This window comes from Suricata suricatta, chromosome 4 (assembly GCF_006229205.1).
Source record: "Suricata suricatta isolate VVHF042 chromosome 4, meerkat_22Aug2017_6uvM2_HiC, whole genome shotgun sequence".
Lineage (NCBI taxonomy): Eukaryota > Metazoa > Chordata > Mammalia > Carnivora > Herpestidae > Suricata > Suricata suricatta.
The window spans coordinates 72,377,511-72,438,879 of NC_043703.1; the positions used below are offsets into that span (position 1 = coordinate 72,377,511).

Here is a 61,369-nt window from a genome sequence, read left to right on the forward strand (position 1 = left end):
AGGGGAAAGGGGAAAGAGAGTTGGGGAGAGAGAGGGACACAAAACCTGAGAGACTATTGAATACTGAAAATGAACCGAGGGTTGAAGGGGGAGGGGGTGGGGGGGAAGAGATGGTGGTAATGGAGGAGGGCACTTGTGGGGAAGAGCACTGGGTGTTGTATGGAAACCAATTTGACAATAAACTATTTTAAAAAAAGATGTGGTTTATACACACAATGGAGTATTACTCGGCAATCAAAAAGAATGAAATCTTGCCATTTGCAACTATGTGGATAGGACTAGAGGGTATTATGCTAAGTGAAATTAGTCAGAGAAAGACAAGTATCATACCACTCATATGAGGACTTTAGGATATAAAACAGATGAACAGAAGGAAAGGGAAGCAAAAATAATGTAAAAGCAAGGAGGGGGACAAAACATAAAACCCTTAAGTATGGAGAACAAACAGAGGGTCACTGGAGGGGGTGTGGGATGGGGGATGGGCCAGATGGGTAAGGGGCATTAAGAAATCTACCTCTGAATTCATTGTTGCACTCTATGCTAAGTAACTTCAATGTAAAATAAACATATAAATTAAATAAAACTTTTAAATCTCTGCTAAAATCTTGATATACTATGCCTAGAGTCATAATTGCATCAAAAAATTTTAATTAGTATAACATTCTAAGTGAACCACAATTTGTTCCTAATCAATCATCATACTGCATTATGAAGTATATGTACTGTATATAATATATACTCTTTTATAAACTATAGTATATTATATTGACTATTTATCTTGTGCTGGACACTATACAAAAGCTTTTCACATTTTAACTTAATTCTCACAATGACCTCTTTGAGACAAATGTTTCTGTCTCTGGTCTACAGACAGTAAAACTTAGCTTCAAGAAGTTGCTTATGAATGTAGAACCAAAAGGATTTACAGGTACGTGGGACCATCAGACTTTTAAAGCCCGTATTCAATCCCAGTCAGCTCATTAACAGTTTTCTAGATTTTTAAATAAAGCGCAGTATTAGTCTAATTGATACATAGTTTTGAAACATGTTCATTTTTTTAATGTTTATTTTTGAGAGAAAGAGACAGAGAAAGAGAGAGCAGAGGAGGGGCAGAAGGAGAGGGAGACACAGAATTCGAAGAAGTCTCCAGCTCTGAGCTGTCAACACAGAGCCCCACATGGGGCTTGAACCCAGGAACTGTGAGATCATGCCCTGAGCCTAAATTGGACGCTTAACCGACTGAGTTACCCAGGCGCCCCACTTTCTGTCTTTTTAAAACTGAAATTTCCAAAATTCCTGATTTCTAGCCCCCATCCCCTTTCATGCTCCCAGAGGGAGTGGCTCTGAGATCGGGTCCAGAAGCTGTAATTGAAACCTGGGGAAAACCACTCATATTTCAATGTCACAGCGCCAGCTCCTCCACCTCCACCTCTGGGCACTCTCTCCACATTCTCTGGCTCCAGTTCCAGCTTCAGCCCCAGCTGTCCATCTGGCTTCAGAGGGCAGATCAATAAATAAGTGGAGATTTTCTCACCTGAAGCAAAGGGAGAAAGTGAAGAAGGGTCATTGGGAGAGAAGGCATTTTTAAAATAGCATTAAAAGAAAACAGTGGGGTTGGGGCAGGGGGCCTCTGGGTGGCTCTGTTGGTTATGCATTGTTAAGCTCTTGATTTTGGCTCAGGTCATGATCTCAAGGTTCATGATTTCAAGCCCCATGTCAGGCTCTGTGCTGACAGTGCAGAGCCTGCTTGGGATTCTCTCCCTCTCTCTGCCTCTCCCCAACTCATGTGCCTCTCTCTCTCTTTCTCAAAATAAATAAATAAACTTAAAAAAAAAAAAAAACCTCTGGAGTTTTGGGAAATAGGGTTCTGGTCTTGACTCCATAATTTACCCTGTTTCCTCATCTGTAAAAAAAAGAGATTAGAACTTCTGAAAGATTCCTTCTCGTTCTAATACTCGGTGATTCCTAGTGATAGCACACGGTTTTGTTTTAGGGGCTAATGCGGTTCTGAGAGGGGAGGAAAGGCTGCAGGTAGAATCTTGCCTGATGGCACGTGCTGGGAAGACTGGAGGCAGGAGGTGTGATAGGAATAGGGGTCCTCGCACCCTGAACGCTGGGGAAGACCCCATCCTACGTCTGCTGTCCTGGTCAGCTATCAATAGTACCCACATCTCACACCAAGGGTGCCCTGGTGTGGGGGCTAAGCTATATGTCACGCTAACCACCTGGGCGGGGCAGGTCACATCAGCCCTCCATGCCTAGCTGTGTTCAGAGAGGCCTAAATAACTTCAGGTCACGCCATATCTTGTGGGCTGGGCCCCAAAGCTTCTAGAACCCTCATGAGAAGCTCTTTGGGAGGGGAGTTTTGTGCATATGCATACGAAGGACATCTGGGCAGATGTGCACATCTAGGCCTGTGAGGGGTGCTGGGGTGAACTGGGAGCCCTGTCCTTGAGGAGCTCAGGCCATACACAGTGTGTAACAGGAACAATTTCAAAAGCATAGAAGTAACCGAAAGTTAAATTAAAAAGTGCCACACGGGAGGTGCAGCAAACAAGCTAGGGCTTCTCCAGGAGCGATGAGGTCAGAGAATATGTGTAGCTGTCTAGGCAGTCTGGGCAGACTGCCTGGAGGTGGTGGCATCATGCAAGCAGCTTAGCCGAGTGTGGTACTGACTTGTTACTGTGTTCAGGGGGGCAGCGCAGTCTCCCTGCAGGGACCCAGACTCGTGTCCCTAATTGTCGCCCGTATTCCTCGCCCGTCCTTGCAAGCAGAATGTGGGGACCAAGGAGGTGTGTCCTCCAAATCCTGCACTGGGTGAGGGTCCTGCATCCTACACTCCAGAAACAAAAGCCCAGGAAGCCCAGCACAGTTAAAATGGGATGAAGACAATCCCTTTCCCTTGTGGTAAAGATGCTCATCAATCCCATGTATGGGGCACTCACTCTGTTTTACAAATGTAACTCATTATTAGCTGCAGCCACGTGCACAAAATTCAGTTTTTTCCTCCATGTCAGCCTTAAGCATGGAACGCAGTGTCTCCTGGATCCGCCCACCAAATTCCATTCACATAGAGCAAAGTGAGTAGTAGGGAAAATTTGCGGAGGATTTCTTAGGGAGGACTTGAAGAAAGAGGGCTTTGCCTCAAATATCCCAGAACCACAGAAACCCCCCATAGTCATGTCTATTGGGAGGAAGGGTGGGGCGAAGGGGAGGTCTCGGGGTCTGTCCCAGCCAGGTTTTCCCCTGCCCCCGACACGTGTCTTAGGTACAGACGTGCCTCATTTCTCTACCAGCTTCAGAAACAGCTGGGCTTCCATGAATCAGACCCACCCGCTTTAGAAGATGATTTCTTTGGGCAGATTTTTTGAAGTCCGACATCTGACCACAAGGTACATCTCTTCCACACAAATTCCACATGTTCTCCTTAAAAAGAGTGCTGGTGAATAGGATTTTTCTGGTCTTGTTATGTGGGTCAGCTTGGGCCCAGGGATATTCAATAGTTTTCCCCACCATTTTACAAATCTGGATCCGAGCGTAGGCCTCACTATTCCATGGCCCACTGCTCGTAAGGGAATGGGGTGCCAGGGGACACTGGTCTCTGCAGTCACCCACCATAATGGCAGCTTTACTCTTTGTCCTCTTGTGAGAAGGGTACCAAGGTGATGTGTTAAATCCATATTAGTAAAGCATCTGTTGATCTTTACTGAATTCAGAAGAGCCTCTAAAAGTGCCCCAGAGTTCCATGGGGCACATCAGCTCCAGGGACTCATGGAAGTTGGTGGACAGTGGCTGTGCTTTGTGTTTCTCTGCCCACACTCTCTAATGCTCCTGGTCGGGCATTGGAAGAGCGTTCTAGCATTAAGAGACATTCAGATATAAAGCAAGGATGCGGAAAGGCTCTTGTCCTCTACCTAAGCTCTGACTCAGCCTTGGAAAAGCAATGCCCAGGCTGGAAACTTCCATGGGAGAAGAACTGTTGGCCATACGCTTCCTGTCTTCTGTTCGACATCTTTCTTCCAGGACCTGTCAGGACCCCTGGGGCAGGGGGCCTGCCTTCCCTCAAGCAGCCCAATGTTCTGCCAGACGTCCAGAGTTCACGCAATCCCAGCCCCCTAAGATGTCCTCGAGCCCATCCTAGCGTTCTCTTCGGATTATCAATGGTACTATTATTATTACTGACCCGCTTACCAACACCACCACGATTTACATGAATGATAGCCTTTGTTATTTCCCAGACCACAGGCTGATGCAGAGTCCGTCTGCCTCTGACCTTTTATCTTTGCCTCCCTGGTTACTGTCTTCAAACCTGTAACTCTTGTGCTTTAGCCTCTTCACGACATTCTGCGATAATTCCGTCATCGTAATAAAATAGGAGGAAATACTATAAATTGAAAGGTGAAAGAAAAAGAAAAGAATTTTCTTCTCTTGGGGTTGTCTGACCCCGTGACGTGGTCTCCTGGGCCTTATTCCCTCATTCACTGAATCATTTACAAAAGGCCATGCTAGAGCCTAGTCCATAGCGCTGTTGAAAGGACGGTAAGACCTGGCCCAGCCTCTGCTCCGTGTTTCTTGACACTGAGTTTGAGGATGACCCTACAGTTGGGCCTGGCCTCCCAGCCCATTATGACGGCTCACAGAGGGGCGTGGCTTGCCATCGCCCCTCCCCCAGCCACCTGCATATTGGCGCTGGAGCACTTGTCCTGAATGCCCCAGGTACCCTCGCCACATGAGCAATCCTGTTCTGGAGGCCGAGCTCTTGACGGCAGAGGCTAAGGAATACACCCCCGAAGCCCCTGGCCCAGCCTAGATCACTGGGTGGCAGGCACCCAGATAGCCGTGCTCCATGCCCTCATTAACAGGCCCTCTCCCACTTCTCTCTAGAGCTAGACACACCCCTCATCACCCTTCTAGGGGAGAAACAAACACACCCCTCAAAAGACACATTCTGATGCCTGCTACTTACCTGGGGTTTTCACCTACAATCTGTTTGGATGATAGCTGTCCTCTGGTTTCCCTGGAACCCCTCCTGGCTCTGCGGGGTCCTGAGAACCCTCTGAGGACTCCCTGTCCCCCACCCCTCACCATGGGCATGTAACAAGATGCCTTGAAGGAGGAAACTCAGAATTTTTCCTGGACAGGCACAGGCAACAGGAAGAGCAGAGGTCAGGAGGCCAGGCTCCGAGGAGTCAGGTGGGAGGCCATTGTTGAAGCTCCCCTCCCCCCCCCCCCCCCCCCCCCCCCCCCCCCCCCCCCCCCCCCCCCCCCCCCCCCCCCCCCCCCCCCCCCCCCCCCCCCCCCCCCCCGCCCCGCGTCTCTCCCCGCCCCCTTTGTCCCTGAGGCCCAGTGCTGGGACTGAGTCTTTGCAGGAAACTGGATGCGTGATAGATTTCTCAAAACAGAAATTGAATTAAGCAGTGGGGAATATAGATAGTAAATCAACCCCAACCCCACCTCCCTGATTATTTTTATACCAAGCTAATTTTAAGTGCTCTATTTCTATAGGAATCAGTGAGACTTCCACCCATCTGGAGCTCCAGCCCCCAAGTTTTTCTGTCTTCTCACAGCTTGGTTGTTGTTGTTTTTTTTTTACAGCACAGACTGAAATCTCAGGAAAGCGCATTTACACCCCTGATTCCCCAGGCAGCCACTTCTCATACACCAAGGCACAAGCCAGTTTCTCCAAGGACAAGGACAGTCGTCGTGATTATTATTATTTTTTTTAACACAAGCTTCTGTGATGCAGTCTCCCTCCTCTAATGTCCATTTATTTGAATTCTGCCCCTTCTTAATAAAAATTTCACATTTCCTGCACATAAAACCACAGGGGTGGCTTACAGAAGGAGGGAGAGAGGAGAAGGCAGACCAGCCGGGAGAGTGACCATCAGAAAGGAGGAGAGGGATAAAGAAGGTCAGGTTCTTGGGGACAGGGGGAGGATGCAGTCACCACCTGCTCCTTCCTCCAGGTGGCTCTCGCTCTGGGTCTGTCTGTGATGAGCAGTCCCGTTTTCTGGTTTTCTCTTCTGTCACCTTGCCTGATTCTTTGAATCACATCTGCCTTCCCCACTAACCACACCCCCTGAGGCCAAGGTCCTTGTTGATGCCCCCAGTCCCTTTCCGTGTGGGCCACAATGATGTTCCACACACATATATTTAAAGAACGGGTAACCCCTCTTGCCCACGGGAGTGCAAGTGGGCGAATCGCCAGCTTGTTGCTGATTTCCAGGTAAAGTTAAAGAGCATTGTTAAGGTCTGTTTCATGCCAGCCACTGTGCTAGAAACTTTGAGATTATGTATCACACTCTCATTCTTACCAGAATGTGCTATTGGAGAACCGAGTCTCTGGAAGACTTGAATTGAAATTGTCTGAGGAAGAATTTGATCCAGTGGGTGGTGGCCTGGTGATCTGGTGGTAAGTCCCAGGTTCTGAACATGGGTTGCTCTGCTGAGGGACCCCCAGGAGGTGCAGGCTTGATGACAAGAGTGTAAGCAGCCAGGGGGCCCCTGGGGGACGCAGTCCATTCAGTGTCCCACTCTTGATTTTGGCTCAGGTCATTATCTCACCATTCTTGAAATCGAGCTCCAAGTCAGACCTCGCAGAACCTGCTTGAAATTCTCTCTCTCCCTCTCCCTCTGTCATTCTCCCATGCTCTCTCTCAAAATAAATTAATTAATTAAAAAAAATAAGTCTTTGAGCAGCCAGGACTACCATAAACATTTATTGGCCCTAACAAGAGTAGAAATAAAGTTCTATTTACAGCCTCGTTGTTTTGATTACTCATTAAATCTTCATTAAATACAGAATTGGTTATATCTTATTTGTATATTTGATGTGAAGCAGGCTCACCAGAGGTAGGCTAAATTTCATTGGTTCCAGTTTTTAAAAATATAAATGGATTGTAGATTTTCATTTTTGCTTTTTTGAGCTCTATTTTTGTATTTTTTCTTTTTTTGTAATGTTTATTTAATTTTGAGAGAAAGAGAGAACAAGGAAGGGGCAGAGAGAGAAGGAGACAAGGGATCCAAAACGGCTCTGTGCTGTTAATGCAGAGCCTGATGCAGGGCTCGAACCCATGAACTGTGAGATCATGACCTGAGCTGAAGTCAGATGATTAACTGACTGAGCCACTTAGGCTCCCCTATTTTTGTACTTCTTTACCTACTGCAATCTCAACCTCACTCATGCACAATGATTCGCTCCAAGGATTGAAAAAAATATATAGAACTGTATTTGAAGTGTCTGCTATCTGAATGTCAGTTCATAAAAAATGTAAATTCAAATCCGTTTCTATCTTCAGAACACTTACTTCCCCCTTAAAGTATGCAAAGTCATCTAGGAATTTTAAAAGCAAATACGTTACAATTCATGAATATCAAAAGTGTAAGTCAAAATTACTAACAAAAATGCAACTTTTATGTATATTTTTAAAACTGATTAAACCTTATAAAATACTAAAAATAACATAAAGCCATTTACAATTCTAGCATTCGATGTCCATCTCATTGCCAAAGTTGAGACTCCATGTCATTATCTGGCACATGTTGACTTTCCACCTATACCTAGAGCCCTAGGAGAGTTCCAGAGTCAAAATGTTCCCTACTGGGCACCTCTACGGTCTCTGCTGTGAACCTGCACTAGCCAGCATGAGGCCTGGAGCCGGGAATCAGAATGTGGGAGAAGCAAGGAAACAGGCTTCAGCACCCCTGAGAAAGGAGATTTTGCCATACAAGAATCGACCGCAGTTATGCAAAGAGGAAGGATCTGACAACTTAATTAATTTATCTTTCTCTTCTCTAGAAACTTCCACAGCTCTGAGGAACTGTCCTTCTCTGCAGTCAGCATGCAAAGCTGCTCAGTATCTGAGCCATGGGACATGAGAGCCAGGTGTCTTGCTGGGGCCTGAATGGGAATTGTAGTTGGGGAAGTGCTGAGCCAGCATGGTGCATTGGGTCCTCAGTGACAGAGGTGTCATATTCTTCAAAGAGTTATTGTCCCTACGTTTGTGACATGCAGGGCCCCCTCCGAGGCCAGGTCACACAACAGGGGCCCCTCTTGCCCAGGCCCGAGAGCAGCGCCATATTGGCCTGTCCCACAGAAACATGGTGGAGCAGGGTTCTCACTCCCAAGAGCTAGATAGGGGCAGCTTTCCAAGTCTGGGAAAGTGTCACCCACCATATTTACAGGACTATAAACCTAGGGTCTCCGCAAGGGTGCTGGCAGCAGGCAAGTTCCACACAACCCCACCCAGCCAACTTCACTCAAAGGTGCTACAGAACTCATCTCAGAAACCCCACTGCCCTAGAATCAGCTTCCCTAAGACCTAAGACAAGACCATGCCGCATGCCTTCTTCATAGTGGCAGACCTGTGACATCTGAGACGCGTCTTCTGGAGGGACATAGAGGAGCGGTATACACTTTTGACCTTGAGGAAGGTGGTGGTTAGAGAAAATTACATTTACTCTGTTTAACTGGAGGCCCAAATAATGAAAAACATTTTTAATGGGGTGCATTGTTTATTGATCTGCTTGGCTGTTTATAGCCTTTCTTGTCCCACCTCTCCAGACTTAGCCTGACTCTGGGGAGACGGAGGAGTGGGGATGTTTTCCCTGTACCCCAGGACACTCCCCATGCCTGTGGAGCTTCATCAGGTAAGCCTGGGGCTTAGCCATGCTTGGGCTCACAGCCCCCCAGACATAGCAATGCTTTATAATAAATGTCACCCGGGGGGGGGGTGCCTGGGTGACTCAGTTGGTTGAGCATCCAACTTCAGCTCAGGTCGAACCCCGCAACGGGCTCTGTGCTGCCAGCTTGAACCCTGGAGCCTGCTTCAGATTCTGTGTCGCCCTCTCTCTTTGTTCCTAACCCACTCACGTTCTGTCTCTGTCTCTCTCAAAAATAAACATTAAAATAAAAATTTTAATTAAAGAAATAAAATAAATGTCACTGGAACACATGACTGGAAACATTTATACTTTCTTTTCTGCATGAGCAAACACTTGTGGATTCTGGAAAATCTACCCTACACAGCTCACTGACTCCTGTATTGATAATGGCAACTGCTACCATTTACGGAGAACCCACTGTGAGGTCACCTTCAGCCCTTCCTAGAGGCTTTTGAGGAAGGCTGTCTTACAGAGGAAGAAATGGAGGTTCAGGGAAGATCAGGAACTCCTGTCATCATAGCCGTTGGTATAGATCTGGGATGGAGTCCGGTCTCCAAGACTCCAACCCCACATCACCCCCACCCTTTCCAGTTTTGTCTTATGCTGGTTAGTTTCAGATGTGGGGGCTTCACCAGGAGCCCCAGCCCATCAGAGACACTTCTTGTGCACCCTCCAGGTTCACTGGTGCCTGCTCTCCCCACACACCCCTGTAGGTCCTGACAGCAAACTCCCACTGCCCCTCAGTTTCTGGACTTGCCTTCATCAGTTGGGAAGACTGAGCTCACTGCATCCTGTTGTTCTGAGGCTGTAATGTTGGTCTTGCTCTAGACTCTATGCACATGGCCTTGGCCTCTCTTTGCAGCAATGACACCTGCCCAACATGTGCACTCCGACACTACCCCCTTCTTTTCCTCCTTCTCCCTTCCCCAGCTTTGCTCCCCACATTTCTTATGCAGTTTTTCTTCCACAGACGCCATTCTGAATGAAAAGCCAACATGGAAATAAGAGCTCCAACATTTATATATATATTTGGCCCATTCTCCTGGACAGACACAGCTTCTTTAGAGTCATAGATTAACAAACCAGATGCAAATTGCTTCACTTGAGGAATCTTAGAAAAAAATTTAACACAGTGCCCATCATATATGTAGCCCATATACACACTGTTTTAGTCAGTTCAAGCTACCACGATGGCTGGCTCAAACAACACACATCTATTTCTCACAGTTCTGGGGGCTTGGAAGTTCACATCCAGGCAGATCCAGGGTCTGGTAAGGGCCCTCTTCCCGGTTTGCATGCAGATGGCAGCCATCTTGCGATGTCCCTGAATAGTAAAGAAAGAGATCATCTCTCTTGGGTCTTTTCTTCTAAAGGAACTAAACCCATTGTGAAGACGCCACCTAGTTATCTCACAAAAACCCTACTTATTAATGCCATCACCCTGGGAATTAGGGCTTCAACATGTGACTCAGGGGAGACACATCCTTGCAGTTCATAGCATGCACACTATGCACGGGTCTCCCAGCTAGGGCAGCTGTGACTGGCCCTATGCAGAGGTGTCTGTGGTCTACCAAAGCAGTCCTGAAACAGAGCTGGTGCTACATCACACAAATGAGGGACTATTCAAAGCCAAAGTCCCTAAAGTAAAGAACTTTGAGCTTGGTGAAGAACGCAGAGGTGGCCAATGCAAAAGTCTTCAGCTATAGTTCTAATTCTGTTGGGATATTAGGTTTACTTTAGATGAGATGAGGCCTGGGTAGCATCTGGCCCTGCAACCTTAACTTGTTAGTGCTCTGAGCTAACAAATGAGACACCTAAATACAGACAAAAGCAGATGGTGTTGGGAGCACTTACCACACACAGTGAGCCTTTGCACGCTGTCTGACTTTTGAATTATCCTAGCACACCGGGGGTCAGCAGACAGGAAGCTATTTATGGATTGACAAGTGAAAAAGCATGCGTCTGTTCAGGCAGGAAGAGTCCAGACTCCATACGGACATCTTCCATGTGACAACACATTAATCCTCAAATTGCAAGCTCTCTCTGAGTCTGACATCTAATTTTCATGAGCGATGGACAGACGGTGGGGAAATTCACATGTGTCCCTGTTGAGATGTTCTACACCCCAGGAGAAGAGATGCCTCTTGGTCCACACCAAAGGCCCTTGCTCAGACCTTAGCCCATCTGGCACCGGGAAAATTCACTTGCACATTGGAGGCTGAGTTATATCTCAGAGATGGGACAAATCTCAAAGCAGATTTTTAAAACTGAAAATAAAAATTTAAATCTACTTTTATTAGATGACAAATAAGACATGGAGTCCAAATAGAACTAAGTTTAAAAAAAACTTAATCCTTTCGATTCAATGAAAATCTTTTTAAAGTCATTTCTATTGAATCTGTGTTCAATTGGCAGGTCAACATCATTCCATTTCAAGGGATAGAAACATTAACAACAGCAGGTGAAGTTCTTTACCTGTAACAGCTTAGGACAGACTATTAGGTAAGTCATTAGAACAAGTTGAGATTCTGTTTCTCCCTACAATCATCCACCATCTTTCTCCACTCTGCTTGGAGCCCACAGGTCTATGACCACATTGACCGGGCTCCTTGTCCTTGGCTACCTGTTGGACTTGGCCAGTGGAGGCACGAGTGAGAAGGAGGAGGTAGACAGGAAGGCTCCGATGAGCAGTGGCTGAATTCCTTTCCCCAAAGTCCCAGCTCTTACACAGCAGGTCTCTCCCCTGAGTTACAGCTCTGAGTTTCTGTAACTCTCTTCTCCTCCTTTTCCATCAGGCTTGAGTAGGTAGTGACTTCCTGCTGTCCTTGGTCCCAGGGCAGGTGTTTTGCCCTCCTTTATTGGATTCCCTTGACTCTGTCTATACCTTTATAAAACCTTTGGTCACACTCTTCTAGATGACCCTGTTTTTTTGAAGCCATCTCTTTCTTGCTGGAATCTTGACTGGCACAGGTGGGAAAAACCTAGCTGAGAGCTTCTAGAAAATTATGTCAATGTTATCTGCCAGTGAGCCTGCAGCACCTCTGCCAGGGAGACCTACTTATTCAACAAACAATTATTGAATGCCACTGTATGCTCTCTACTGTGTGAAGTGTCTTCACACAATTTAAAGACTAGAGTGGTTAGCAATTCAGACTGAGATTGGGCAGGTAGGCAAGGAGGACTTCCCAGATGAAGAAACATGTATAATCAGGAGTCTGAAAGATGAATAGAAGACACTGGAAAACAAGATGAGGGGTAAGAGTGCTGTAAGCATGGGAAACAGAATGTGCAAAGGCCCAGAGACCACTGAGTACAAAGAAAGGTGGAGGCACTGAGTGTCTTCAGCACGGTTGTCATCAAGGAGGCTAGGTGGCAGGATGTGAGGGATCAGATCCATCAAGCATTATAAACCATGGGAGGAAATGTGACTTTGTGTTGAAAACAATGAGCAGTCATGAGGGCTGTAAACCCAGGAGGATCTTTCTTTCTGCAGAGCTGGGGAGCAGATGGACAAAAGTGAGGGAGGTGGGAAATGAGTTAGTAGGCCTTTAGAGGATCCCAGGTGCCCAGATCTCAGACAGTGGCAATGGGTGAATAGAAACAGATGGATGCAAAACGTTATTTGGGAAGTTTAGACATACCTGCGGTCTCAGCCTCGCTGCTTTCATGGCCTTGCTCTGTCCATGGTCCTGATGATGTGGCTGAACTGTTCACCCGGAAGAGCCTTGTGGCTCCACTTCTCTGAGTCTGCACCCCTCTTTGGCCCATCTCCTACCCTGGGCCCCCATTTCCCAGCTCTGGCTCACCACCAACACTCTTGTGAAACTCCAATAGAGAGAGGTGCACTTGTTTGTGCAAGCCCAGGGAACATTAGGATAAGTGCCTGCCATGTGCTGGGATTGGACGAGGCTCTTTAATGTATGATCTTCTCTAATCATCGTAATTCCTGAAAGTTGTTATTATGATTTCCATTTTGCCTCTAAGAAACAGCAGACTCAACCTCCTGGAGCAGGCTGCCTAGCGGCAATGTGATGGCAGACCGGAGATGAAGGTATCTGGCTCTCAAACCCAAGCTTTTCCCAACAACATGCACTGTATTCAATTCAGCTGTATTATTAAGACTGTATTATATAAATCCCTGCAAACTGATGATTGTAAATTCTAGCAGCCTTGAGCAGAGAGACCCTTCCTTGAACCTCAAGCAACATGTAAACTGGCTACCTGCTGGCATCTGCAGGGCCTAAGAACAGAGACATTTCTTTAAATGTGAAATGAGCTGTGGAGAGGGACCCCAAGATCTGACTCCCATCTCTAAGCAGCCCCTGCCCCCGTGCCTTGTCCCGTATTAGCCCACTGCTGTTTGTTCTGAAACTGAGAGAAAGCTGACATATCACAGATTTTGTTCTGCAATTTTAGCACCAGGCTGCTGGTTTCACTGTTTTTTAGCTTTTTGTCTCACTCAAGACATACATGTGGTTAGAAAAAGAATATAACTGGTTTTGAACATGATAAGAATGTTGCCTCTTTTATTTTATTAAAAAAATTTTTTTAATGTTTATTTATTCTTGAGAGAGAAAGAGCATGAGTGAAGGGCAGAGAGAGAGGGAGACACAGAGTCGGAAGCAGGCTCCAGGCTCTGAGCTATCAGCACAGAGCCTGACCAGGGGCTCAAACTCACAAACTGGGAAATCATGACCTGAGCTGAAGTCAGACACTTAACTGACTGAGCCACCCAGACACCCTGTAATGTAACCTCTTTAAACCATAAACCTGTGAGCTTTTTGGGTCCAACGACAGTGTACCCAGCTCCTAGCATATAGCAAGAGCCCAGGAAATGTGTGTTAAATGACATTGACCTGAGGGAACACTTCAAGACCAGCCAGCACACCCCAGCCTTACAGGAGGACTGCATTTGACCCTTTGCTGCCTCTTTAAAACCTTGCTGTGCCCTGAAGCAGTGACATGGAGAATCAGTCCTGTGGGGCCTCAGGGAAGTTCATCTTATTTCTGTACCATCTCCCGACCCATGTCCCCTGAGCCCTAATTTGCTTTCACCACTGGACTCAGAAATTGTCCTCTCCAGACATGGACTTTGTTATGGGTAGAATTGTGTCCCTCCAGACTTACTATGGGACCTCAGCACCTCAGAATGGGACCTTACTTGGAGATAGAGATTACAGATGTAGAAGATGAAATCACACTGGAATGGGGTGGTCCTGGATGTAGTGTAACTGGGAGCCTTTTTTTTTTTAATGTTTTTTCATTTATTTTGAGGTGGGGAGGGGCAGAGAGAGAGAGAGGGAGACCGAGAATCCCCAGCAGGTTTGTGTCATCAACACAGAGCCCAATGCGGGGCTTGATCTCACAAACCATGAGATCATGGCTTGAACTGAAATAAAGTGTTAGACACTTAGTCTCCTGGGTCACCCAGCTCCCCCCTCCCCACCGGTGTCCATAATAAAAAGGAAATTTGGACACAGAGATAGGCACACAGGGCACCTAAAAACATTGCAGGACCAGAAGCCAGGACAGAGGCCTAGAGCCTTCAGAGGGAGCAGGGCCCGCCCTGCTCACACCTTGATCTTGACTTCCAGCCTCCAGAGCTGTGAGACAACAAATGCCTGTTGTGTAAGCCTGCCAGGAGTGCTTGTCACGGCAGCCTAACAGGTTAGTGGCACTTTGTAACCGACCCTGGGCCTTTGATTCTGTCTGGCCTACAGTGGCCAGACATAGACACAGAGATCTTGGTCCAGCAGCTGCATCAATGTTTACATCCTCTTGTTGGGCTCAGAGTTTCCCCTCAGAGGTAACCCAGAGCAGGCTGAGGAGGAAAGGTTCAAGGTGATCTCCAGAAAGAGAACACAAAACTCGGGAAGGGGCTAAAGCAACTTCTAAAACAGAGAAGGTAAAAACATTGATAAAATTAAAATCCACCTCAGGAGCACATAAATGTACTGAAGTCAGTCACGGGGGGGGGGGGGGGGGGGGGGGGGGGGGGAATGGCCTATGTAGGTGGCTGAGCGCCCTGACTATCAAGCACCCAGCATGTGCCTGGAGTTCTTGGACACAAGGGGTCCCTGCTTTCAGGAAGCTTCTCACGCGGCTGAGAAGAAAGGTGCGCACAGAGAGGCTCGAGGGCCTTTAGACACCAAGGGCAGGCACGAGTCAGAATGGATCTTCTATTTGCACCGACTTTGGGAGCAGGCAATGAGTCAGGAAGAAGGAGACACTGCAGGAACCCGGCCCCTAGACCCACGAGCTCCAGGAGCAGGGACAAACAGGAGGACATCTAGGTAGGGAGGTGTAAAAGGCTTGCACCTTGGAATCAATCAGACATGAATGACCCTGGGCAGCTTGCTTTTCCTCACTAAGCCTCAAATTTCTGTGCTGTAAAAGTCAGGATAACCGCTCCCTTTGAGGGTCTTGTAATACTTAAGACAACATCATGTATGAAGAGGACCTAGAACCTAAGAGACCCTCAATCAAGAATTCATAAGAGAAACAAACTCTGCTTTGTTGCCAAAGGAAATATGAGCACCATTTAAGTCTAAACATCCTCTCACCGGCCTCCACCACTACCTCCCAGACTTCCTAGAAATGTGGCTTCAAGCATCCCCATGATGATTAGTTCACAGATCACACAGCCAGGGGTTTTGGAGGACTGATTTACCTGTATCACATACTACAGAATAAAAGTTATTGCAGAAGGAGGGAGTGATGAATGAGCAAATCTCCTGCCTGATTATTATGTAAAGTGATATTTAGAGAGGAAAGAGTTTGTAATCAGATAAAGCAGAGAAACTGACAAAGAAAATCGATTATGTCTTGAAATGTTCAACCCAGCTGACCCAGAGCTGGTTCCCTACAGTTTCATTAATCACTGGGGAGGTGGCCCCGGGTTAAGCCACAAGGGACAACCTAGATTTGCCCAACCAGGCTACAGATCTTCTGTGCAGGAGATCTGCCTTCACAGGAAAAGACAGAAAAGATCTGTTCTTTGTCCTTAATAGAACCATGATAGAAATGCCCAAATCCTGCATATTTTATAAGAAATGGAAAACACATAACTTTAAGTAAATTCTTAATTCTACTTTCTAATACATATCCACTCACTTATGAGTAGAATATCAGAAACAAAAATTCTTCAGTCTCTTTGAAAAAATAGAGTCAATGACTCGTTACTTCTCCTGACCTGAAATTGATGATGGCTCTTTTGTTAAAAAGTGACACTCCCTAAGAAGCCCAGTGTGAGGGAGGAAGAGATGGTAAACAGGGTTTTCTCCGTGTCCCAGCACAAGACTATTGTAGAAGGAGCTGAACAGTTTGATACTGTATTTAGAGCCAATATTGAAAGTTTGCTAAGTTCTGTCTCAGCCATGATGAGCATTTTTTTCCCCGCTCAAAAATATACTTCTCTTTGTGGGTTTTTTTTATGTTGGCATTTGTCAAACTTGCAAACATTGACACAAAAATAGATAGACAGTGTTCTTAAATCAAGAAATACAATGCTGTTGAAATCCAGTTGGAGTTGACATGGTTTCTAGAGACACTGGGCTCCAGATGAGGCTACGGCGAGGGTCCCCCTGGCTCAGCAGAGACTGGAGGTATCACCAACCACTCTGACCTTTAGGAGTCTCACCTGTAAATGGGGTTGACAATAGGCATAATTGCCCATATCCAGCTTGCTATTCGTGATTAGAAAGACAAGATGTCACGTGAGGAGATAGCTGAGCAGAGCCTCGGTCAGGCCCCTACAGGGAGGTTTCAGAAACTGAACTTTGTTGAGTCTCTTAGGGACAACGCCTACCAACCAGGCTGGGAAAAACTGTGAGAGCCTTGGAGCAGTGGGTTTCATGAAGCCCAGGGACCTGACACCTCTGTGAGCACGTGGATGTCTGCCCAACAGGATGAGCCATAGAAACCAGGAACCACTCTGTCCACTTTCAGCATATTAGACCTAATATATTTAATTTATTTAATAATCTTTAATATATTTTAAAATGTTTAATAATTTGATATGCATTCTTCAAAACTCCTTCGAAGGTCTAAGAGTCATATCAGCACAGCACCATGGGCTCCCATTTTCCGCCCTTAGATGATAAATTAAAAAGGACTCAGACCAATTCTCTCCCTTAACTTCTTTAATTAACTCTGCTGCCCAAGGTATTCATCATTTTGCTTTAGGTTCTGAAGCACAGAGCCACTTTTTGTCTTTGATTTCAGAAATGTTATTCTACCTATCTACTTACCTACTTCTTGAAACTGCTTTTATTATTATTACTCAATTTTTTTATTTTTAAGTGTCCTGTTTGGTGTTTTAACTTTTAAAATGGTCTCAAAGTTATTTGGGGGCAAAAGAAAATCACAAGGTATAAATAATAAAAACTTCAATATTTCTTGGGTTTTTTTTTTTCCATAGGTACTCTGCCGTGCAGGGTTATTTGGAAATAATGATTTCTAAGGGTACTAGTAGACTATGTTTTAATGAATGAATGTATTCATATGCATCTACAAAAAATATACATAAAGCATCTCGTTTGGCCAGCACCATATTGGGTGTGAGAGATAGTGTACAGAGAAAGGTAACATTGGTTGTGTCTTCTAAAACCATTATAGTGTTTTGATTCATGTAGTCCCTGGACCAAAATCAGCATTGCCTGCAAACTTGTTACAAATGCACCTGAGCCAAGATCAAGAGTCAGATGCTTAACTGACTGAGTCACCCAGGTGCCTTTGGGAGTATATTTATCATAGCTGCATTAACAGCCTTGTGTGCTAATTCTAATATCTGCGACTTTTTCATTATTTCTTTTTATTTAAATTTAACTTGGTTAACATACAGCGTAATAATAATTTCGGGATTAGAATTTAGTGATTTATCATTTATATATAACAGCCAGTGCTCCCCCCAACAAGTGCCCTCCTCGATGCCCTTCACCCATTTAGCCCATCCCCCCATCCAACACCCCACCAGCAACCCTTAGTTTGTTCTTCGTATTTAAGAGTTTTTTAAAAAATTTTTTATGTTTTTTATTTATTTTTGAGAGACAGAGAGAGACAGCACAAGCAGGGGAGGGTCAGAGAGAGAGGGAGACACAGAATCTGAAGCAGACTCCAAGCTCTGAAGTAGCTGTCAGCACAGAGCCCAACATGGGGCTCAAACTCACGAACCAGGAGATCATGACATGAGCTGAAGCCAGACGCTTAACCGACTGAGCCACCCAGGCATCCCTGTATTTAAGAGTTTCTTATGATTTGTCTCCTCCTTCTCTTTTTTTTTAAATCTCATTTTTCCTTCCCTTCCCCCATGCTCATCTGTTTTGTTTCTTAAATTCCATAATATCTGTGTCTGCTAAACATCTGTTTATATTATTATTTTTTTCTTGGAGTCATACGTCACATTTTCCTGCCTCTTTGCATTCCTGATCATTTTTTATTGTATACTAAAGAGTACAAATTTTGTGGATTAAGTTGTTTACCTCTGTATATTATTGGAGTTTGGGGAGCAATTTAAATTTTTCAATTCTTTTAATTCTTTCATCTTTTGTTAGGGCCCATCTTTTTTTAAAATATTTTTCCTGGTTTTTTTATTCATTTTTGAGAGATGGAGAGAGACAGTGCGAGCAGGGGACGGTCAGAGAGAGAAGGAGGTACAGGATCAGAAGCAGGCTCCAGGCTCCGGGCTAGCTGTCAGCACAGAGCCTGATGCGGGGCTTGAACCCACAGACCGTGAGATCATGACCTGAGCCGAAGTTGGATGCTCAACTGACTGAGCCACCCAGGCACCCCAGGGCCCATCTTTTGAAATCTCTACTCAATACGCACTGTATTATAAGGTCTTTCCACCCTGGCTGATGAGAACACAAATTCTTTCTAGCCTTGTGTGAACTCCATTGATCTTTATGTCCACATTTTTCTTTCCTTTTTTTTTTTTTAGTTTATTAGTTTATTTATGTATTTTGAGAGAGAGCGGGGAAGGGACAGAGAGAGACGGAGAGAATCCAAAACAGGTTCCATGCTTTCAGCACAGAGCCCAACGCAAAGTTCAAACACACGAACCATGATGAAATAATGACCTGAACTGAAGTCAGATGCTAACCTACAGAGCCACCCAGGTGCCCCACCACCACCACCACCACTCTTTTGTGACAATTCTTTTCCTGGCCTTGGGTAGTATCCTTGCAAACATATACAGATGAGCCCTCATCCCCACACTCCACCAGACCCTTTTTCAGATTTTTGGAGCTCTCTGTGAAGCTCCCTCCTCTCTGGTATTTTGCCCTGAAAATTATAGCCAGTTTGGCCTCTCTAAACTTTGAACTTTGTCTACTCAATGCAGCCAAACTGTCAAGCTCTGTTGGGACTCTTCACCTCTGAACCTCAGCCTGGAAACTCTACAAGCAATAAACGGAGGCCATTGTAAGATTCCTCTCATTTATTTCCCTTCTCTCATAGGTTACTGCTCTGTGCTACCTGTCGCCCAATGACTGCAAACTCTCATATCACCTATTTTGCTGAATTTTGCAGTTGTTAAGACTGGGGAGATTCTGTGACTCCATCATGGGTATCTTGGAAGACATCAAAGTTTTTCTGTCCCAAATCAGATGGGGCTTTCAAAGATTGTGTCATAACATAACAAGGGATTGAAGAGAGAGAAACTAGACAGCTATACAAGACTGTAGAGTACAAGCACTGATGTTTAAATTTTTCTTAATGTTTAATTATTTTTGAGAGAGAGAGAGAGCGAGCATGTGAGCAGGGAAGGGGCAGAGAGAGAGGGAGACACAGAATCTGAAGCAGGCTCCAGACTCTGAGCAATCAGTATAGAGCCCGATGCAGGGTTCAAACCCATGAACTGTGAGATCATGACCTGAGTTGGATGTCAGATTCTTAACTGACTGAGCCACCCAGGGGCCCCAAACACTGAAATGTAATGTCCTCATTCTCTTGTCAGAGAGCCTCACTATTTGTTATGGGGAGTGGGCTGCTCTGGTGATAGAAGGGAGCTGAGCAATGAGGAGACTGTGGATAATCTGGACTGTGCACTGGGTCTGATGCATGTTCAGTTGGTAAGTATTTAGCACTATGAGTTGGGCTGGAGCTATCACATCATTGTTTTCCCAGATGTATCAGGAAGTTTATTCAGTGTTTTGGGAGGCTGTTGGGTAACTGGGTGTTTGTCTGTAAGAGGTTTTTATTGTAATCCTGGAGTGTTTATCAATTTCAGTGTGGGTATAGGGCAAAGTACATGGGAGGGAATCTTGGAGAGGATGGTGGGAAAAGAGGTGAGGTTTGGTCATGAAAGGCCAGAATATCAAGGTTTCTGTTACACAGGTAGGGGCAGTCATCAAAGGAGGACATGCATTGAGAGATACGTGTTTATTTTATTTATTTATTTTTATGTTTTTTATTTATTTTTGAGAGACAGAAAGAGACAGCACGAGCAGGAGAGGGTCAGAGAGAGAGGGAGAGACATAATCTGAAGCAGACTCCAGGCTCTGAGCTGTCAGCACAGAACCCAACATGTGACTCAAACCCATGAGCCGTGAGATCATGACCTGAGCTGAAGCTGGATGCTTAACCGACTGAGCCACCCAAGCGCCCCACGTGTTCATTTTAGAAACTTGTTTTCAGAATCTATTGGTGCAGCAGGTACAGCAAAAACAGGTATGAAATTAATATGCAGTTCTGCAAAATCCAATATGCAACGGTGCTATTAAGCTGAACCTCAAGGAAACTATTTTATACCTATGTGACAAATGGGCTTGAAGGGCAAGCAACTGAAGGATGGAAAGGCGAACAAGGGGGAAACAGATGATTTTAAAAATATGTATCCTCAACCAAAACCCAAGGGTGAGGCTATGGGTTCACAAATCAGTAAGTAGAATTCAAGGGAGCAGAAAATTAGCCAGAAAGCACTTTCTGGCTGATGCGGCAGTGGTACCCCTAGAGCTAGATGAAAGGGAGATCTGCCAGGCAGCCAGGTTCAATGAGGCTGCACTAAAATGTAGTGAAATAGAGAAAATCTGACATTCCAGACCTGCTCTTAACTTGAACATGCACTAGGTATGAACTGAAGGGGCTAAGACCTCCAAAAGGTATGTCCCAGACATCTTCAGACGTTTAAGAGCCTTCCCTTTGAAAGGGGCCACCTGTTCCCCACATAGTTTCTGTTCTGCTCAGCAATGTCTGTGCTGGTTCTTGACAGGGTGGTTCGGCCTCCCTGGGGACCTTTGGGAACATGGAGGATTGACTCACCCAAACGAGGGGGTACTGACCCCTCCTGGCACTGATTCTGCTCACCCCTCATGCAATGCTTGGTCTCTCTCCCAAGTGAATGTTGAACATGCACATCAAGACTACTGGCTAGAAGGGACAATAAGGTATCTTGCCCCAGCACACTGCCTTATAGCCTTTCTGAGAGCATGCACATGTCTTAGTCTTACCCTAATTATCCCAGAAAAGGATCCTCTAGGGAGGTGTAGTAGCCTCTTGGAGCTTGGTCTTGTAGAGCTTCCACTCTCACTTGGAGCCAGGGGAGAAAAGAATGCTCCCTCAACCTGTGGACTTCGACTACTACAGCATGGGGATTTCCCCAAATCTGGGGTAAAAAGTCACAATCACAGAAACTGCACAAATAGCATGCCCTGGCTTCCCCTCTCACCCTGTGCCACTTTTCCCTTGGCATAGAGAGGGGCCTGGAGGGGTTTCTGCTGAGGCCTCAGTGCCACGCCTGTGCCAAAAAGCCAACAAGAGCCCCTGCAAAGTCACCCAGAAAACCACTGCCCATTACCACCAAAGCTCCCTCGGATGCCCAGTCCCTTGGGTCCACACTGGCCTGCCAAGTGCACCTTTACTGTGAGCACAAGGCCTCTGGATTGCCAGTGCTGTTGCAGAGAATGTTCTGGAGTCCCCAGTGTACCAAATCAGACTGGGATCTTCGCCAGTTCAGGGAGACATGTTCTACCTGTGTTGGTACCCCCAATTCACGGTGATTTGGCGGAAGGCTTTCCTTCCTGGTCTTGTCCATGCCTGCTTCCCAGGCTCAGATTGGAACAAGTTCATGGAGACGGACGGGAGGACAAAGGGGAGTTAGCGGCCCTGCCATGCCCCCAGCAACCCAGTAGTTATCATCGTCCTTGCACATGGGACTCCTTCCCGTGGGTTTGCTCTGTCCCAGGAGACCCTTTGTTCTGTCACAGAAATAGACACCTGGCAGCCTGTGCTATAAATGGCCACACAAGCCCAGACATGCCTGAAACTCCTGATAAACACCGACTGCTGTCAGACCAGACCCCTCCACGCCAGCCTAGGAGGGATGGCGTTTAATGGCCTTCTCCCCAGACCTCAATGACTCTCTACTTTGTTCTGAGTTAGAAAAAGAGACTTTTAGGGAGAGCCAATTCCCTCCAGGCCCCAGAGGACTTTTCCGTGTGCATTGTGATGGGAACCCATTCATTTATCATGGCCTGAAGCTGCCAACATACCCGACCCAGAGCTTTCAAGCACCCATGGGAAGATCACGTGCAGGACAGTGAGCAAGGGACTTAGGGACCAATTGAATGGAAACTGCTTCAGGCTGTGGAAGTCATGAGCTTCTCTTCAGGGGCAGAGGAAGCAACACCCATTTGTAACACTACATTCTGGTGAAATACCATTAATTGTACACTCTTTGACATGCCAGGTAGGTAAAGGTACTACAGAAACCCACCAGGTCAGAGTTCGAATTCTCAAATACGTGATTCAAATACTTCTGTTGGGTATCTCCATCCGTGGCCCACACTCTCGCTGTGCCTAGAAGGCCCGATCTCTCACATCCCTGATCAAGAGAGTGAGGGGACTCATTGAAACTAGCTAAGCCATATTTAGAAAGTTTATGTCATAACCAGACCTGCTCCAGATTTAGGGCAAGTTGGGTGACCTGTGTCTGCCTTAGTTAAGAATAAAAGAGTACCTACCTTATATGTTGGGCATTAAGGGAGATTTGACATACTTACAGAGCATTGTAACTACTGCTTCTGGTCTGGTTCCGACTCTCTATCAGTCATCTCTAAGGCTGAAGAAATAGTTGTAATCTAGTCTGGACTCTTGATTTTGTACCTGTAGGTGCTCTCATGCCAAGGTACTTGCTCCTGGATTCCACACCCTAATTACTGAACTTTCATAATTGCTTCTATGCTCACTTACTGTAAAATTTGGAAGTACTAAGTCTTTCCTAATTGAGTTTTAAGGAAGGCTTTGCTTTGCCTGGATGTGAGCTTCCAAAGGCTAGAGATGCCCTAGGTTGTGTGTCCCAGTCTCTCATGTAAGTGCCCTGGGTCTGCACTTGGGCTTTCAGCCATGACCAGCAGTTTCTGCTCTGAGGGCTGTTGCTGCCCTTCTGGAGTGGTGCTTTCTGTTGAGGTGACAGACAGAGGGTTGGGGGGTGTCGATAGGGAAGGGGATAAAACTCAATCTTCCTCTGCTTGGAGCAGGAACTGAAAGCAAGATTCTCATTCTCCAGAATCTATACATTATAATCCTTTCTGTGCAAGAGCCCTGGACATCTGTCTGATAGGTCTTAGTGTCTAATCATGACAAGGCCAAGGCCCTGTAGGTTACACTTCCATTTCTCACAGATGCATGGAAAAGGGAGCAGGGACCCTAGAGATGAATGCTGCATGGGACCCCTCCCTTCTTCAAAGACATTCATCACCTTTCTCTATCATGAGGTAGAGGAGCCACGAGACAGAAACTGTCTATAAACCTGAGTCATCACATGGAAGGAGGGTGCTTTGGAAAGTCATTGGGCCCCTAGCAAATTTCGTGAGTGAGGAATAAATTCTTATGTGTTAAATGAAAGTGCTAAGTAGCCCAGCTATGCTGACTGATACAAATAATGATAGTACTGTTCTGAGTGCTTCACATATATGAAGCCATTTGAACATCACCATAACCCTTTGAAGCAGGTACTGATAACATCCCCATTTTATGGAGGAACCTGAGCTCCAGACTGGACAAATAACTGGCAAAGTGTCAAATGAATACAGCAGGTCATACAAGTCTTACTTAAGAAATCCCACTGCATCACTGGAGAGGACCTGTCCCCTTTATAAAGTACTTAGTATCATTTAGCTCACCACCCCTGTGGGGAGGTCAGGCAGTGTCTTTACCCAGAGATGAAGCCCACAGATGCTGTTGAGGAAGGAAGGGTGTTTATATATGACATATTCTCACTCTTCTGTGTCACCTTCTGCCTTAGAATGCAGGCACCAAGCCCACAGATGCCGTATCTGCTCATTCTGCCTAGAACGTCACACGTGTGTCTTGCTAGGGTAAGGAAACTAACTTAGAGCATCGCCTTGTCACAGGATGGGAACAGGGAGCCCTCAGCGGAGTGGTGAGCAAAGTAAGTCCCTGACATGGGTTTTCATCTTTGGAAACCGTTGGTCCTGGGGCAACTGTCTCCCAGTTGCAACATTATTTTCCTTGAGAATCAACCCCCCTCTCCCCCCCAACACACACCCACTCACATTCCAACGGGCAAAGGGAGATGAAGCAGTTTGGGGCAGGCATCCTGGAAGAAGGGTCATTCTGGCCACCCTCCAGGAGTAGGTGTCCCCTCACCCCTTCACCTCGTCTCTCCAGCAAGGCCCTGAACCTCCCTCTTATCCATCTCCCTTGGCCAAACTCTATGGCTTTAAGAGGGGAAGGGAGGAAAGAAGAGGTCTTTCCATGATAGGAGCCATTTTCATTAGCCACACCTCTGCTCTGAGAGTGACAATTTTTTTCTATGTATTTTCTTTTGAATAATTGACCTTAACCGTTTTCTTCACAGGAAGTGAATAATGACCCTTAAAACCTTCAGATCATATTATTACCAGAGCTGCCCACAGCTCCAGGATATCTTCCAGACCCAAAATATCATTAGAAGAGATAAATCAGCAATTACTTGCTCCTGACAGAGAAGAAAAACAGAGAGACAATTGCCTTTGTCACTAGTGTTTTGTTTGAAATCTTATTTTAATTCTTCTACTAGGATTCGGGAGGTCCGGCCACCTTTCACATCTCTTTAAATATCCTCTAATCTTTCTTATAGCATGGGGAGGGCTGGGGGCCAGGTGGGTTTGCAGGGGCTGTTCAGACCTCAGAGGGGACCAAGGACCCAAAGGGGGTCCTAAGGGACCAGCCAAGAGGGCCCTTGGCTTGGTGCAGAATGGAAACCAAAAGCAAGCCAGGAGGAAGTGAGAGCAGAGTTTATTGAAGATAGAGAGCAGATATAGCAGAGTGTATGGGAGACTCAGAAAGAAATAGGAAAGAGAGTCTGGTCTTTGCATGGGCTCTGGGGATTGTGGTCCGATGCCCTGTCTTCTCAGGCTCCAGGAACAAAGAGAAGTGCCTTATGTGTCCTCCCTAAGTCACTTACGCCCTGGAGCCAGGGGTCTTGGTGAGTCAGTGGTCTTTGAAAACAGTCTTCTTTTGACTCTGTCCGGTCACTCCTTAGATCCTATCTACTGTGTTGAAGACTCAAAGGAAGCATGAACTCCTTGATCTTCACAGGGAGGACATACATGATCTATTTTACAAAGTGTGCATAAAGTGGGGGTATAGGTCCTTGTGAGAAGCAGTCCGTTATGGGGTCCTTTGTTTTCCTGCCTCAGAGGGGTGGAGACACAGCAAATATTCGCAACCTGGCATTTAATACTTTGTCCGACTATGAGTACCACACTTCCCCCCTCCTCTCCTTCTATATTAATAAACAAAAACAGGGACAGACACTCATTAGTGAGCTAGGGAATATCACCGGTTCATGTGTTCATAGCTAAGATAGCCTGGCCATGTGCTGCTCATGATAAGTGGTTGGTTGCAGGAGGTAGGGGGTGTTCAACAAGATCATTTAAAAAATACACAGATAAAAGATTCTACAAAGAGATGATGCTCTAAATCTTAAGAAGCACAAAGGAGCAACACTTGTGAATGTTAGTAGAGTCTCAGACACTTGGTCTAGAAGAGGCAAATGGCAGGATTTCTTCTTAGGGAGGGAACTGCTCTTTTAGTTTTGAGAATATTTGATAAGATTTTGGTTGTTAGAAGACCACAAATACAGGACTAGTCTGAGTGGAGATAAAACTCCGTATAAAGAACAGGCTGGTTATCATCAGTCCTCTTGCTGCACAATCTTCCTTTCCTTCCTTGTTCTGTGCCCATGGAGGCTGACCTCTGGCGGGAGCACCACTCAGGTTCCCCTGCCCTATGGCTTTTGGACAGGTTGAGTCAACAGGAGGCACCTGCAGGAGAAAATAGGCCAGGAGAGAGAGTTATGTATTTACCACCCCCACCCCACTCCCGATCCCAAGCCTTACCTGTCCCCAAGGGTCCAGTGTTGGCTGCATTTCTCTGTCGCCCCGCTCCCCATGGGGATCCCTCTTCTGTGGCTCCCACCTTCAGTGGGTTCTCACAAGACTGGTCAGGCCCAGGAGTGGTAACATATTCCTGCCATGGCTAATCCTTGGGGACTTCACCCTGTGACTTCCCTTTGCCCCTGTCAATAACCTCTTCACTAAACTGTCTCTGGTAAAGCCCTTTCATGCTCACTCCATCTGCTGGCTTCCTGCTAGCTCTCCTGGCTACTACCAGTTAACAGGTTCCACACTGTGATTTATATATAATCTTCCCAGTCCCTGTTTCTGGCATAGAGCTCCTAAAACGTTTGGAATGTCTTAAGCGGTGAGAGAGACAGAGATGTGTTTTGTTATGTTAATGAGGTTCCTGTGGGACAACCCCCAGGGGTGGGAAGTGGTTGCCAAGAAAATTAACCATCTGTTTAGAGGTGGAAATTTCAGTCCCATTTCTGACCTCTGGGGGGAGGGAAAGGGGCTGGAGGTCAAATCAATGGCCAAAGATTTAAACAATTGTGCCTCTGTTATGAAACCTCCATAAAAACCCAAAAGGATAGCGTTTGGAGAGACTTCAAGTTAGTTAGTATGTGGGATTTGGGGAATTGCTTACCCAGGAAGGGTATGGAAACTCTAAGTCCTGTCCCACATGCCTTGCCCTAGGGATCTCTTCAGCAGGCTGTTGATTCGTATCTTTTAACATCCTTTGTAGTAAACCAGTAATCTAGTGAGTAAATTTGTTTCCTGAGTCTCGAGAGCTCAAGAGAAGGTAGTGGGAATCTCTGATGTACGGTCATCAGAAGCACAGGTAAAAACTTTGTGCAACTGGCATTTAAAGTGGATGACAGGCTTGGGGCATCTGGGTAGCTCAGTCAGTTGAGCGTCCAACTTCAGCTCAGTTCATGGTCTCACAGTTTGTGAGTTCAAGCCCCACATTGGGCTCTGGGCTGACAGCTCAGAGCCTGAAGCCTGCTTCGGATTCTGTGTCTCCCTCTCTCTCTGACCCTCCCGACTCACACTCAGTCTCTCTCTCTCTCTCTCTCTCTCTCTCTCAAAAATAAATAAAACATCAAAAAAAAAAAGTTTTAAAAGAAAGATATGAAATCAATGCTGAAGATTTTGTTCCAGTTTATGTTTTTATTTTTAAATGTTCATTTATTTTTGAGAGAGAAAGAGAAACAGAGTGTGAGCAGGGGAGGGGCAGAGAGAGAGAGAGAGAGAAAAACACAGAATCCGAAGCAGGCTCCCAGCTCCATGCTGTCAGCCCAGATCCCAATGGGAGGCTAAAATCCACAAATGGTGAGATGATGACCTGAGCCGAAGTCGGACGCTCAACCAACTGAGCCACCCAGGCGCCCCAATGTTGTTCCAATTTAAAAATCAATCTTCTCAGAGTTTGAAAATAAATTATATCACATACCCGGGATCCAGGAAAATAAAAGCAAACTAAAATACAGGAGGCCTGGAAGGTACAGTATAAAAGTCAAGACCAGCCCGGAGCTGTTCCCTTCAGTGGAACATTTGGAAAGAGCAGATTTGGGGAAGTGACCTGGCCTTGTCTGCCTTAGAAAGAATGGGGTTTAGGGTAACTTTTGTCATGAGCTTCCCTTTAGACTACTTTCTAAGTGAGTACACGTGTTTTAAGGAAAAAAGTTATTAAGAGCAAGGGAGAAATGTTTGGGATGTCCAAAAACGTGTCATACAAAGACGAAAATTAGGCAATGCCTACTTTACCCAAGGCCTGTTTCAACCCCCCTGAATGAGATTCAAACTTGACAGGTGCTGGCTATTGAAGAGTGTGCATCTAGAGCCATTTGGCCACTTAATTGTTCTTCCACAGTGTGGCGTTATGATTTGGTAGGGCTTTGTTAGAAACAGTTAATTATCACGAATAGGAAAACCGAGCTAGGACAGTGTTGGCATTCTCACTCTGTCCCACTCCATTCTGCATGCAAATGCATGCATGTGCACACACACACAAACACACACATGCACTGAGACATTATCCTCCAGCATTAGAACCTTCAGGAACAGAGTAGAGTGACAGAGATTCCCCAAGTCACTGGAGCTCAGCCTGAGTTATAAAGAGCCTTCAATGGCATTAAGGTCTTTCCTGCTCTGGTCTCCACTTTCCTGCCCAGCCTCCTTCTCTCCCTTCCCCCCACTCACGTGCCAAGCACATCCTGGTCTGCAACTGATTCTCCAGCTGATTTTACTTATTCAAAAATAGTGCCTGGGCGCCGAGCGCCCCATCTGTGTGCCCACCTCATTCATATTATTCGTAGCACTTACCACACATGCTTCAATTATCTGTCCCTGTCTCCACTTTCTGGCCCTGGACTGCATGCCCCTAATACATGCTTGGCACATAGTAGACATTCACTGAATGTAAAGCTAGTGAAGCAATGAAGAAGTGAATGAACACTCCCTTTCTCACAACCTAAGTTCACAATTTGACCAGGAGGACATTGTGCAATCTTTTATTCACACTTTAGTTACTCATCCCGAAGACCATTCGGTTCTCTGATCTGGAGGGCTAGGTTTAGGGCTCAGAAGGATCCATATTATGAATCTTTGTTTGGGTCTTCAGTAGAGTCTGATTTATATTTATATTATATGTATATGATATTTAAAGCCTCTCTTTCCACGTTGTTAAACTAAAACATGCTGAAATTAAGTACCAACAGACACAGTGGGGAGGCTTGGGAAGAGCCTTCCAGTCTTAATTTGCAGCAAACTAGCCCTGACCATCGTCAAGAAATTTCCCATCCTGGCATTTCATGCTCTCTGTTGATCCAAAAGGACTGAGACTAGAGGATGTCACCCATCCGAAAGAGCAGGATACCGGCTCTGCGGTAGGTCTTGGGTGACCATCCTGGAGTTCACAAGAGGAAGGGACTGGAGAGACATACACAGAAAACAGTGATCGTGCTTCACTGTACTATGTGGGGTGACACAGAGAGTTGGGACTGCATGAAGGTCTGTCTCAAGGACAAGACAGTATTAGTGAGGGTAGGAGGGTGGTGGAAGGCACCCCAGGGTGGTGAATTCCTGGGGAAAATATTAGAGCCTGCCAAACAATGGTAGAATGAATGAAAAGATGCAAGACACATTCCAGGAAGGTTGATCCCAGTAGCTGTCACACTACTCAGGGTTCCATCATTCTGGCACAACTCTGGGATAGGTGGACCCTAGGAGGGACCAGTAAGAGGACCTAGTTTAGGTCTAGGGCTTTCATTGGGAAAGGATGTCTAAGGAAATGGCATTTGTGCCCTAGAAAGCACAGGTGGGGTTTCCAGATTTTGACCACCTGGTGTCTGGCCCTGTCCTTGCACACAGAGGCCTGTGCTCAGTACCTGTCCCCCAGGGAGTGACAAGATTCCTTACCCACAGCCCCCACACAACTACGCACCTGATGTTCAGAAGAATTTCAGAAGATGCAAGGCTCATTTTTTTTCCAGAGAGAGAGAGACAGAAAGACAGAGAGACAGAGAGTCTCAAACAGACTCCACTGGAGCCTGATGTGGGGCTCGATCCCACAATCCTGAGCCAAAATCAAGAGTCAAAGCACCCTAAAAGGCTCACTTCATGTAGTGCAAACCTCATTCTTTTATCTGGACTTTCACGGTCAATTTTTCTTAAGGGCAATGAAGCCATAACAACATTTTCTAGACTGGGAGTGAGTTTTGAATTTGTTTCCCTGGCAGCTCTACTTGGGGTAGTGAAAACCACTCAACCCTCCTCAGGGATAAGATGGATGGTGTTGCTGGAAGAAATCCTAGGGCTAAGAGTCCTCCAGAGCTCGGCAGCCGGTGTGTCAGAACACCAGGGTGCCTACCTCTTCCTTGTATGCCTGTCAACCATGCACATCTGATTTTCAAAGGTTTTTACAAATGATATGAAATATAGAATTTATGTGAAAAACCCAAAGGCATCCTGGCACCATCCCTTGATGTTAAAAGGGCAAGGACACTATTAGAAACACAATGTGAGGGGCTCGTGAGGGGCTCAGTCAATTAAGCATCAACTTCGGCTCAGGTTATGATCTCACAGATCTGGGTTCAAGCCCCACTTCAGGTTCTGTGCTGACAGCTCAGAGCCTGGAGCCTGCTCCAGATTCTGTGTCTCCCTCTCTCTCTGCCCCTCCCCTGCTCACACTCTGTCTCAAAAGTAAACATTTAAAAAATTAAAAACAAAAACAAAAGAAAGAAACATTGTGTATTCTGTGTCTTGAGAAGCAGAAGGGCGCTAGCACAGGACCAGGGCCCCGAGGGGGGCTTCTCCAGGAGCTACTTTTGTTCACACACTGGTGCTGCTGGCCCAATTCATGAGGCAACGCATTCTCCTGGAAGGTGAGTGCCCAATCAGAATATGTGAAGAAGAACAGAAATCTCTTTCCTTTTAAAAGTATGAAAATGATCTTATCTACCCTCCGGGCAAGTGACTTGAATTGTGAAGTATTAGCAAGCTCTGATGAACCAAAAAGATGAGACCTTGTAGTGCGTCCAGTAATGCAAGCGTAAGAGTAACACTACCAGCACAAGATGAACTACCGCTCCCACGTTTGACATTGAGTGTGGATGGAATATTAAAAAAAAACCCATCAACTTTTACATAAATCACCTGCAGAAATAAATTTAAATTAAACAGCAACTGCAGAAATTACTCTCCTTTGGAAAAATCTGGTTACAACTAGTAAGAAATGCTATAGGAATATACGGTTACATGAATCAAAACTGATGTAACTTTACAGTTAAATGGTTACCATGTTTTCATCATTGACTTTCTCTGTTATGTTTATTATGATTAATAGGAACAAGCAGTTAGAGAGTCATCAAGGTGTATATGACAAAATAAAAAAGTTGTTCTAAAGGAGGTTTCTCATGAAATACACAAAAAGGTGACTTTTTACTGAACCGGTTAGATACACATGTAGCAAGAACTCCAGCCCAGCCCTTGACTCCAGACTAGTCCTGAACCTCTGGCCCCAAGGACAAAGCCAGGTTCTGGGGGCTTGTGCCCAGGGTCAGTGAACTTGTTCATCTGGTAGCCAACAAATACCTATTTAAGTCCTTACTGTGTCCCAGGTCCCGGGAACTTGGCAGTAGCTAAGATACAGTCCCTGCCATCACTCAGCTGGAGCTGGATAGAAATAAGTATGTTGAAAACTGCTGGGAGAACCCACAGGTGCTGGGCACTCAGAGGAGCAGTACCTCACGCAGGCTTAGAAGGTCCAACAAGGCTTCTGGAAGGAAGTACAGTCCAAGCTGAGGCCCCAGGGATGAGCTGAGCATATCCAGGCAGGAACAGCAAGAAAGAGGGTGTCCCAGTATGAACAAAGGCCTGGAGAGAGGGCTCATTTAAGGAACCGGAAGTGAACAGAGAGACCCTGACAAACCACCTGTGCCCATCCAAATATTTGTAAATTCACACCCGTTGCTCTGGATCTCTGGGTAACATCTCGGTTAAACAAACTCCACTAAAACTCTTTTAAAGAACCATTCAGAAAGTAGTGACAGATGTTCCTGAACAAAATGGATTGACCTGAGTTGAGGAAAGCCCCAGGTTAAATATATATATTTTCACAGAGGCAGAGCTTCCAAAGCATCTGTGTTTCTATCCAGAAGTGGTAGCTGCAATCCGTGACTTATGTCAGGTCAGGAGTTGAGCTGAGGGGAAGCCAAGGGAGCAGGAAGTAGCTGAGCAGACAGGCAGTGCAGGGGAGCCGAGAGTCAACTGCTCAGGGATGTGCGAAGCCACCCGCACTGCCCCCACAACTGCAGACAATCAGATCGAGGGCATGAAACCTTCGTCACCTTGTTATCACAAACCCTTTCAAGCCATTACATTCAATTACTGAAAGAGGCCGGGAGGTTAATACGAGCCCATGGATTGCTTGACAGTTAATGAAATCACAATAAAAGAATTCAATGACCACAGTCAATTATTAATATGAAATCTGATTTAATAATGGAGAATAATGTCACTGTGTTCCTATCTTTCTAAGTGATGAATTGCTCTTTCCATTCAACATTTGAGTACCTACTATTTGCCACATGTGAGATGCTGAACACCAGCAGTATAAAGCTAAATAAGACATACTCTTAGATCTCAGTGGTAAGACAGAAATCACTACAAAGAGCTCGGGGAGATAAGAGTATTTTTTAGCCAGGTTTTCTGTTCTCCTCCCTGCTGAAAGCCCATTTTTTTGTGTGTGTTCCTGTCATTGGTCATTTGCCTAGAAGTGCCCATTTTCATAGAATGTTATGGCCTGATGGATCCTTAGAGATCATAGAGTTGTTTTTGTGTTCAGACTGTAGGATCCAAAGGTTTCTTGGCAGTGCCTCAGGGGCCACGTCTTGATAAATGCCTGGTGGTTCTCTGCTCATTCATTCATTCCCCTGACAAAAAAATAGACCTACTTATTTTAGCCACTGCATAAGGCATTGAAGATGTGGCAACGAGCATGTCTACATGTCATTTAGAGTCTGTGGGGAAGGATATTAATGAAACCATAAAACCAATGCACACTCATGACTGCGACACATGCGTGAAGCAGAGGTACATCTCACATGAGTGATGGATAAAAACAGGATCTGACCCAGTCCAGGAGGTTCAGAAAAGGCAGCCCAGGAAGGTGGGGCTGGACCAGAGGACTGAAGGAAGAATGTGCGTTGGATGGGTGGGGAAGACATTCATGGAAAGAGAAAGTGTATGCAAATGGCTCCAGATGGGAGCGGTTCTGATGTATTCAAGAGAAAGGAAGAGAATGATGGATGGAGCTCTGAGAATGAAGTAGGTTATGGAACAGAACCAGGCAGGTATGCAGGGCCCTGTAAGCCCCATTATGCATTAGGGTCTTCATGCCCAGATCCAATGGGAAGCCATGGAAAAGTACAATAGATTGGAGCACAGGGCTAGCGAGATGATCACATTTGAACTTGAAAAGCTCCCTCTGGCCACAGTGTGCAGAATGGGTGCTGGGTGGAAGTCTGGCTTGGCAAGGGAGCTATTGGGAGTGGTTCAGGTGAAACATGATGCTGGTCGGTGAAGGAGAAGCAGGTGTATCAGGACACACTGCCCCATGACTCCCTAGGGGCAGGAAGTATTCCATTTCTTTTTTAAATATCAAACCACATTTGACTTCAAGGGACCATGCACCATTGGGAGTGACTGACAACTTGGAGCCAGATTTTATGTGATTGTCATGGTTATCCGTTCTAGGTCATAGCACCCCTCCCCTTCCCTGGGGTCACTCATGCTCATGCAGGAAAAACAGGGCAGGAGTGTCAGAATTTTTTCACGGCTTACAGTCTTTTTCGATCTAGAGAAGACTTTGCTGTGTCTATCGCTTGATTCTGAAATGAATTTGGATCTACGTGACCCAAACTGCCAGCCATCTGTCCTTGTCTGAAAGTCAAAATCATAATAAGAGGCACTGACATTTGCAAACGTTTATGTGAACTGTCTGACCACACACACACACACACACACACACACACACACACACATTGGTGTAGATTAGAGCTCTTTTAAATTCTAGCTTTTCTGTTGCTATCAAAGTTTATAGCTGCTGCATGAGGAAGGCATTCTCTACGTGTTTAAAATAAATCCAGACCACCTACCTGCAAACCGGCACACAGCCTCCCTTCTGCAGCAGAGTCACTGGTCAGCAGTACGATGTGGCCTGTGTTTTTTCATCTTGCCTTTCACAGACCATTTGAAAGTGGAAAGTTCTGCCTGTGGGATCAATTGTCCCCACCCCAGCTTGGCCAAGCAGAGGAACCTTCACTCTGGTTCCCAAGATGGTGCCACGCCTGTGCCCTGTAGCCTCCACCATCCGGGTCCTGCACCCCAGGCATTGCTGGGAGCACAGGGCAAGCCTGTGTCTCCCTCGGACCTTACAGACCTGTCTCCTTTCCTAAACACCCTCACCCTTTCTCTCCACACCTCCACCTCCTGTTCTTCTTGGCCGTGTAACCCGTATCAGCCTACATATTTCAAAGAGCTGTGCTGTTTGACGAGAGGGTGATTTGAGGGACCACCTACCCCCATCTTGCCTGAAACAGAAAAACTGTCAACTTCCCCTAGGATGAAGGCTCACAACTCTGAAAACCAAAAGCCCAGGGGAAGAGGAAAGAATACCTCTTTTCATTACTGGTGAATGAAAAATGCATTCCCACTGCAGAAAAAAAAAAAAAAAAGACAGGATGCTAATTTATCGGTGAGTCACACTGGGTCCGGTACTACCTGGCTCCACATATTGCCCCTCACCCCTTCCTTTGAAGAGGACACCTGGAAGTTCAGGTAGTTCCTGTGGTCACAGAGTCCACAGCCCGGGCTGGGAGGACGGGTGCCGGCCGTGCCCATGGCTCTTTTCTGATGGCTTCTTACTCAGAGAGCAGGTATTCACCACCTGACCACTCTTCAGGAGAGTCAGTCGGATGGGACCAAAGCGGCACACTCGAAGGCCACCGCATGTGACTGTGTGGGTGTTCCTCAATCCCCAGATGCCAATGGCCCTGAAATCCAGCCCACATTCAGCCACAAAAAACCTTGCACTAGCTAGAGGTGCAAGAGCCTGGGGAAAGAGCCTCTGCTTTGAATTCATCCACTCAGAGACGGTCCTCTTTGTAATCATCTTCCCTGCAGGGGAACCTTTTTCCATTTCACATAAAGGCACAGCGGGTGGGAGCAGGGGCCCCCCCGGGCACTTGACCCAGAGAATCAGACAGTCGCTCCGGATGAGTCTGATGCCCAATAGCTCTGCTCAAGACTGACCTCATATATAGGAGGAGGGCTAATGCAGCTGGGCAGAGGAGCCCAGAGAGTTAGAATCTTAAAACATAGGATCTTAAAGGATGCAGAGAGACTGATAGGGTAGTGAATGCAAGAACAGAGCCCAGAGATGTGGCAGTGAGTCAGAGCCATACGGTGGCGTGGAGCTGTTAGTGGCAGCATCAACATGGCCGTGTTACCCTGGAGATGGGGCCTGGGCTGGGAGCGGTGGATGCTGGGTCCCTGGGGCCAATGACGGGTGTACCTGTACACCCAGAGCTGCCAGTGCCCACCAGGCTCCTGCCAACTCCAGGCCACTACATGGCTGTTGACATTTCCTTTAATCTCTCTTGTACCTTAATAATGAAACCTATCACTTAGGCACCTGACAGGGTTTTACTGGTCCTGGCGACCTAAACGAACACAGTATCCTGCACAACGTGCGGGAGCAAGTGGATAAAACAGAAAACCCCAGAGAAATGCAGGGAACTGCTACCATAACACACAGCCGAGGCCAGGCCACACCGGCCTCTGTGTAGAGATGACTTCATTGTCCTGTCTTGGGTCCTGAACTCCGGTGCAGGCTTCTCAGCTGTTTGTTGCTTTCCGCCTCTCCTCGACTCACCTTCCCAGCCCCCTGACCACCAGGATCGCGGCTCTGGGAGAGGGAGGCAGTGTATGGCGTCTGACATACATAGGAGGTAGTGCTATAGAATTATCAAGCTTCTATTCTTTTTTGTTTTTAATGTTTGTTTATTTATTTTGAGAGGGAAGGTAAGACCGTGAGCTGGAGAGAGGAAGAGATAGAGGGAGACAGAGAATCCCTGGTAGGATCCCCTACGAACCATGAGATCATGACCTGAGCCAAAATCAAGTCAGACACTCAACCGACTAAGCCACCCAGGCACCCTTAAAGTTTCTGTTCTAACAGAATTTCTTTTCTAAAAAAAATTCCTGCACAGCATTTGTACACAATTGCAATTATTGTTTGTTTATTTACTTTATGCTCATCTCCTTCATCAAGTAATGAGCTTTAAGAGGACAGGGAGTCTCTTCATCAGCTCCAAGTTGCTTAATATCTACTTGCTGAATCGAATTGAACACACCACAGTATGTATCTAAAGGAACCTTGTTTTCTACAAAATAACTACCTCGGTTGGCATTTTCCCCTGAGCATTCGGGAACAAGGCTTATAGAATTGTCTTCAGGAAATTAGTTTAAAGGCTTCATAAAGAAAAAAATGTCTGTGTTTTATGCAAGCAATAGTAAATGGAAAATAGAACCACACTAATATATAAAAAATCAGCTAAAACCCAGCTGTTTAGAGAAAATGCTTTTAAGTGGCTGACTCTTGCATTTTTAATTCCCAAGATGTCTACTTTTCTGGGCTCTGCTCATCTGAGTTTGTTAGAAGCCAGCGAGCTGACCCCCTGTTGTAGGAGCTGGGGGTTCCCAGGCATCTTTCATAATGCAAGAAAAGTATATTTCCAAACATGCTTATGCATTTTCTTTCTGATTGCCCACAGGCAATACTTAAAATCCATATTATGGCTTTGGTCTCACTTTTGTTGCCGGTTTTCAGACCTTGATTCCAGAACCAAGGTACCCATACTTGGTGTGGGCGTGCACCAGTGACCAAGAGAATTCACCAGCCCTGTAGTCTCCACGTCCTGTCGCCTCCCCCCAGGTCACGTGTGTAACTCTCTGACAGTGACATCTGCCCAGCTGTGGGAACATGTAAATTCCACGGTGGGACTGAATCACAGTGAACCCAATAGCACCCAGACTGACCCATAGCTCTGCCCTCTTTCTGAGTGGGCCAGTTCAGCTCAGGTTTTCCACACGTCCTCTACACTCCAGGGGATCCTTAGGTTCCCCAAAGAATTGATTAAGTGTACTTCAGGTCAGAATAAAACACCTTGACATTGAACTAAAGGCTTTGTAATTCTCTGGAGTGATCTGAGATTTCCTTAGCACCAGCTTTTAGTTCGCATCAGAGGAGTGCACGTTACCAGCCCTTGCCAGCCCATGGCGCCATTTTGCGGGAGCTCACATACTGTGAGACACACACTGCAGGGCTCGCCCGAGCAGGGCAGGTCAAGCAGGGTTGGGCACAGAGTGGCAGTGAGCATGCATGCAACCTCCTATAGCTTCGCCCCAGCAGGTGCTGCGCCTACACAGCTCGGCACCTTGGTCACAGGGTCAACCCCACCACCGGACATGCAAGCAGGAAAGAGAATACTGAAACCAGATGCTCTAGGGTCTCTTCCCTAGACTGCCGACCTTTGGCAGTCTGGGCTGTGGACTTTTGCTGCCTTGACATTTGACATTCCTGGTTCTTCAAGCTTATTTGACCCCCAAAGGATACCAAGTGCCCTCCTTACCCCAGGGATCTCCCTTAGGGTCTGCTTTACTTCTTGGCCCCTTATCCAGCCCTATTGGCACCCATGTCCCAACAACATTGAGCTGGGGGGTCTGGCCGGGTGGCGGGGAGACAGCACAGTGCACATGACAAAGACTGCAGAGTGTGCAGCCAGGGGTAATGCCCCCAGAGCCTCCTTGGTGACCTTCACACCCAACCCTGTCTTCAGACTCATGCCCCACCTCCCTACATCCCTGCTTCCTGCTCCTTAACACTAGACTCTGCATAGTTTTTTATTTGTTTGCTTTTAAGTTTATTTATTTTAAGAGAAAGAGAGAGCAGATGAGGGGCAGAGAGAGAGGGAGAGAGAGAATCCTAGGCAGGATCCGTGATGTCAGCATGAAGCCTGACGCAGGGCTTGAACTCACAAACTATGAGATCATGACCTGACCTGAAACCAAGAGTCAGACTCTTAACTAACTGAACCACCCAAGCACCTTTGTTTCTTATTTTGAGTGGGGGGGGAGAGAGAGAGAATCATAAGCAGGCTCAATGCTCAGTGCAGAGCCCAATACGAGGCTTGATCCCATGACCCTGGGACCATGACCTGAGCGAAAATCGAGAGTTGTATACTCAACCCACTGAGCCACCCAGGCGCCCCAGCTTTGCATAGTTTTTAAGCAACTTATGCTTCCACTCTCATGGTTAATTTTCCACTGAGAAGTATGGATATTTTCTTAAGAAATAAAATAGTTGCTGCACACATCTGTTATACAAGATTAATTTTAATTTGCATTTTTAAGCAAAGCGCTCACAGATTTTTAAACCTTGTGTCTTCATGCAGTAGCAAGTGTATTACCGGAAATGGGCTTCCCTCTGTAGGGAAATAGGTACCAGGCATCAAGCCAACTGCTTTAGCTGAGCTGTTTTATTATTCTACAAAGTGGGTATTGACATCCCCACTTACAGATGAGAAAACTTTGCCTTCCAAAAGTTAAGTAACTTGCCCCAAATCACAGAACATAGCAGCAAGAAACAATAGCAAATCACATGATTTTGTTGTTAGGAATTTGTGCTCAGGTGTATACATATGTTTCAAATTCTTCTCTAGGATTATAAATGTGAAACAACAAAAGCCTGGAAAAGACATGGTGGACATCCTGCCAGACTCACGAAAGATCAGAAAGATCTCCAAAGCTCTCAGTGTAGACTGAGTCAGAGTAACAACCAGCTGGGCAGGGGACTATGCAGTGGGGGGCGGGGAGGGTGTTGGGGGTGGGAGGGCGGTTGGCGGGGAGGGGTGATCTGTGAGGAACTGTTGGTAGCAGCAATGCTATGCGGAAATGGAACCACACACAGGTCAGGAAGGAGAAGCTCCCAAAAGGAGCCTGTTCTCCCAACAAGAGCTGAAGTAATCCTCTGTTGGTGACGTTCCCTGGCTTCTAGGAAAAGATAAAGCAACTACTCTCTGTAAGAGAGCTTCCATATACCCCAGTTTGGGCCCACAGTAGCCACGCAGATTAAGATCAAGCAATGGGCTCACAGTCCAAGATAACTAAACACAAGAGAGCAAGGCACTGTGAGTCAGACCCTTAGCAGGAACAAGAGAACAAATTTCAGTGGCCAAGGGCTGTAGACATTGGAGTTGTCGGAGAATACAGACGAGATGAGCTATGTATGAATGACAAGAGAAATAAACAACTCAACCACAAAGACGATTCATCAGCAAGGAATGATCAGGAAGAATAAGAGGGGATCTTAAAAAATCAGAATTCTAGAAATGAAAAAAGTACCATAACAACTGAAATAAAAGCTCAACAAAAGGGTCAAATAGCAGATTCGACAGAGTCAGAGAAAGTCGTGAAGTTTTACCCGAAGAAATCACCTGCAAGTGAAGGATGTGGAAAATATGAAAGACATGATAACAGATACGGATGAGATGTCTAATCAGAATTCCAGAAGGAAAGAACGGAGAGAAGAAAGAGATAATTTTCCAGGATTGACAAAAACCGTGAATCCACAGACGTGGGGAGCAAGCACTCTGCCCCATCTGGGAAAGACCATCAGGTGGACAGCCTTCCTTCGGCGCAACCAGCAACTTTGGCCTCCCTCTCCTTGGGGTCCAGCCCACAGCCTGGACAGGGAATTAAGGAAAGGAGAGGGAACTTGGTCTGGTCATTAACTTCAGCCCCTCCCCACACCCTCTGCTGCCTCAAGGTTTGGGATGGGATGGGGGAGGGGCACAAGACAAGAGGCAAAAGGACCCTTAAGCTTAGTTGGTGCTATATTGGGTCCCACTTATCTGGCAAAGGGCTTCCGTTTGGGAAGATTCTCAAATCCTTGCTTCCCCTTGTGTGAGCTGTACTGGTGGGCTAGTCTGTTGTGACCATTCCATTTGTTCCTGGACCTACGATGCACCTACAGCCTCCTGGCTAAATGCTCTCTTGGGCGGAATCCTTTAGTGTGCCGTGGGCCTGATTTTTCTCCAAGGGGACATTCCTTGCTCTCGCCACCATCTGGGGAAGCCTGCCCCCGCTGGTGCCTTCTCTCCCCTCTCCTGGCTACAGTCTCCTTCCTCAGGTGTACCCCAAACTCCCAAGCACACAGGTCACACACTCAAAGGCTGTCTGCTCTGGTAGCGGCATGGGCTGGGCATAGGGGTTGTTTCTCCAGCTCAGTGAGTATTTGGCACCAAAGTGAGGTGCTTCTAGGTAACCTTTGTCTCTATGAAGCCTCCTCTGAGGGCTCCCTCACCTGGCTTGAGGAAGTGGGGGGCAGGGGGGCAGGGGGAGAAACTCCCTCTGCTCTGCCCTGGCATGGACCAGGGTCACCCCTGTACTCTGCGTCCGTGAATTCCTTTCCTCAGAAAAACTTCTGCCCCCTCATCAAGCCTGAGATAGTGGTTATTGGATTGACCTAGCTGTATTTTAACCTCATGGATGAATTTTAAGTTAATTTATGGATTTAGAAAAAGCAAGAGAGTGTGCAAGTGGTGAAGGGGCAGAGAGAGGGAGAGACAGGATCCCAAGCAGCCTCCGTGCTGTCAGCTCAGAATGCGACACGGGGCTCAGAACTCAAGAACCATGGCATCACGGCCTGAGTTGAGATCAAGCATCTGATGCTTAACTGACTGTGCCACCCAGGTGCCCCAAGAACTTCCCTTCATTCATTGTCCTCAGCTCTGAAACTTTCCCTGGGTTCTGAGACAGGCAATGCTGTGGTTTGTTGTTGGAAACTGATGTAGGCAATAAACAAACGGGTCTGAAACACAATCACTCTGTTTATGGAGCGTATACTGGACATTTCTCTTATTTTACATCAGACTCTGACTGTGTTTGCAAGCAGAGGATACACAGCAACCAACAGGCTCACACACACTTGGCACTTACCTTTCTGCGTTGGCCTTCATCATTTTTTTACGTCTCACCGGAACACAGACACAAGTCATTGGTCTCCCCTTCTCTCCCACCCTCCATCTCCATACTTTGTTCTCCATCCCCAAAGGAAAGGACTCAACTCATCTTAAGGTGTCAGCTCCTGATGCACACAGGTATGCACGCTGACACACAGGAGTGTGCTCACACGTGTGCACGTGCAGTGGGGCTGGGAGGACCAGTTTGTCCCTGAGGGCCCATACAGAAGGAATCCTAGGCCAGTTCCATTTCCTTTTTCTTTCCCTGCCTTCAGGACTCAGTGCCATAGAAAAATAGCTCACGTCTGAAGCCTTTTCGTCCCGAAAATAAGCAAGGAAGTGTATCTAATTATCACTAGGTTGTTTCATTTCCCAAAGAGAGAACCATGCCGATAAAACGGCTTGCTGAAGGCAATCCAAGTTCCTCCGTTACTAGTCATTTTCGGTAGCTATTTTCTCTCTGCCTCTTGGGTATGCTGAACAGACCCACCGTCTCTTACTCACAACCTGTTATTTATTTATTTTTTTAATTTTAGTTTTGAGAGACAGAGAGAGACAGTGCGAGCAGGGGAGGGTCAGAGAGAGAGGGAGATATAGAATCTGAAGCTGGCTCCAGGCTCTGAGCTGTCAGCACAGACAGAGCTCGATGCAGGACTCAAACTGATGAACCGTGAGATCATGACCTGAGCCAAAGCCAGACGCTTAACCGACCGAGCTGCCCAGGCGCCCCTCTTACTCACAACCTTAAAGACCCAATGTGTTTCAGACATCAGAAATGTTCAGACTTGGGGAAGATAAGATAGTGCAAACGTCAAATTTAATGTATCAGCCCCGGGTCTAGGACAGCACCTAATCATTAAACTCATTAACATTTCTGTGGCAAAGACTGTAAACAGCCACCTGAAGTGTAATGAAGGGAGATCCTAACTTGCCTCACACTATTTTAGGTCAGGTTTTGCCAGCAAATGAGGGGGAAAAAAATAAGACCTTAGTTTTGGGACATTGGAATTGTAGATAAAGCCTCATGAGTGTGTATTCCCAGTTTTTTTTACTTGCTCCATAAAAATCAAGGATTACGTCTTGCTTTTCCCTTTTGCTTAGCTCTTCCTTTGTTCATGCTCTTGGTCTGATGTTGGGATTTTTCCCTTCTCCTTCCCCAGTCTTACCGTTCTTAAGTATCTCAGGTATAACTACCAAACTAACCTTTACTTTAGAATCTTACAGTTGCAACACCCTTTGTGCACAGAGAACATTCTGGCACAGAGGGAAGTGGCCTGGACTTGGATTGGAGGCTTCTTGAAACAGGGATCTCTCTTACACAGCTTTGCAGACATGACCTGAGCAACTTACAAAAAATATAGAGCCTCTGGTGTTTGAAGAGCTAACACTAAAAAGGATATTTCAGGTGCTCCAACTCCCTCCTCCTTCATTTATTGGCTAAATCAGTGAAGATTATCAAATGGTTGCTATACAACCAATCTCATAAGACTCCACAAAGAACTGCGTTCTGGTCGCAGATGACTTTCCAAAGTAGCCCAGCATTAGGGTCGATCTAAAATCTTCAAAACACAATCCAGCAGGATGTGATCAGGTGTTTCCAATAGCAAATGCTGATTTCACACCTCTCAGGTGGCCTCAGCTGTGGGTTGAGGCTCCATCCAGGTCTCATGCAATTCACTCAAGAATTACTAATCTTTGTGTGCAACCAAATAAGCACCCTTCTTTGCAACAGCCAAAGGCAGAGTGTCCACTAAGCAAAACATGGTGAGTATGGATACGATATTCAGTGGAATGATATTCAGTCTTAAAAAAAAAAGAAAGAAGTTCTGACACATTCCACAGCATGAATGAACCTTTGGAACAATATGCTAAGTGAAATAAACCAGTCATAAAATGACAAATACTCTATGATGCCCCTTACTTGAGGTATCTAAAGCACTCAAATTCCCAGAGACAGGAAGTCGAATGGTGGTTACCAGGGGTTGGGGGAGGGGCGTGGGGAGCGGAGGTTCAGTGGGGACAGAGAGTTGCAGCTTTTCAAGATGAGAAAGTTCTGGAGATGTGTTGCCCACCAGTGTGAATTTACTTAACACTAGTGAACGACACACTTAGAAAGGGTGAAGACAGTAAAACTTATGTTAGGTGTATCTTAGCACAATTAAAAATAAAAACTAAAAAAGAGCTACTGAAAAAAAAAAAGGACATTGCACTAAATAAACCAGACGCAGAAAGACCAATATTGTATGATTCCGCTCACATGAGGTACTTGGAGTCCTCACATTCATAGAGAGCCAAGGTCGAATGATGGCTGCTGGGAACTGCCAGGACACAATAATGTGAGTGTGCAGAATGCACACTTAAAAATTGATAAAATGGTACATTTTAGATTCTCTATTTCTACCACAATAAAAAAATAATTTCTTTTTTTTAAGTTTATTTATTTATCTTGAGAAAGAGAGAGAGGACAAAGGGGGCAGGGAGGGGCAGAGAGAGGGAGCGAGAGAATCCCAAGCAGGCTCCACACTGTCCACGCGGAGCCTGACTCCCGGCTCCATCCCACAAACAAGGAGACCATGACCTGAGCCGAAATCAAGAGCTGAACACTCAATTGACTGAGCCACCCAGGTGCCCCAAGAATTTCTAATACTAACAAAGATGACTCCTGTTTGGCAGAAATGCTTTATGCTTCAAGTACTAACATGAGCCCCAAATGACAGAACATTCCTAAAATTAAAAAGCAAGCATGAAAAAAAAAAAGGCATCGATTACCTCCATGAAGAAAATCTTCAAAACGATCTTGTCCGGTTCGCTTTGGTGTGTAAACAATTGTGCCTTTACAGCAGTAATGACTCTGAAAAAGGAGAAGCAAGTGAATCTCAGCTTTAGGGAAACTAGGACACAGTTATCATTTATAGAAACAGGTGCAACTGGTTTCCTTTGCGATTTTTTTCTCAACCATCTTTATGATAAATACAAGCAGACACCATGTCAAATGAACCAGGGAACTTGGGTCACCACTGCCAAATTGCTAAATTCCAAGAAGTTCAAATCACCTCTAGTGTCTGTGCACCCTGGCTTCTTGGACCCTCGGATGCTGCGGCTCCAGTGTTTGTGTCCCCTCTTCGGTCAGACTGAGAAGGGATGCTTCACATCACGCATGGTTATTCCCCAGTTGGATCTCTGCTAAATCCAATGCAATTGTCAGGCCCTTCTCACCTTTTATAGCACCCACTTCTCAAACTTGGTCACATAGAATCACCAGGGGTAAATTATTAAAGTTGAATGCCCAGCACCATTCTCCAGATGAACAAAATCAGAGTCTCTGGGGTGGAGACCCACAGTTGAGACCATTGTTTAAAAGTAACTCTTAGGGGCACGTGGGTGGCTCATCGGTTAAGTATCTGACTTCAGCTCAGGTCATGATCTCACAGTTCATGAGTTTGAGCCCTGCACTGGACTCACTGTTGTCAGTGTAGAGCCTGCTTTGGATCCTCTGCTCCCCTCCCCCAGCCCCATCTCAGTTTGTTTTTTCTCTCTCTCTCAAAATAAATAAATGCACTTAAGAAAATTAAAGTAACTCTATAATCCTTCATAGGATGTCTGGAAGAGTAATAAAACTATACAGGTTTTCTCCTTAAAATTATACCCTCTAGGGCACCATGGTGGCTCAGTCAGTTAAGCATCTGACTCTTGATTTCTGCTCAGGTCATGATCTCACTGTTTGTGAGTTTGAGCCCTGAGTTGGGCTCTGGACTGACAGTGTAGAGCCTGTTTTGGATTCAGTCTCCCTCTCTCTCTGTCCCTCCTGCTTGCTCTCTCTCTCAAAATAAATAAAAATAAACTTAAAAAAATATATATATCTCCCATATCATGTGCCAGTCCCACTTCTCAAAATAATTGGTGGAATTATAAAGTACTAATTGGATTCCAGTGGGAATACATTTTTAAACACCCTAGACTTAAGCATTTTTAAGCATTCTAGATGCTGAGAAACAAGACAATTTGCCAGAGTCCTGGGAACTAATCTTTTAGAGGAAGTGTTTGGCCTGAATATTCACCCTTCCAGTTGGAAAGAGGGCTGGCTGCCCACTCTTGGGCAGCTGCCTCACTCAGCCTGCAGCCAGTGACTGGTCTCTGATGAGTGGAATGCAAAGGCCTGGTCTTCTTGCCTCAGTCTGGAGCCGTCCAGAGCCGTCCGGAGCTCCCCATGGGACTGACAGAGGCTTCTGGTGTGACCAAACCTCAGATCCCCCTCTGCCCAGGCCTGCACACCATGTCCCCACCTTGAATGTGTTGATCCCAACAAGTGTCTGGCATTCAAACCCCCACCTGAGACAGCTGCCCCAAGTCTGGGGTGGACACTAGGGTGGTGGTAGTGGAGACCGCAGAGGTGGGGTGGTTAAGGAGGTCTGTTGGAAGTAGAGTTGCGGATTACATGTGAGCTGTAAGGAGGAGAGGAGTCGGGGTGCCTCCTGGGTCTGGGGCCTAAGGGAGTGATGCCAGTGCTGTTTTCTGAGCTTTGGATGCGGAGAAACATGGCCACAGAAGTTTCGGTGTGTTCCAAAATATGGGCTTCTAACTCTAGTTTGTAAATTATTAAATACTCCCCTAAAAATAGCTATTTATTTTTTTATGTTCTAAGTAGTTTAGGTACATTAGATACCTTAACTCATTAATTTTCACAGAAGCCCTACCTGGTATTATTCTCCTGTTCCTGAAAGCCCCCAGACTCCACATCTCATTGTTCTCTTCCTCCAACTTGCATTAATAGGCTGTACTGACTTTCTCCCCTTCTTCGCCTGCACCAAACACTCTGTGACCTCAGTGACCTCAGGCCCTTTGCATGCACTGTCCTCCACTTGGAGGGCTCTTCCCCTGGCCCCCACATTTACCTCTCTGGCTGTCACCTTCTTCAGGGATGGCCTCAAATATTGCTTCCTCAACGTGGTTTCTCTTGTCCTCCCAGTGTTAATAGCTTGGGCCCTCCTGACCTCAAAGAAATATCTTAAATATTTGATATCTTAATATCTCTTAAAATATTTTTATTGATTAACTATAGTATTCTTTTACTGAATGACTATGATATTTAATATTTCTGTTTTATTAATATTTCTATGATGTTTATATTTCTGTTTATAACATTTCTTTGATGATTCTTTACAATTATAATTAAATGACTATTTGTGTGATGAATCTCCTTGTATAGTTTGGGCTCCATGAAAGCAAGCATTGACTTGCTCTGCTCTCATTCCTAGCACAATGCTTGCACATAGTAGCCTCTCGAGAAATATTTGCTGAATGACTGATGGAAATATTGAAGCTTAATGACATTATAGAACTTCCCAAGATTATAAGTGAATTTGTTGTAGAGTGGATATGTGAACTCATGTATGTTTGACTCCAAAGGTCAAAACACATCATAATTTGCTGACTGGAGTTGGGTAGGCTGCCTCATCTAATTGGTCAATAATATCTGGCTTAAGCCAGTATATACCAGAGCTCAAGAATGGTACCCCAAGGGATGTTTGGCTGGATCAGTCAATAGAGCACTCAACTCTTGATCTCAGGGTCATGAATGTGAGCCCCACACTGGGTGTAAATATTACAGAAAATTTTAAAAAATAGGAACAATAAACAAAATGTGGTATGTGCATATAAGAATGCCTCCCCAAAACTAGATTAAAACATGGGTTCCTGTAACACTCAGGCTTCATTGGGACCTTTCCCAGAACATTCTCCAGCAGGGAAATAGTCATTTCTCTCCACCCACTCAGGCAATTCTTTTTTTTTTTTTTTTTTTAAGTAGGCTCGAAGCCCAATGTGGGGCTTGAACTCATGACACTGAGATTAAGAGTTAGACATTAAGATTAATACACTGGCTCTACCAGCTGAGCCAGCCAGAAGCCCCAGTCAAGGCAATTCGAAGACAGACTCAAGTTAACATGGGTGCTCAACACGATGCTAAGAAATGGGCTGGCTGGACCGGGCTGGAGCTGGGAGACAGGAGGCTATGAAAATGTATCATTTACTGGAATCCTCGGAGACTGAGATGGATTATTCTAATAGATGATCATTCCTAATTGATGAAACATTCGCTAGAAAATCTCTTTTATGGTCAACCTTCACAATAAATCTTTCTAAAATGGGTTAGTCCATTTTCCTGCAAAAAGAAATACTATTTGCTAAACAAAATCTAATTTTTTAGTAATGACTAAATCTTGTGGGGACCCAAGGTGACCGTTCTGATGACCTTGTGCTTTAATGGTGACTTGGAGAAAGTCAGGTAGACAGCAGAAAACACTCCGGGTCAGTGAGCTTAGGACAAGTCCTGCCTTTTCCTAATGCCCAGCTGGTGAGCAGGAACAGGGCGATTATTAATTCATGTGGGCCTGCTGTGTGATGAAAATTCGGCAAATGATGGTAATGGACCATATCAATGTGTGTCACATTATTTTGACCATGCCCCACAGTTGAGTTGATTGCTACTCCAAGAGTTCATATGTACACATATATACGTATGTTTGTATAGAACCGATGCAAAAGTTTTATTAAAAAAAAAAAGACTTACTCTTTTGTAATGCACTTTTTTCCCTCTTTTATTTCCTAAGAAAATTTGCTACCTGATTTCATAGTCCACTAATGGACTGCAAGGGCAGTTTGAAAACCCCCACCTCCATTCCAGATTTGTGATTCTCAGCAAAGAACTGGCTGAATAAGTATACACCTTTAACATGCATGAGGATTTATTTGGTTTGAAAACTAAATGTCATGTTATCTTTGTCGTTTGACTCATTCTTCAAAAACCTCAGTAAAACCCCCCACTTTCTGAATAAGGGAGAATTCTAGGATGGTGGTTAGTTTGGTTCATTAAGGTTAATTTAACCCCCCTTTTCCCGAGGTACCATAAGATTTACATCAAGGACAATGAGGGAGGTTGGCACGCAGTGGTACATCACCACTGTCAAAGGCGTGGGTAATGAAGAGAGAATACAGAGGTGATTGAAGAAATGAATCCTTTCCTCTACTCAAGGTCACCACTTCTGTGACTTAAAGACATTAAAGTGGTGTGTGCCATGATTCCATCTACTCACAAATTTCTATGAGTAAATTGCTGTGTCTCCAACACTTAGGTCTGAAATCCCGGAGACCTGGCATTGTCAAAGGGTCTGGAGCCTCATGGGTGTCAGCACAGCAAGATGAGAATGTTCTGTCAGTCCAGTGAGAGCTCCTGACCTCTTTACTTCCACCCTGGACAACGCACCCTCCTGTCAGTGCAGGGTGACTGGAAACGCAGTGACTCAGTGACTTTGCTGAAACATGGAAAGACAGCAGAGACCTTGCCTTTGAGATCTTCAGGCAAGTGTATGAAGATCTGTGAGCTCATTTTCTTTCTGTCTTGGGGGCCTAAACAACCTTCATTCAGTGTGCTGGGGTTGAGAATCGAGACCCATGGCCCCACCACAGTGCGTCAGCCATGCTTAGCCCCTCTCCCAGCCTGGAAAGGGAAAGCTGCCTTTATGGATTGGAAAATTAAAACTCCCAGAAAAGGAAGAGGCCTAGGTGACCCTTGAGTTAGGGACAAGAATCGGGGTCTCTCGGCTCCCAGTCCAATCCTCTACACCTACTCCTTGTGCCTGAGTAGAAGGGCACTCTTAGGAATGAAACCATGGAGCACTTCACGAGCACCTATTTATTATGGCCAGGCCCTGCTCTAAGAGCTTCACATACGTCAATTAATTTAGTCTCAAAATACAACCCCAATGAAACTGGTATCATTTTCACCCCTGTTTCCAAGCAGAGTAGACTAAGGGTGCCGGATGCGGTGTCTTCACCTCCTCCCAGCCCAGGGGTACTTTCAGTGTACAAATTAGGGAGCGTGGAGTTGTATATTATTGAATGAGCCCAAGACAGCCTTTTCCTGGACAACTCTGAGTCATGGATAAATACGTTAGAGAAGGAAATGAATTCAATTGAGCTAATTCAAATTTCATGCTATTTAATTTTAATAGAAAGAATATTAGCCCATCAATAATGCTTTGAAATAGTCAGTATATGAATATGTGCAATTCGATGTTGGGCTGAAGATATTATCTCAACATCATTTAATCTGATTCATTTCAGGGGAAACAAAGGAGACATTTTTCATGGCCACAGAGGTAGTTGGCTGAAATTCTAATAAATGTGAGAGTGGATGAATAAAGCATTGTCCCATGACTGAAGACCGGAGCGTAAACACCTCTGAAACATTTGGGGGCTCAGCCCAAGGCAGGCATGTGACCTCTTCTCTTTTCAATTATTTATGTTCCTAGAGGTAAGGTGGAGCATACAGATGGTGCCAATCACAGTAGGTTTCTCTTCTATAATTGCCACCCACTCTTCTTTCTCCCTACTGCTCTATAAGCCCCATAAGGGGTGTTGTGTCCTTGGGGGTCATGTATAAATAGCCTTGAGCCCACTCCTTTGAATGAGTCATAAATACTGATGGCCAGTGCTGCCCAGTGCACACGCTAACCTCTTCTTCCGCATGCATCCCTCCACCTGAAACGTCTTTGGTAGCCTTCGGGTCCACCTGGCCCTCACCCTGCTCGCCCAGCAATGATCATAAAATAAACCAACTACATGCCCTTTGGACTTTCGCCAACCCTACAGCAGCATTTCCAACTAAATTCTGGGAATTCAAGAACATTCCAAGGGGAATAAAAAAGGGTTTCCTGGCTAAGAAAGTTTGTGAAGCTCTGGGTAAAACTCAAAGAGAGGTTTCCTTATGGAAGATTTCCTACAGACTTCAATATGCTGCCAAGTGCTGTGATATTCCTAGAAGGACACGCGGTGTTTGGCTTTTCTGTCTTAGCTTGGGTTTCCCAGGAGGCAGACTCTGAGACAAAGATTTTGTAGAAGTAATGTATTTTGGGTATATTCCCAGGAAATACTGGTAAGGGTAGAGAAGGGAGGCAGGAAGGAAAGAGAAACCAGGCAATATGCAGATTAAAAAAAAAAATTTTTTTTGAGAGAGAGAGTGCGAGCTGGGAAGGGGCAGAAAGAGAGGGGTACAGAGGATCTGAAGTGGGATCCTCGCAGACAGCAGAGAGCCTGCCTGGTGTGGGGCTCAAACTCACGGACCGTGAGATCATGACCTGAGCCAAAGTCAGACGCTTAACCAACTGAGCCACCCAGGTGCCCCCAGTAAGCAGATTTTTAAAAGCACATTGACTTTGTTAAGTGTCCAACTTCGGCTCAGATCATAATCTCATGGTTCATGAGTTTGAGCCCTGCGTCAGGTTCTGTGTTGACAGCTCAGAGCTTGGAGCCTGCTTCAGATTCTGTGTCTCCCTTTCTCTCTGCCTCTCCCCAACTTGTGCTCTGTCTCTCTCTCTCAAAAAAAAAAAACATTAAAAAAAGTTTCTTAAAGCACATTACCTGTCATCAACTGAAAAATTTATAATTCAAAAATCATAATTTGAAACCCCAACCCCTCCATGTGGCTGAATTTGGAGACAGAGCTTCTGCAGTGCAATTGAGGTCAATTGAGGGTGGAGCCCTGGTCCAATAGGATTAGTGTCCTTGTAAGCTTGCTCGCTCTTTCCACTTGCACAGATGCCCCCAAAGGAAGACCATGTGAGGAACTGAGTGAGAAGGCAGTCGTCTGCAATCCAGAAAGAGGATTCTCACCAAAAGCCAAACTTAGCCAGAACCTTAAACATGGACTCTAAGCCTCCAGAACTGAGAGAAAATAAACTTCTGTTTCAGCCACCCAGTCTGTGGCATGTTGCTGTGACGGTCCCAGCTCATGAAGGCATTCTCACTGCCAGTGACTGGAGCTTAGGACTTCCAAGAGTCAGAGCAAAACCTGCACCAGGGACATGGTTAACCCACAAGGAAACAAGCCCCAGAGCTTGACATTGGAATCTCCCCACATGAATAGGACCAGAGCGAGCTGTCCAAGCTGGAGTGCCCGGCATCCCTGAAACTGAGTGGGCAACACAACCACAGCCATTTACACATCATCCTGGATGTGGTGGCTTTCTCAGTGTGAGAAGATTATGGTGATTAAGACAGTTCCCTGAGACCTAGGGAGGAGGGAGCTGGGGTGTGGATACCCCAGTTCCCATCAGTCATGGGCACACAGCAGCTCCAAGGGCATACACTTCCTGGCACTCCTAGTCTGCCATGCAGGTATCAGAGTACGCTCTAGACCAGAGGTAGGTGTTAGCTGTTGGGAGTTACCTAGTGTGCCCTAGGAGGCAAGGGGACCTGTCTATCACCCGAAGCACCTGGTATAATTTCCAAGCATGTAACAGCATCTGTGGAATCATTCTGTTCCTTCACACCATTGGGAAAGTGGTGCCCCAGACCAATTTCGAACCCTCCAAAAAAACTTGACTTCCTGTCAGAACCTGTCCCTCTGCTCATACTCCTGTTAGTCTACATGGGCAGCCATAGCAAAGCACTGCAGACTGGGTGTCTGAAACAACAGAAATTTATTGTCTCACCATTCTGAATTCTGGAAGTCCAAGATCAAGGTTGTCAGCAGGGCTGGATCCTTCCAAGACCCATCTCCTTGGCTTATAGATGGTTGACTTCTCTAGTCAGACTGGACTAGGGCCACCCACATGATGTCCTTTGACATAATCATCTCTGTAAAGACTGTTTCCAAATTCAGTCCCATTCTGAAAGTTCAGGAGATTAGGACAGCAACATAAAATTTTGGAGGGACATAGTCCAGCCCATAGCACCCTCTGTCCCTCCACCAACATCAAGGCAAGTCACTGGAACATGATCGTCATGTCTGAAAGAACATATCACTCTGACAGAGAGTTCCTAGGTCAACTGAAGCCCACCTGACATTGCCGAGGGAGAGGCTGGCTTGGTCATTAGAATTTAATGTCCAAATACATTGGGAAGACCTGCCCCATGGTGAGATGCCAGATCTCAGTCCAAGCTTGCAACATCCAATTTTCCCAACTTCCCGTCTCAATTCCATGGCCATTGGAAAGAAGGCCCTGCTGTGCACCAGGTCATGTTCTAGGCACTGGAGATATAATGATGAACCAAACGGAGGAAGTAATATTGTGGGGAGGACACAGAGAAACAACAAGGGAAAGAAATAAAACTCCTGGCCTAGCAGTGGTAATCAGTGCGAAGGAGAGAAATAAAGCAGAAGGAGGGTCACTGGGTGTTGAGGGCACACGGTGTGGACAGGGTGGCTGAGGCCTCACTGAAATGCGACATTTGAAGGAAGACCTGAGGGAGGCAGGCGCCAGTCACTGGGCATCAGGGAAGAGCCTGGTGTTTGTAGCAAAGACAGTGGCTGAAGGGCTGGATGGTTAGGGACAACAGAAGGACTTGGCTTCACTCTGGGTGAGCTGGGACCACACTGAGGGCTTTGGTGAGGTTAAACATGACCTCATTGAGGTGCATGAAGGATAGGCTGAACTAGACTGAGAGCAGGGGTAGGAAACCAGCTGGGAAGACTTTGGGATAATCCAGGTGACGGATGACTGTCATTTGCATCAAGGTAATGGCAGTGGAAGAGGAGGTAAGAAGTTTTAATTGTAAAATCTTTGTATGATTTTTATTTGGTTGTTGAATATTTGATTCATAGTCTGAATTCATCTCTTACAATGTTTCTTTATTCATTTTTAATAGACATTTTTAGTGTCTTAGGTTAATGGCAAAATTGAGTAGAATGTACAGAAAGGTCCCATATCCCTCCTCCCCCCCACACACAGAGCTTCCCCATTATCAACATCCTTCACCAGAGTGGTGCCTTTGTTACCAATGGTGAAGGTGCACTGACCTGTCATTATCACCGAAAGTCCATAACCTACCTTAGAATTCACTCTTGGTGTTGTACACTGTATAGGTTTTGACAAATGTATACTGGGCATGTATCCACCATTACAGCACCATAAGGCATAGTTTCACTGCCCTAATTCATCCCTTCCTCCCCACAATCTTCCTATTGTCCCCCAGATTTTGCCTTTTCCTGAACATCATGTGCTTGCATGTAATCTTTTCACACTGGCTTCTTTCACCTAGTGATACGCATTTAAGTTTCTTTATGTCTTTCTGTGACTTGAGAGTTTTTTTATATTTTGGTCTTTTTTTTTCTTAGGGCCAAATTGTATTCCAGTGTCTGGAGATACCAGACCCAGTTTAGTTATCCATTCACCTCCAGAAGGACATCTCGGTTGCTTCTGAGTTTTGACACTTATGGATCCTGGATGTATGTTGAGGGTAGAGTCTGCAGGATGTCCTGACAGTTTGAATGGTCTGTGGGTGATGACTCCAAGGAGGAGGTCTAGGTATTTGGCCAGTGCAACTGAACAGATAGGAGTCAGCTAGATGCCCGCTTACATGGGGTACAGGGAGATGACGCACTAACGATGGCCATGGCAATGATCACAGCTATTGTGTACAGACCTTTAGCTTTGTGCTGAGCTGGGATAAGGGTACATTGTATTTCTTCATCTTGTTGTCACACCAGCCCTAGGAGGTAGGTACTTACAATTCTTGTTTCACAAATAGGTGAATGGCTAATGTGTTCAAGGTCATACCAGTCTGCTCATACTTGGCTCCCAAGACAGTACATACTTATCATACAGTAGCCAGCACTTTGACATATCAGTCTGGTTAATGTGAATCTCCCCAAACCAGGATAAATTCACAGAGAAATTAATGCCACTATGTAGACCTTCAGGGGAGGCTGCCAACTGGCCATTTCCCTGAGGACAACATACAGCATTGTGGCAGTGATTGTGCATTTTCTAATTTCCATAAAGTAAAGACCTCACGGGACAGGGTGAGGGTTCCATAAATGCGAGCTGTGAGTTTGGAAAGGCGAAGAATATTCCTGAGCACCTAAAAGGAAACTGTGTATAACTGGAAACTTTACCTGTACATTTTCTCTATGGATATGACAGAAAGTATTTAATGTCTGCTAGGATGCCTTTGAGTAGCTATAAAGTCATCACATCCATTGGTGGAGAGCCATCCTCTGACCAGTCTGGGCTGTGACAGTTTCCACCCATCTCAAAAACGAGTGTTCTGAGAAAAGTCAGAAAAATGCAGTGAAGTTTGCATAGAAACAGAGGTATTTCATTTAAAGAACTGTCCTTTTGTTTGAGATACATCCATGTGTGCGCACATGCATGTGTGCTAAAAATGCCCTTTTAACATAAAATAATAATAAAGGTAATTTGAAGTTGGCTTGCTTAAATGAACTTATTTGGCAAAATAAAAGTTTGGCACGGACTGACCCCGTGTCAGTCTCTCCATTTTTTTGATGTTGATTTTGCTGCTGGTGGAATTTACCAACCCAAGAAATCCAAATTTCTGGGATCTCACATCAGCGATAAAAACTCAGTGGACTGTAAAGCAATCAGAAATGCGAGCTTCCAGAGTAGAATGATCCAGAGTTAGGATAGGTCAACTTCATTACCAAGCAGAGCATGCATTGACTACCCACCACACATGACCCCAAACTAGTAATTCTCCTTCACTGTTACCAAGGTCATGGCCAAAGCTCTTCTAGTCACACAGTGTCATACCCTGTGCACACACCTTGCAGAAGTTTGGCTGTGAATTGAGCGTCCCCAACCTGTTGGTTGCTGAGGGGAAGATATAGTACATTCTACACGAGACTAGGGTGGGGCGTCAGGCTGGCACCGTGGGACCCAGTTACTCCTTCTTTCCCTCTCTCTCTTCTCCCATTTCACTGATCAGCATTTTATTTATTTATTTATTTAATTTTTATGTTGATTTATTTTGGAGAGGGGAGGAGCAGAAAGAGAAGGAGACCCAGAATCTGAAACAGGCTCCAGGCTCTGAGCCGTCAGCACAGAGCCCCACACAGGGCTCAAACTCACGGAGTGCAAGATCATGACCTGGGCCTAAGTTGGACACTTAACCGACTGAGCCACCAAGGCACCCCATTCCTCCACCAGCACTTTAAATCAGCATTTCAAGAACCACAAGATGGCGGACATGCCAAACAATCATGTTTTGGCTAAAATTTCTTGATTATAAGTGGCTGCCTGGGCCTCCTGACATACTAAAGAAGGATTGGAAGTAAAGTAGCACGTCAGCAAAATACACTGTTTTCCTCCTTTTAGCTATCCCTGGAGTAGCCTTCTATTTCCTCTTTCAAAGAAAGAAGGCACATCCAGTAGGCACGTGCCAGAATTCTAAAACCACATTAGAAGGAAAGGCTGTATCTTTGCTCACAGTGCACATTTCCTCCAAGCCTCACAGGAAAGTCCGTCAGATGCAGTGAAATATAGGTCACAAGACAAGAGAGAGAGATTGAGAACATATGATTCATGAAGCACCAAGTGATAGATCCCCTAGGAATGCTTCTCTGCAAAGAAGTTGTGTGTTGTCAAGCCGGCCTGCAAAGACTTTTAATTCTTCATCTCAAATACAAAGCATTTAGATTGTGTGAACAGTGCTGGCTCCATAGTGATTCAAAAAATCAATACCCAGCCTGATCACTCCACCTCTCTCCTTGACTTCTTGCCTAAACACAACGGGAATGCCAGGGCCCAAGCAATCAACTTTCCAGGCTCTCTGCCCAGTGGAGCCCGGCACCCTCGAGCCAGCACCACGTTATAGTTCACAGCTACGATGCCCAGCTTGGGGTTGGGGGTCCTTGTTACAAAGCTGGGTGAGAGCAATCTCTCTTCTGTTTACAAGCTGAAGGAAGTTCCAGGTGAATGCTTTCCCTTTATACCCAAACAGTGGTGGCCCAGGCCTTGGTTGGCCCGGTTGCTAAAATTTAGACACGTGCAAAGCATCCTCTAGTGATCTGGGGAGTCCCCAGAGAGGTGTCTCCCACTCTGCTTCCCTCTCATCACCTGCCCATCTACCTCAGGAGGAAACGCTGGCCCTGCCCATCAGGGGGTGGCCCTGGCATGGACACAGGGCCCAGCTCCTGCCATACCATGCTCCCGATGGAGTGTGGACTCGAGGTGCAGACTTGGCTCCCCAACGCCTACCCCATGGCCAATGCCTGCACCCATGTTACTAAGGTGAAAGAAGCGAGTTCAGGAAATCTCTGTACAGTATGACCCCCAACAACATGACATTCTGGAAAAGGCAAACCACAGAGATAGTGAAAAGATCGGTGGTGAACAAGGGGAGGTGGGCGGGAGGGACCAGGTCGGCAAAGGGCATTTTCAGGGCAGTGAAACTGCTCTGTATGATACTGTGATGATGGAGACATGGCATTAGGAATTTTCCAAAACCCACAGAATGTACAACACTATGAGTGAACACTAATGGAAACTATGGGCTTTAGTTAGTACTAGAGTACACCAATTAAAAAACTCTAAGTTTGTTTGGGAGACAAGAAATCAGAAGTGGGTCACTAGAACTATATTCCTTTTAGAGTCTCCAGGGAGAGTCCATTTCATTGCTCTGTCCAGCTTCCAGAGGCTGCCTACCCCCTTTGGCTTCTGGACAAGAGTAATCTGCCCACCTGGAGATGCTCAATTACATCTATGTTACAAAATCCATTTTGCCATATGAGGTAATACTCACAGGTTCCAGGGATCAGGGCATGGATATCTTTGGGGGCCATTCATTATTCAGCCACCCAGGGACAGAGAGGCAGCAGGAGGTAGTGCAAGAAAGGTCAGTGCAGGAGATGGAGGGACCAATGGATATCGAAGGGGAAACAGGAGCTGTTTATGACTGGCCACTTAAAACACAGAGACCACACTAACCAGCAGCTAAAATCCAAAGAGCATTTAAAACTATTTTCCATGCAACAATGATAATAAACTACAGTAAAACCTTGGATTGTGAGTAACTTGTTCTACAAGCGTCCCACAAGGCAAACAAACATTTCTTAAACGTTTTAACTTGATAAATGAGCGATGTCTTGCAATAGTAGTACGTGATGCCGAATTTCACGTGATCACAACTGGGCCAGTGATTCTTGAAATTCACTTTGATATACAAGTGCTTTGGATTACAAGCATGTTTCCAGAATGAATTATGGTCGCAAACCAAGGTTTTACTGTAAATCCTCAAGTTACGTTGGGGAGAAATAAATCTCCAATAAATGCATTAAAATGTACATAAACACGGGACACCTGGGTGGCTCAGGTCATGATCTCACAGTACCCAGGTTTGAACCCCGTGTCAGACTTTGTGCTGACCGCTCAGAGCCTGGAGCCTACTTTGGATTCTGTGTCTCCCTCTCTCTCTGCTCCTTCCCCTCCACCTCTCTAAAAAATAAACATTTAAAAAAATGTATATCAACAAAAAAGTTCGCAATGTATCTTCTGGAATTGAGAGTACAGGTAATTTTATTTTTTAATTTTAGTTGCAGGCAGCAAAATTTCTGTAATAAATATGTATTGTTTTAGAATCAGAAAAAGACTTTTAATTTTTTTAAGTAATACATTTTCAAAAACACAAAAACTTGTACAGAAGGCAGTGTTAACACTGAAAACAGAATTCTTTGTTCTCACACAGAATCTCAGACCGAGTGTTGTCTTTGTGTGATGCATCTCTCCTTTCCTTCTCTCCTTGATATTTCCGTGAAATAGTTTCCTTCTCCATTAAAATGGGAAATTTAGAAGGCCTCGGAAAGGGGAAAGGAAAGATGTGTTATGATTTTTCCTAGACCCTTCACTGCCTTTAAAGAGAAGTCAGGGTTTGTTTAAACAGAGGATTAAATATTAATATGTAAATGTAAAATGATGTAACCTTAGGAGCATACATAATAGAAATACAAATACATTGGGGCACCTGGGAGGCTTAGTCGGTTGAGTGTCTGACTCAGGTCATGATTTCGTAGTTTGTGAGTTTGAGCCTTGCGTTGGGCTCTGGGCTGACAGCTCAGAGCCTGGAGCCTGATTAGATTCCATGTCTCCTCTCTCTGCCCCTCCACTGCTCATGCTCTGTCTCTTTGTCTCTCAAAAATAAATAAACGTTAAAAATTTTATTTAAAAAAGAAAGAAATACAAACACATGTGCATCACATGACATGTACTAGGATGTTCATCACAGTTTTCTTCACTAAAGTCAAAACCAGATAACCCAGCGTGATCAATAGGAGAATGCATTAAAAAACTGCAGCATATTATACAATAGAATACTACACAGCAACGAAAATGCAACGAGTCAGTAAATCTCATGGAAATAAATGTTGAGTGAAAGAAGCCAGACAGGGTAGTGTACATACATCCCATTTATGTAAAGCTTAAAAACAGGCAAATCCAATCTACGGTGTTAGAACTGAGAATCATGGTTTGCTCTCCCTAGGGGGGATAATGACTGGCCTGGGGGAGGAGGACAGCTGGAGCACTAGCAATGGTCTATTTCTCAGGACGGTTGGAGAGGACGTTGGCATGTTCACTGGGCATCTCTGCATCAAACAGTATGCTTGTGAAATATGTACTTTCTGTATGTAGGGTACACAGAAAAAAAAACTACTGTAAAGTAAAAAGTAATAAAATTTAAACTTTAATTTGGAGCCATGTTTTATTCTCACGTGTGATATAACCCTTGGCTAGGCAGCGTGAAGCATGGCTAATAATCTGGTTCAGATCAGTGCCCCAATTAATCAAAATTGACTTGCCATCATTAACACAGGCAGCAAAGAGGCTGATTATTAACACTGTAACCTACGCACCATGTACTCCACACAGTACTGGCTCAGTTCATGACTTGCCCCAGCCCCACTGGGACAGCCCCACAGTCTACAAATTCAATGACTAGGAAGGACCAGGAAGTGTAGGTACAGGGCTGAAGTTAGCAAAACTCCTGTGTGTGATGAAGATGGACACAGAGTCTTTCTCACACTGAACACTGTTTGGTTGTATGGGTTGAAAAAGTGCCAGGCTGTGCTTAAGGCTCACCATTTTTTGCCAAAGCTATATAGAAACGTGACCGAAACGGTAAATGATGGTGTCACATCCTGAAGGCATCGCCACAGTGTCCTGTAACGATTGGTGAATGAAATGAGAAGGCAGCCCTGCAGGCAGCAACTTTATGAGCCACGTTACTGAGAGCTACGCCAATCTTCTGATCAGCCCACCGGATTCCAAGCTGCAGAGACCCCCAGGTGTCCCAGCTCCCTTTTCCTCTGGGGAAATGCCCATTCAGCAAACTTCAGGTAGAAACTGCACTGCAGGACTCTACGTGTGCTCCGGGACTTGCCAACTGATTCATCCCATCCTGTCAGCCTTGGGTTGGTTAGAGCCGGGCACATGCCAGGCCAGGCCAGTGTTCTCCATGGGAACCCCTCTCCCCAGCTAGGACACAGTGTCTCAGCGTGCAAACCAGGGCTCTGCGGGGCCACTTTCATGGCTGCATGAGAGATGCTTGTCTAGGAAACGTCAGTTTGAGGCTACAAAACACAGAGAATCAAAGACAGGGAATAAGCCAGAGATAGGGACCGACCAGGAGCCTTGGGACACAGAATTCTGTTCCTGCAGCTTTTTCTCCTTCTCCAAGAGCCACTCCAGAATATTTCCCAGCCACATCAGACCACAATTTCTATTTGTAACTAACTTACTTTGAATTGGATTTCTGCCCTTGGGCAACAAAAGTCTGAACAAATACACAAACAGACCTAGAATTTGGAGTAAAGTTGAAAATCTTCCTTGTGTTACAAGCAATCACTTGGAGGGGCAGGAGGAGGTGAGCAGAACTGTGAAGGCACAGCTAATCTTGGAAATCCAGAGACACTGATGCCGAGCTGCTGTAGCCCCTGGTCTCTCCCTTTAGCTGTATCCAGAGCAGGTGCATGCTCCTTTCATTTCTTTCTTTAATTCAAGATCTCCCTGCAGGAAAACACATCCACCCCATTACCTTTTCTCTTCCCAACCCTTGCTTCTCTCTCTCACCTCCTGTAATTCTGAAACACATTAAAGAGGGAATGAATTCCACTACTGTCAGCTCTGTAGGGCAGGGATTGTCTCTGTGTGATCGACTAGAACGGTGTCTGGCTAGCATGCACTGCGATGCCGATGTGAGGCTCCTAAATTGTGGCAGATAGTTTGAACCGCCCCATGCTGAAACAGCTATGTGTATGCTTAGACAGCTAGTTTTCAACACTTTATTTTCAAAATGCTTTGATTCATCACATAGAAATTGACAGGAAGATATACATCCCTTCATTACAGCATTTGCTGCCCGACATTATTGTTCCTTTTTATGTGTCTGTCACCACCACGCAATCCATGCCTGTGAGAGGGAAGATCACATCTTAGTGAATCTGTATGCCCAGCAATTAGCATGGTTCTTGGCAGGTACAGCATCTGATGTCTCCCCACTAGGTATAAACAGTTCATTTTTTAATTTTTTATTATTTTTATTTGTTTATTTATTTTTTTGGAGAGCAGAGAGAAGACACAAGCAGGGGGAAGGGCAGAGAAAGGAGAGAGAAAATCCCAAGCAGGCTCCACGCTGTCAGCACAGAGCCCAATGTGGGGCTCAATCCTACAAACCATGAGATCATGACCTGAGCCACCACCAAGAGTCAGATGCTTAATGAACTGAGCCAGCCAGGTGCTCCAGCAGTTCCATAAACTCCATAAAACCTTGTTTTACAAAGTGTAGTATGTGGACCAGGAGCACTGGGATCCTCAGGACAGAGGATTGCGGAACCACTAATTTGTAGTTGAGGACCGGCATGGAGGGGGAGACAAGGTGATCTTGGTGAGACAGGAGCTCATGGATGGAGGAAAGGGAAGAAACGGGAGAAGAGGAAGTCAAGGGTAGGTGTATCTGCAGGGCTGTGGTGAGAAATGACAGTGGGCACCAGAGAGAGACATGATGGCCAGAGGATGATGCCCCTGTACGAAGGAGTCACAGGGTCCCATGCTCTGCAGATGATCTCTGTTCACACAGGACCCTTACTGTGAGTGTGGAGAAAGGCAGTCAGGAAAACCTTCACTGCTGAAAGGAAAAACAAGCAATATCATGCCTTCTTTTCTCCCATCTTTAATCATTTTTAAATTTAAGATCAACTAGGTGCTCTAGGTTCTGCGTCAGAGGGAGACAGAGCTCATGAAAGCATACAGCAATCAGGTTCTTAATCTTAGAACCTACTGATGTGTTAAAATGAAAAACTAAATTAACACTGCCACTTCAGTGCCTAAATGAATGGGTTTTGGCCAGCATCTGCAGGAAGCTTCTGCAGGAATTCAGTAAATGATTTCTATTTGAAAACACAGCTCAAGGAGCACTTAATAAGTGCAATTTGATGATGATGATTATTCACAGAACAGCACCTTATATGTGGTTAAGCAAATGTTCACGGGGAACAGTGATAACGAACACACCTAAGGAAAAGGGGCCCTTTGGTGAATCAGGATGCAATGTGGTCAACTGGCAATTCTAAAATCGCTCGCCAATCATTTTGCTGCTTTAAAGATCAACCTGCTCACCCTGGATCCCTAACACTCATCCTAAGCCATCCTTTGAGACATGCGTGTGGCAGTTTTAGGGAAAGGCGTGGAGACATGCGTGTGGCAGTTTTAGGGAAAGGCGTGGAGAAGTGGGTCCCTGGAGACGGAGAGTCCCCGGGGAGACCTCAAGAACGAAATAGGTCACCGGGCTCCCAGGAAGCGCTCCCTTGGCCCATCACCCAGACGGCAGGCTGGGGCGGGATGCGGGGCGGCGGGCTGGGAGGGTGAGAGCGCAGGTGGCGTCCTCCAGGTCCTCTCCCTCCCGGCAGGGGGTCGTGGGCTGCGGCTGCGCGCGGTGCACCTTCGCCCGCCGGTGCGCCGCGAGCCTTGGGGGCGCGCGTCGGTCTCCCGG

General features: G+C 45.8%; 4 long non-coding RNA genes across 4 annotated transcripts; all 4 read left to right on the plus strand.

Annotated features, from left to right (window-relative positions):
* Positions 1-6,179: 6,179 nt before the first annotated feature.
* LOC115290841 lies at positions 6,180-7,883 on the plus strand. Its single transcript, XR_003908250.1, has 3 exons — positions 6,180-6,226; positions 6,318-6,412; positions 7,799-7,883. It is a non-coding gene; the product is annotated as an uncharacterized LOC115290841 (long non-coding RNA).
* A 609-nt stretch (positions 7,884-8,492) lies between these two features.
* Positions 8,493-12,777, plus strand: LOC115290840. The gene is made up of 3 exons (XR_003908249.1): positions 8,493-8,649; positions 11,080-11,166; positions 12,649-12,777. It is a non-coding gene; the product is annotated as an uncharacterized LOC115290840 (long non-coding RNA).
* A 1,502-nt stretch (positions 12,778-14,279) lies between these two features.
* LOC115290842 lies at positions 14,280-19,087 on the plus strand. The gene is made up of 2 exons (XR_003908251.1): positions 14,280-14,331; positions 19,004-19,087. It is a non-coding gene; the product is annotated as an uncharacterized LOC115290842 (long non-coding RNA).
* A 2,851-nt stretch (positions 19,088-21,938) lies between these two features.
* LOC115290843 lies at positions 21,939-24,629 on the plus strand. The gene is made up of 3 exons (XR_003908252.1): positions 21,939-22,348; positions 23,906-24,052; positions 24,482-24,629. It is a non-coding gene; the product is annotated as an uncharacterized LOC115290843 (long non-coding RNA).
* Positions 24,630-61,369: the final 36,740 nt, after the last annotated feature.